The sequence below is a fragment of the Tinamus guttatus genome, unplaced genomic scaffold (genome assembly GCF_059628265.1).
Source record: "Tinamus guttatus ecotype Peru unplaced genomic scaffold, ASM5962826v1 Tinamus_guttatus_pri_ptg000599l, whole genome shotgun sequence".
Lineage (NCBI taxonomy): Eukaryota > Metazoa > Chordata > Aves > Tinamiformes > Tinamidae > Tinamus > Tinamus guttatus.
This window is the reverse complement of record NW_028289133.1, coordinates 3,634,687-3,705,089: the sequence shown is the minus strand read 5'-3', so window position 1 is coordinate 3,705,089 and position 70,403 is coordinate 3,634,687. Positions and strand designations below refer to the sequence as shown.

Genomic DNA, 70,403 nt, shown 5'->3' with positions numbered 1-70,403 from the left:
GTTCTTGCACTGAACCAGTTGCCTGGACTTGGTGATTATCCAAGCGCTCCAAACTATGGGTGAGGAACATCTGCTACATTTAGATGTAATGAATGCTTCACCCCATTCTTTTGCCACATTCCTGTTCAGAGACTTCTCTTTCTGTCTCTTAGGAGCTTTATTCTGTGGGAGATTAATCCTGCAGACTTTCTTTCACTATCTCGGATGGAAAGGGCTCTACAGCTTTTTCTTTCTTCTGCCCCATAGAGAGAATGACTGATTCAGGGCTAGAGAATCCAGACCTTTTGACCTGAGAAGTCAAGTGTGGAGTGAAAATATTACTTGGCAGTCTCTCAGGTCTGAAGAGGCTTTATTTTTTATTATTTTTAATCATATATTGAACTTGTATTGCTTGTAAACAGCTCTTCCTCCAAACTGAATATTTTTGTGCTTTATATTGTAAAATATTATCCTACTTTCATCATTCTCTAATTTATGAAGTCATAGCTTTCTTTGTAAAATAACAGCCCCCTTCCAGCATTGGCACTGTCTTCCAGCTTTGCTGCAAGCTAGTAAACTAATAAAAAACAAACAAACTAGTACAAACAAAACATACAAACTAGTAAAATACATATAGTATTACTTAAGAAAGCTTGAAGCAGGTTGATCTAAGCACTGATCTCCTTGGGTGCACTGCTAGGGGATCTTCTCTGTCACTATTTCCTGTGCATTTCTCTACCAGCACCTTGTATTAATGTTCTAGCTATGATATCTTCAACACACATTAAATGTATTCATTCTGATAGCAAAGCAGATGCATGGCTGAAACTTAAAAATTGAAGATTTCTTTTTAAATAAATTCTCTGTTTGAAAACAACGGGATAGAGGAGAAAGCACATCATAAGGATAGTCAGACAAGACCTAGTGCTTGTGCTATCATTTTTAATATTTAGACAACTTCAGTGCCTCTGGACCTCATATTGCCTCCTTTTTATGTACTACATGTGCACATTCTTATGAAGCATTTGATGTCCATCAATCCTTTTGAGGGAGTTTTGTGGATGGTTGGTGTCTTTTCTGGGTCTGTTTCACCTCTACCCAAATTAAAGTCCCTTGAGATGTTGATAGAATTCTTCAGAAACCTTATTTCTAGCTGAATTCAGGTTTCAATAGTTTGACATGGTAAGGCCTCGCTTTTTGCCTTCCTTTGTGTAAACTAATAGCAATTGATGAGAAAAGAAAAATTGGTTCAATGTGATGTTTTGAAGGATCCTGCCTTTGGATCCGTGTTTGACCGCAGTGTCCTGCCTCCCTCTACTGGTCAGAAATCCCAATACACCTCAGGCTTGTTTCTATCTTGGAAATTATTTGTGAGGTATTATAGAAAGTCTTCTAAAACTATTGCTTAATAAAAGAAGGCTGATAAGTTTTTTATGTAGTGGGATCTGAGTCATAGCACTAAAGCAATATCATAAAATTGTTAAAATGCTTTTAAAAGCAAATATTTTGTCCCAATATCTTGAGGGAATTTAATGGGAAGATTTCTAAGGATTTTAGTTTCAAAGTTATTAACTATTATTTTAACTATTTTAAATGTTTTAACTATTAGCTATTGTTTTAAGTTTGAAGAAGAGAGCAGATGGCAAGGTGACATCACACTGCAAACAGAAAGGAGGTCTGAACTAGTAGCAGTGGTACAGAATAAGGGCTAGGAAGAAGGGGCACTTCCTATAGTGTGGACTTGTGTTTTGAGCTAATTACTCTGCAAGTGTTAATGCATTTAATTTGGCAATATTCTGGGTGAAAAAGGTGACATCCGGATCTGCCTTTACTCTGCTATAAGTGTCACTGATATGAGTCAAAACTAAGAATTTCTTGTCTTTTCAAACTGATTAATGCTTCAGGCATTTGAAGGAAGAAAAATAGGAATTTGAATATTTCCCATGTTAGTTAGATTTATATACCAACAGACTATTGCACTTTGCTCCTTCTTCATTAGTCAAATTATTTATCTTTAGTAATACCTACCTTTTTCTCTGATGTGACTTCAGTTTTCCTTGTTACTGCATGAGCTTCTGGCTCATAAGGCTTTCTCTATAACAGGCACATGCATTTATCCCCCACTCCGAAGTTGGATTTTTAAAGGAAACAGCTGATTTACAGCAGCTTGCAGCAGGTCCTGAAGTTTTACTCATTTAAGACTATATTTTTTTTCCCTCTAGCCTTCAAACATACTTGTTGTTTAACTCGTTCTGTTCTTTGCCCAGCCCATGTGAAGGTGAGAAGGATTCAATAGTCTGTTCTATAGTCCAGAGCAGTCAGCCCTCCAAAAGGAGGGTAAAAGGTAAGACAGGGACTTCCCTGCTGTGTATCGAGCAGCAACCTGCAGGCACAAGGATGGGATAGAGCAGTTGCTGGATATTGTGAAGTTCTTGGAAGCCCCTGTGGTGTGGAAAGCTCCACCTCACCTTCTGTTCTCACCAAACATTCTCACCTGTGTGAGAAATCTGTGCTTTAGCACTAACACGTGCATGGCTTTTGCTCAAGATGATTTGGAAGCTATTTTTCAAGTATTTGTTCAGCACTTCTTTATAAACTAATGAAAATCATGTTTATATAGAAACAGTCATCAAAACAAGCTTTCAGAATCCTAAAGATTCTCCCCCTGTGTGTGCTGGAGATCTCTTGGCAGTTAAATGATGTGAAGGTTAGGTAATTTAATCTGTTTAATTAAATGATCCAGCTGGTAATGGACCAGACGTTACCATTACTGAAGTTGGCTTTTGTTGGTAGCTATCACACACTAGTAAGAGCTAAAATATTTATTTTTCTACTATAAAACTAGAAAAATATTTGATGTAGCGTTCTAGATTTTTTTTAATGGGGGCTTAGCCTAGAAGTAAATGTAGTTTCTGCAGAGCATGCAATGGATTCCACATTAGAAAAGTGGAAGAGGATATTCCTCCTCCCTGTGATGAATCTATTCAGTAATTGGATTTATTATTCTTGTTCCCTCCAGGTCATTCTTGACTGGGGTGTTGCCTCTCTCCAAGGTAATGAGATAGACCAGGGTTCCAGGAAGAACACGCCAGAATCTTTCTCCGTTTTGTCTGTTCCTTAATTGGCTTTGAGATTTTCTTTCTCTTCAAAGGGCTAAAATTAAAGTAATACATTGTCCCCATTTCCGAGGAGTGGGAACACCCCTTCTTGACTACCTGTCCCACACACAGCTTCCTAAGAGAATAATATCACCTGGTTTCTGCTGGCATGTGAGCTGAGACAGTTTGAGCAGGCAACATAAAAGATGCCTTTGTTATATCAGGCCAGAATCAGTAGTATATAATACTGGAAGATTTCCCCCTGTGTATAAAAGAGAATATATATATACATGCAGAAACAAGCTCATCCTCAGCTTTTCTGGGGATGCTTCCCTCATTCACAGACATTTTCCACAAAGACCATCCTAGGCCAGGGAAATCACTGTTCAGGGTTTTGTGATGACTAGTGTTTCTCCCAGTGTTTCCATTCAAGGCAGAGCTATTGTGTAGCCTGATGATAAACCTTCATCCCCATCTTTGTCACAGTTTCCTAATTAAGCTATTCTGGAGTTTGCCAACTGTAAAAAACCAGATTTTTGGGACACCTAAAAGGTAGGACTCCCTATGTACAGCTCGAGCACAATCTTTCTTGGTAGTGACTGTTGTGCTAGAGGAGGCCAAGTTCTCCTTAGAGATGAGAGTGGAAACACCTGGCAGGGTCTCTAGAAGCAGATGGCCTCTGAAGGTCCTGTCCAAGCTGAAGCTATTCAGCATATTTACAAATAGTACAGTAAAAAGGTGAAGATATTTGAGAAGGGGAAAAAAAAAAAAAGTAAAGATGCAGAAGCAGTCGCTTCCGTACATGTCATAAATGTTTTCTTTGGATCATCTGAACAGTTCCTAAAAAGTCCTTCAGATATGTCAGCCTGCACCAGCCTAAAACCAGCTTTTTGGCAGCTTAACTATTCTCACGTGACTCTTCAAAGCCAGGCAGTCTTTGAGTTGAATTTGTGGAATGAGTTTCTTGTGGCAGAAAAAGCTTGTTCATGTTCTGCTTGCTGAAGTGCAATAGCAGCTATGGTTGAGGTGACATTTAGTACATGGCTTTATTTTTTGTTTTCTTTGCTCTAATATGATCCTTTACCCCAAGAGGCCAAATATTGGAGGAAACAAGTAGTCACACCAGGTGACTCCTGAACTGACTGTGGATACCTAGAGTGGGCACATCTTGTAGTCAATGGGAAGAGACTGACATTTCTCTTGTCTAAGTGGGACAAAACTTATCTCACTCAAAGGCTAGTGAGTCATGCTGCAGAAATGACTAATTCCCCTTGTTGGCTATAAAGAGATGATGAGGTGAACTTCCAAGCTGGCGTATACATAAGAGCAAGCTCTAAATTTGGGCAAATGTTAGCTTATGTTTGGTAGGCCCACTACATATTAAGAATGAAAGTGCTTTGTATAAAGAGTGCTTGTACATGGAGTTAGCAGCAACAGTTTGTGGGATCTGGCTCAGGAACAAGGGTTTTGTGGAGGTCAGGCCAGTCCAACCCTCAACTTGAGATCAGAGAAGGTTGCAGCAGATGATTGGCCTCACGCAGGAGCAACGCTGTTGGTGGGAGAATGAGCAGTGCACACTGGAGGTCGAAACATGGGACCCAGTAGGAATTTTCAAAAACTACAAATGTCTATAAAATCTGAAGGAAGAGTCCTTGTGGGGATATTCTACGTGACTCTTGATACAACATCTCTGTCGTTTGTAAAACTGTCCCTCGATTTTTCCACCCTGGCCAGCTGTACGTTGTGCTGGACGATGCTCCTTGCTGCTCCTGTGTGTGAGCACGAGAAGTAGCACTGGGAATGTGGAGACTTGCACTTGCTGTCCCGAATCCTTCTGTTATGAGCACGATTCTTTTCCAAGTTACTGGTACCAAGTTCAAAAACTCCCTTGAGGAACTGTGTTGCATGACTGTTCCAAAAATTGTCCCCATTCCAGCCTCTGGTTTCAATAGATTATTTGTTACCTGCTTGGGCAGCTTGCTCTTGTGAAAAGCTTGGTACTTAACTTGACAGCCACTGTTACCCTGTGCTTATAAAGTGTGACAGCTCTTCCAGTTGAAAAGATATCGAGGCTGAAAGCTCCTTATTTCAGGTGGTTTGAGTGAACTTTCTTCCTTCTTTTAAACGAAGAACACTTAGATCCTATTTACCTTGGCCCAAGGGGGAGTTCGTCTGTGTGAACTTGCCTCTCTCCCTTATCAACTCCCTGGGTAACTCGCTGCTGCTGTTGCTTTGTGCTACATTAATGGCAGGGGTGATGCTGCTTTGTGGAAATGCTTTATTTTGGTGTTTGCCTCCAGGGTTTCTTTGCGGTTTCAGTTTTCTTTTTGAGTTCGCAAGCTCCTCTGCTGGGTTTGGTAATGTTTGCATCTTGCCTAACTTCATCCTGTATAGCGGTTAATGAAGTGGCTTAATATCTCTAGACCTTTCTCATTTAGTCGTTTTCTGGAGAAATGCTGTTGCTTGCGTATTGCCTTCTTAGTGGTGGGTTCTGGATGGTTTTTTCCAGCATGATTTCTTTAGCTTCATGGCAGCTTAGGAAAGGTGGTTGTTATGCAGATTTGCTACTCCTATTCGGTGAAGATCTGGTAGAAACATCAGTAAATCCAGAAGACAACTTGGAGAGCTGCTCCTTGCTGAGATCAGAAAAGCAGATTTCCTTCTAGTGGTTAGAGGGAGAAAGGAAGCTGGCCGAGACATGGATTACTTATGGAATCCATGTCTTAAAGATTCAGGTTCAGGCACAGTGTGGTAACGCCAACTGTGAAGTGGTCGGGTGAATTATTGCACGCCAAGGGTAGGCAGAGGTGATGGGATCTGATACAGGCTAGAAGCCTTGCCAGCTTCTAGACAGTGACATCGATTCCCTGTAAAATGAAGTAAAATGTAAATGGGGATTCTGTCAGATATCTCCTGGTGCTGGATTTCACACGGGTGGCTTGGCAAACCTTTTCAAGGTGATTGTAGCTAATAGATGCAGACTTCTTATGTTTGACCTGCTGGTGATGGTACCTACTGCTTTTTTGTATCCCAATCCTATTGACGGTCATGCTCTTTATTCCAGAAGCCTTTTGGAGAGTAGCCCTTTGACAGAGATTTTTTTATAAATCCCAGAAGGGCTGAGGTGGGAAGGGACCTCTAGAGATCACCTAGTCCAACTCCCTGCTCCAGCAGGGACACCCAGAGCACGGGGCACAGGGTGGTGTCCAGGTGGGTTTGGAAGATCTCCAGAGCAGGAGACTCCACAGCCTCTCTGGGCAGCCTGTGCCAGGGCTCTGGCACCCTCACAGGAAAGAAGTTCTTCCTCACGTGGAGATGGAACTGCCTGTGTTTCAACTTCCACCCGTTACCCCTTGTCCTGTCACTGGCCACCACCCCAAAGAGTTTGGCTCCATCTTTACATTCTCCCAATATTCTCCCCCAAAATATTCTCCCAATATCTCCCAGTATCTCTCCAATAAAGCGGATGTTTGAAAAATATTCTGTATTTGTCATCTCTTCAGATTACTGAACTGAGTCAAGTGGTCAGAACTGGCACTTCTTCCCTGGACCTGGAGCAGGTCCATCAGCTGTGTCCTGGTCCTGTGCCAGGACAAGACCTGGAAAACAACCCTCACTTCTTATTGTGCCTTCCATGCAAAGGGCACTAGGCTTGTGGGCAGGAGAGAAGCCATGACCTGCTCAAACTTATGCTGTGGAAGGCAGGGCTTTGAGGACCACGACCACCTGGACCCGCTTCGAGCTTCACAGAACTGATGCTCCCCGGGGGCTCCCTTGAGCTGGGCCCTGTACCTGGCAGCTTTGGCTCACGTGGGGAGGGAGGAAGGTGCTTTGAAGGCCAGGAGATTTGGTTATGGGTCTTCTGTGCCAAAGCTGGCCAGCCATTTTAACTGTTTCAGTCATGTTAAAATGAATTAAGAGTATAAAAGCTGCTGGGACAGGAAAACAAATGTGGCTTGTGGTGGTGGTGGGTTTCTTTTTTTTTTTTTTCTTTTCTTTTCTTTTCTTTTCTTTTTCTTTTGCAACACAGGAAAATATTTAAGTAAAGGAGAATGTCTTTGCTGCTGTGTCAACTTATTTGTTCATCAGAGATTTTTCACTTGGAATACACAGATTAAAACAGAACCAATTTAAGAGTTGAGGGTTTTTTCTATACTTTTCAGCCATTTAATGCAAGTTTAAAAGAGAAACACTTTTTTAAAATACTAACTACCTGATAATGCTGTATTTTTCCTAGTAACTGTGGAAACTCTTCTGTACCGTAGGTTAAGAGCAGGGCTTTATTTAGTTGTCCATTCATCTTGCAGGTAAAGAAAGCCTTTTTTGCCTTGGTGGCAAATGGTGTTAGAGCAGCTCCACTATGGGAGAGTAAAAAACAGAGTTTTGTAGGTAAGTACATCTAACATTTTTTCAAGAACGTTTGAATTTTCAGGGTGCTTCATTCTTACAAAAGGTGACAGGGCTGGCTATGGTCTAATATCACACAATATCCTAGAGATGTAGCAGTGAAAAGTTTTTTACTCATTATCACAAAATACTGGAGCTAATACTGAATTTTGCAGATGATAGAGTGTGTGGGGGGGAAACTGGCTGTGTATGGCTTATTTTAAGTCATGCAGCTCTCTAACATTACCATAATAATATCATTCTAAAATCAGAGCTCTCTAGCAGTTAAGCAGGGCCACAGTGACAGTTATAAATACTAATATGAATTCTTTGTGAGACCTGGAATGTGGATTGAGGGATCTTGGAAACAAATGGCAGATACTTTATATAGTATTTTTTTAATAGTTTGAATCCACGGGGGAGGGAGCAGTAATTTTGTGCATTACATCTCAGGCATGCTGTGTACCTTAATTTATAATTTCAGTTGCTATCTGTAATTGAGTTCTAGTCAATTAAAGCTGACCTCTGAATTAATTCTTCCCCATTTCTTAGCTTCTTCAGTTTAGATGTAAGAGTAGTAATCAGTGGAGCAATTACATCTTCTCAAATTTAGAACTTGAAAGCTCAAAAAAAGATTAATATTTTCAGGTAACTAAACTAATTATCAATACTATGTTCAAATAGCTTGGCGTTAGTGGTTAAAATGTATATTCTGTGGATGTGCTATTTCTCTAAAGGAAAGCTGTATTTCAGTAGACATGTTGGGGGTTACAGTGATTGAGAAACAACTGAGGGAAGCTCTTTAGCAGGTGGTAATCAGGAAAATGGATCCTGTTATTTATTTCCTTCTTGCGTCAGATTCTGAGAGTCTGCCTGACTTGGCACGAACTTAATGAGAACATGTTTTGTTCAAAAAGAAAATTAAAGGCAAGGCTAAACCTTAAATGGGTTTCGAAATCTCTTTTCTTTCCATTCCTTTGGGGGTGGATGGAGTCTGAATTCAAGTCAGTTTGAGAAAGAGGAAGAGAAGCACCTGGATTGTAACTTTGCATTTTAATTCAGACTTGTGTGGGTTTTATTGTGCAATATTGTATCAATGTGAAAATGAATATACATGATTTTGAAATGATTGTCTATTTGTATTAGGCTAACAACAATGTACGTTACAAAGATGGAATGTTTATTAATTATGTTTTGTGATTGTAAAGAGATAAAATATCTGGAAGCTATATGTACTTAAGGTATATGTCTGCAGAATGTTTTATTTACATATCACTTGTTACAGGGATGTTAACAATTACAGATTTCATTAACATACTGCATAGATACTATAAGTCTCCAATGGTAAGTACCATGCTAAGCTTTACTTTCATTGGTTGCCACATTGTACGGAACCTTAATTTTCGAACTCTTTGAAGGTTTAATTAATACTGAAGTCTTTTGAAGCTTAAGTATGTCACAGGTATACTAACTGTGGGGGTTTTGGTGGGGAGGAGGGGTTAATTTTTTTTGTTAAAAAAATAAAAGTTTTTTGTGTGTGTGTGGTCAAGTTAATAGAATGGTATCTGTACATCTGGGTTTAGTTCTCAGCTTTGCTGTGGGCATCCTATGATTTTTGGACAGGTAACTTCATCTGTCTGCCTCAGTAAAACGTTTGTAAATAGGAGATTTCTTTTGTAGGTGGGTGGCATTTAATAGGCATAATGACAGCCTTGGCTTTGCATGCTAGGCTCTATTTAGTGTTACAATAACACCTAAATGTATTTGGGATGAAGGACCTAGCTCAAATATTTGCTAGAAATTAAATGTAATTCTAACAGTACGCAGGAAAATACTTGGTTGTTGTTTGATTGATTCTGTCCAGGCTGTTTCAAAATACCTGGTTGCTTCATGTTTCATAGTAATCAGAACTCTTCATAAATGGGGAACTTCAATCCAAAAGCAGTTTTTGCTTGAAAATTACATGAAAAAATTCATCTTAGTTAAAAGATGTAGTTACTATGTTGTGGTTCACGTGTTTATATATAAGTAATCTTTGACTCCTAACTATAGCGAAGGATGGGGGTTATTGTGAAAAGTCTGTGCAGGGCTGAGCAGAAGGTGAATTTACAGAGGCTCAGGTGGATTGAAAGGTTGCTCTGCTGGAAGGATGCTATAATGTTTGCAAGTTAAGCCAGTTAAATTCATGCAAATAGTTTAGTTGCGTGGCTGAGTTGCACAATCAGGTTGAGATCTCTTGACTTCAATTAACTGTAATTCCAAACTCCCAGGGGCAGCCTGTTGATGAAATTTGCTCGCTTACATGTTCGTGCAAACATTTACATCACTCTCTTGTTCTTCTCACATCCCCCTTTCCTCACTAACTGAAAAATCAAGAGCAGTTGGGTAAAAATAACTGAGGTAGGAGGCTTTTCAGGGCTAGTTAATTAAGCTTGTTTTATAATTTATAATGAAATATCAGATACATAGAGTTTTGTGCATTACCATTTCTTGCTATTTCTTACTGGAGATACATAGAAGGAAAAGTAAATTGGAAGTGACTGCACCCTGGTTAACTTCTCCCTTATAGTGTTTCCATGTTGTAACAATACTCAGCCTTCAATACTGCTAGTTTTTTTCCATATAATCTTGCTTAAGATCTCCAGTTTTTCACTCTTATTTGCAGTGCTCAGCATCTTATCCCTAGTTTGTGCCTTCCTTTGTGTGCAGAGGAAAGGGGGATAGTTGAGTAAAGAGGCAACTTTTGACTCGAGTGATGCAGTCTTCAATAAAAGAAGTAAAAAACCCATTCTATATCCAGAAGTGCTTCAAGCTTAATAAGAATTACATATTCAGCTGAACTTTGTCCAAGTATTTTAACTCTCAAATTCACCCTGTTTGGGTGAATTGCTGCGAGTCAGTTATGGGGACTAAACCATCAAAGAAACCTTGTACCTTTTTGTAGCTTTGTTTTTTCTGCCCATTTCCTTCCTGTAACCACCTGAGCCACCTTTTTTTGTTTTGGTAGCATTTGGGGTAAGCTTTCCCCCTGACTTGATTGTGGTAGGAGTCACCAGAGGGTTTACTCTGCCATCCTTATTTTAAGAGGGATCAAGTACCTGAGGGGCTGCTTTTGAGTCTAGAAAAGATTTAGCCTGGAAATGGAACTTGTAGGGACATCAAGATGGGTGAAAATCCCTCCTGTCCCTTGAGGTGGCGGGTGATGCTCCCTGCAGGGAGCAGGGCTGCCCCTTGTCTCTTAGTGCCACCAGGAAATGCTCTTTTTGACTGGGCAATTAGTCACCTGGAGTTCTTGCTTGGTATCTTGCCTGCAATAAAGTGTAAGGAAACTATTCAAATCTAAATGATACTGTTAATATTTTGGGGTTTGAAATTAATACTTGGAGTTACAAATTTTCCATCTGTCCATCCTAGGTTCAGATCTATGAACTGGAGGAGCACAAAATAGAAACCTGGAGGGGTAAGAATGTTTATTACTTGATTGCTGTTTGCAAATATCTTAATTTGGTTTTTGGTATAGTGGATTTTCATTTAATCACAGACTTAGCTCATCTCTCTCTACTCGAAGGCTTTTTAATGGAAACAGGAGTAGTGAGAGTTTGTCTGTGCGTTGCTGCTATTTTTCCACTAGAAACAGTGTGTGAGCAAGGGGGGTATGTGCTGTTTTCTGCAGGATAAGCACCCTCAGCCCTTTACTTTCCTTTGAGAGAACTGATTCTGAACAACAGCTGAAATGTAATTAACTCCCTGTGGTTGAGGAGGACAGAAGTGGGTCAGCGCAATGGTCCCTCGGCCCATATCCCCCGGGACATCAGAGGTGGTGGGGAGGGAGCACTCGCAAACCCTGACCCTTGTCCTTCCCTCTCCAGTCTGTACAACTACTGCACTAGGGCGTTCCAGCCCCTGCCCTCTCCTTTCAACAACCGTTTGTGGCCCCGTTACCCTTAGATTTCTCTAATCCCTTTCTGGACTCAGTAACTCTCTGTCTTCACAAACCCCTGCCTGCTGCCTTGCGTCTGCAGAAGCACTTCAGGAGAGTTTATGGAGCCAACTCTTCAGGAAAGAGGAAAATAGTGGAAAATTTTCTGTATTTGTAGTGACCCCTGGTGGTAGTGTTTCTCTTGGCTTGGTTTAATGCTTGTTTTATAAAATATGTCTTTCATCCCACTAATTTTGTACTAAGGAATTTATGGCAATGGTAATGCTTTCATGTAAAATGGTAATGGAGTATTAATTTTCTGTACGCAGAGCTTTATTTACAAGAGACATTTAAACCTTTAGTGAACATCTCCCCAGATGCAAGGTAGGATTTTGCTTTTCGTTCTCCTTAAGTTTTAAATAACCTAACTGCATGTCAGCACTGAATTTTTGACTTTGCAAAAAAGGAAGACCAATTTTTATTGTGAGCACAAGTATGACAACAAATGAGTGTTTATTAAAATCTATTGATGAATTATGTCATATGTGTGAAGACTTTTAATTGCCCCCCAAAAAGATAGCTTTTACTTTGCTTTCTTTTTGTCTCCCTTTGATTAGTCTGTTCATTCAGGTAAGCCAATTAGACATACACCAGCGGAATCCAGATTAATGGCTTTAGCAGGTCGCTTTGCCACCCTCCTGTTTTGTGATTTAATAGCACTGAAGTTAATTCCTGGGGCTTCCAGTTTCTGCAGTGGGACTGCCTAGATCCTGCAGAAGGAAAATGATAGAGGGAACCCAAGTGATTGCCCAGATTAATGGTTAACTGTATCCTGGGTCAGAGCGTGTTTAATTGTAGCTGGTCGCACCGTAGGGGGATGAAGCCAGCAGAAACATTGGGAAAAAAAACAGATGCAGCAGGACATATATAAAAATATACTGCAGGCGAGACCCGCTGCAGAAAGGCTCTGTGGCAGGAGGTCTGTAACACTTAGAGTTAAGTCTTGCTCCAGGAGTGGAATCTGCAGGGCAGCGTTGGGAATTTTGGCTCCCTCTACATCAGTTGGGGATGGCTGATTCCTGCATTGCACTCGTAACGCAGAGCTATTTGTGTGGGTAGGAGCCCGGGCCAGCAAGTGGGCATTTATCAAAGTTTATAACATAGCTATTTATTACAAGTGGTGGGCAGCTGATTTTATCAGTCTTAGTAAGACAAGGAAAAATAATCAATGGTATTTGAGGGAAGAATAGCGTTATATAGGTTGCCATGTTGCTGCAGCGTAGTCTGCAGTGTTTGCAGGAACATTTCAGGTGGTCTGAGAATAAATTCTCTCAGTTTTCCCCATGATAAGATAGGGGAAAGATGAGATAGTTGTTGTGGCCTAGTTGCCTCTGTGCACGTGTTTGTAAAAACACCTCTCTAGGAAGGTGTTGCAGAAGGAGCTGCTGTTGGTGTCGTGCGAGTCTTTTATTATAGATTTGCTCACAAAATGCAAAAAGCTGCAAAATAACACATATAATTGCTCGTGTAATGTCTCTCATATGATTTTATAAATGTGTGCATTTATTACTTGACAGTGCTCATTGCCAGCCAGATTAATTACTGATTAAATGAATTTAATGTTTTCTCCTCAGCCTTTTTGATGCTGTATATTCACTGATCAAAAACAAAATCCACAGATTGCCGGTTATAGATCCTGTCAGTGGGAATGCACTTTATATACTTACCCATAAAAGAATTCTCAAGTTCCTCCAGCTTTTTGTAAGTATTTAAAGATGTGCCTTTGCTTAACAGATTTTTTTCAGTCCAAATCTATAGCATTATGTTATTTAAGGCTTAGTGTGGAAACTTACTGATGACCTTCCATAGTTGACGACTTCAGTCTGCGTCTGTGTAATAGAGATAATAGAGAGATAATACAGTAAGCTTGATATAGGAACTGTATTACTTTTATTTTGCTGTTGTTATGTAGAGAAAGCTAGGCCAACCCAAATGTATCATTGTACTGGGTTTAACATTATATGCAGACCTGCTAGCTGTAAAATATCTTGTAGAAGACTGCCCTGTAAATACATTAATTCTGACCTTTCTAGATGTCAGAGATGCCAAAGCCTGCCTTTATGAAGAAGAATTTGGATGAACTTGGGATAGGAACTTACCACAACATTGCCTTCATACATCCAGACACTCCTATCATTAAAGCCTTGAATATATTTGTAGAAAGAAGGATATCGGCATTACCTGTTGTGGATGAGTCAGGTGTGTGTTAAATCTTCTATATACAAGAGTGTGGTAACATAGCAGTGGTGAAACACTGGATTAAGAGGTTGGATATACTTATCTTTTACTATTATTATTGTTGTTGTTAGACCCATCAGGAAAAAAAAAGGAAATATAAAGAAATATTTATGTAAGATCCAGGTTTATGGGCCTGGAAGAACCCCTAATGTTTGTCCAATTCTGTTAATAAGATAATGAATGATTCTAGCACACAAGAAGAGTAACTTTGTATTTTAAACACTCTACTAATGTATGTTTTCCTTTTTTTAGGAAAAGTTGTAGATATTTATTCCAAATTTGATGTAATAGTAAGTATATGCTTTAAATTCCTTAAAATATTTTTATACAGAATTTTAAAAATGAATTTATGTCTGTTTACTTCATTCTTTAGCCTTTAATTAATGAGCTGAATAAACTGGATTCAGCTCACTCTCTGCAGTATTTAAAAATTAATAAATAAAAAGGAGCTTCTGGGCTCTCCTTAGGAATCCTACTTATACACAGACATCTACTGCTCTGGACATCACCCGAAGGGAGATTTGGATTGATGTGGTTGGTGTAGCTGGATTGATGCGTCTGACACAGCAGCCTGGAGGGCTGGGGCTCTGCTATTCTTATTTCTTAGAAAGCTGAAAATCTTCATTTCTCCTTCCACCCTTTCTCCTCCCCCCTCATCCCCTGTCCTGTGCAACTGCCTCCTAGTTGGCACTTTTGTTATTTTCAGAGATCTAAGGACTCCACTTGCTTACTCCATCAGCCCGCTAGTGGTAATGGACAATCCAGATGTCTGAATTTGCACAGAATGCTCCCAGAAATAAGAAGGATGGTCACAAATGGAAAAATAGACAAGCATTTATATATTTCTGATTGCAAACAGTGCTCCTCACGCTGAACACTGCAAAATCTTGGTGTTTCTGCCTGTCTTCAGGTCTAGACTTCTGCCCTTTCTCTAGATTAATCCTGTGGGAGATTCTGTTCTGCCATAAAGGTTGGCCAAGGAATAGCTGGAAGCTGTGGATGCAGGAGCTTCGTAACGTATCCAAAGCCATGGAAGTTCACACTTGATGGCTTTGCTGTTTCAGTTACGTTTTGCAACTTCATTAGTCTTCGAGACAGGACGTATGTCCTGACATTTTCCATTCTTAGAGAAGACCCCAAAAGGAGGAGGTTCCTTTAAAAAAGCCACTACTGAAAAGAAATGAAAAATGCAAATCTAAGTAATGAGATCACCAAAGTTCTGCAGATTTTAGAGATGCGGGATCTGTTCATTGGAAAAGTTATGTATTGGAAACCAGGAAAACAAAAACAAAAAACCTACAAAGGCTTAAGGATGTAGTTGTTCACTGACAGCTGGTTAGATGGGACATTTACTGATCATTTGTGCAGAATGAGATTTTTGCCTCATATACAGCAGCTTGCTGATTAACCAATAGCAGGGGGGAAAAAATGATATCTGGTTCTGTGTGTTATAGAATCCTTGACCATCTTTTGGTATGGATGTGCTCTTAATTATATTGAGAAGAGTAAATAGCAATTGCAGCCAATAAATTGTTGCATATCCATATTTTTTTTTTTTTAAATTAAGATAATCACCTATGACTATGACACAACTATGTGAGGTTTCTGGTCTTTCATCAGGCTGCTTCAGCCTATTTTTGGACTTGTTTTTTGTTTTAAAGCTTGAAAAGTGTAATGTGAACTTTCAAGGAACATAATGTTGGGAAGATTCAACTGGTGATTTTTTTAACCTTTAACTAAATATGTCAGCCACAAAGTTTAATTGGTGATTTAAACTATGCCCATAAACACAGTTAGCTAAGTTTAATAGACTTTAGAGTTCTGAGAATCCCAGAATGGTTGAGGTTGGAAGGGGCCTCTGGGGATCATCTAGTCCATCCCCCTGCTCCAGCAGGGACATCTAGAGCACGTGGCACAGAAATCAATTTTTCAGTTCTTAGGAGAGGAATAGGAGTGGTGAGATGCTATGGAAATAGCTATGATATAGCTATAATATAAATTGCAATAGATCTGTGTTAGGTGACTTAAGTCTTGGATGGGCTTTTTGTGTTCTTGTCGTGCCCATCATTAGGAATTTGGCCTAAACTAAGCGACTTGCAGCTTTCATCATCTTAAAGCTATCTTCATGCTTGAGTGTAATTGTTTAACAACTCAAGAACCTGAGGGCTCACAAAAAATTCTAGCCAAAAGTTAATTCCACTTAAATGGAAACACTGGCCCAAGCGAGGGACAGGTCTGCTCTTCTTCCTTGAGTGCTTCACTGAGCAAAACTAATAGGCAGAGATGTGCCAACCCTATCAGAATATCACTGTAGTCTGTAAGAAAACTTCTCTGCAATCCTAGGTTTAAAAGAATATGTATTTGTAACTTGTCCCTTGGACTTAAATCTTGAAGGCACTGGGAGTCCAGTGTGCATAAATCTGTTGAGTTGCTCTGAATCTGAGCAAAGTCAAAATTTCAAATTATGTAAAATCAGTGAAATGTCCATTTATGTAGTGTTCATGAGTAGCAATGTGCCCCCAGAACGCAAGACTTGGTGTCTCTGAAAGTCCCTGTCAGGCAGAACATAACTCTGGGTGAGAGTATGTTAATTCTCTACAGAATTTGGTCCTTGATTGAGAAATAGCTATTTCCAAACCAATCCAAAATAAAGGAAGTCTGGCCTTTCATTAGATGGAGTTTTGACCCAGCCTTTGAATCCTTTAAGACTTCTTACCTTGAGTGGTGGTGACGGGTTGGTTCGTTTATTGGTTTATTGTAAATGTTATTGGCATATAATTTTCAACTTAAATTGCTTACTGGTGTCAAATGGCAGTGCTGGCAAAGTCCAGGAGAGGGAGTGTGAGCTCAGAGAAAATGAGGAAAGGGGAAGGAAACCTCTGCTTAACTTCCTTCAACACCTTCCTTCTGGGTCATGCTCAGAGCAGTGGGTGTCCTCTCCTGTCCTGGGAAAAACAGAAAGTTAAATCTGTATTTTCTTAAAGTCTCCAAAATTTTAGAACTAGATCGTTGTATTCTCTACTCCTTGCATAAAAGAAGGATGAATGACATCAAGCCACGTAACATATAGCCAAGTAAGACGAGTTTTATTGGCCTAATGCGTATAGGATAAAAATTATTAATTAATCATGTTGTTAAATATAATTGCATGCTTGACTGTTCCTAAAAACTGAAACTGAAAAAAAATATTTGATGTGAAACTGGGAGTAGGCTCAGCTTATACCAGAGCTGGTGTGTCTACGTGATGTCAAAATGTTACTTCATTGATTGCGGGCAAGTTTTGAGATGTGTCGTGTGCCTTATTTTCCAGAATCTTGCTGCTGAAAAAACATATAATAACCTAGATATCACAGTGACACAAGCCCTACAACACCGGTCCCAGTATTTTGAAGGTGTTGTAAAGTGTAGTATGCTGGAAACACTGGAGACCATTGTGGATAGAATAGTGAAGGCTGAGGTGAGATTGCTTTTTATTTGTTCGCTTCATTTTAGAAGGTGTGTGACTGAAAATGTGTACATATATATATAAATGCATCTTTTCAGTCATTTTGGTTACTTGAGGCAAATGTTCCTCTTATCGATGTGTTGATATCAGTTTGATATATAGTCTTAGATCATGGATATTTATAGGGATGTTCAAAATATTATATTGTGCATCCAAAACTATTTATGCATCTTGTGACTTGAACTGACCACAGAGGGTTTTTTTGAAGTAGTAGTAAAGTGTTTTTTTTTTTTTTTTTTCTGGTCTCGTCATAAGTTTTGCAGGCAACCAAACAATTCTTTAAAATCCTTATAGTGAGGTTGACGTGGCCTGTTAATCAGGAAATCTGAGGGGTGCAAGTGCTTAGTGCACGTGGAATATTGCACTGTTCGCATGGAAATACTGTGAAACCAGCACAAAAAAAAATCCTGTGAAGAGGCATAGGGGCATATACAGACTGTTCTTATAAATCATTTATATGTGACTTTGAGTTTTTTTTTCCCCTCATTGTTTTGGTGCAATTTATCTTCTGTCTGGTCTAGTACTGGGATCTATCTTATCCAAGGGGAGGATGATTGAGCAGATCTTGTTCCCTTTAGACCCCTTTGCAGGGGCTGCAAATCAGCGTGACCGGTTCCACTGCTCTCTGAGTTGTGATCAACTCCATTTAAATTCTTCAGCCTTTACAATTGCAAGATTTTTTTTTTCATCTTCGGGGCCCTAATGGTAGATATACTTAATTTGAGTAAAATCTGTATTTTATTGTATCTTCCCTTAGACAATTTTTATTTTTAACTACTTGCATCGACTTGAGCTTTTACCAGAAACTTCAAATTTGTGTATCTGCAATGCTAAAATTGTTAAGTGTACCTGGTTTTTATTAATGTCCCTAGAGGCTTTAAATATTGGGGGTTTTAAAAACAGCTCCTGCCCTTTAGTGCAGTCTAAGCATAGTGATATTATATATAAAAATGGGTCAGTCGAACTTACAAGGCAATAATCATTGCTGTCTTCAGCTGCCAGACAAGTGTTTGATCTTACTGGAAATGAAACAAACTGTCATTTTTTCTTAAATCCATTACCTGAGAGAAGAAAAAATGATTAAATATGGATAAGGTACTGGAGCTAATAACCCCATCTAAAGCATTCCTGGCAAAGTTTTATCAAAAAAACCAAAATATTATAGAAACATTTTCTTCCCTTTCCCACATTTTGTCAGGTGAATATGACTGTTCAAATACCTCAGAGCTTTGGTTTTGTATCTGACTGGTAATGAAGTGGTTGATTTAAGCCATAAATGAACGTGGCTGCTAGAATCAGGACAGCTTCAGCTCTGTCATATTTCCTGGGGGCAGGAGCATAAACAGCAAGTAGTTTTGAGTAGAAATTGGGAAGAAGATGTTAAAACACAGCATTTAAGAAAGCTGTGTGATTTATTTTAACTGAATGTGAAATATGGCTTCCTTAGGTGTAGTCTGGTTATCTATTCAAGCTTTCAGCTGGATAGAATACGTATGATAGTATTAAATTTGAATTATTTGAGCCTTGAACTGCTCTGGGGCAACAGCTAAGCTAGGTCACCTTCCAGTTTTGCCATCATCCATCCTATATTGTCCACTCTGGCCGATGAATCTCAGGATATAACATTATCACCTATTTAAATGTAACCAATGATACAGGCAAAATTTGTTTAACAACAACAAAAAAAGCCTCTAATACAAAGACTGTGAAGTACTGCAGTGCAAAATTTCTAATGAAACAGATTTGTAAGGGTAAGCTCATTGTTTACAAGTACAGTCATCTTGTCCATAAGTCGTTTGTTCCACATTGTATCCTTTTCTTCTTCATTAACTGCACACTGAGTTTACACAGTAAAACAAAATCTCAATGTCTGTCCTCACACAAAATTGTGATTTTATTTGTTTTAATGGCCCAGCATTCAGCCTTATTTACATAGCTTTATGAGAAAGGTTTCGTTAAACAAAGTTTGAATGTGTCACCGTTCAGCCAGTTAGTGCTGTGCGTCTCCTCAGAGTGTTTCTCTCAAAATGAAGTTTCTTTAAAAAAAAAAAAAAAAAATAGAGCGGAGCAGAGCCTGTAAGTTGGGGGAAAAAAAAAAAAGTGTGTTGTATTTCTGTGAAATCCTTTGGGCTTTTGTTATGATTTTGGAAAGTCTTTGGATCAGAGCTTCTTGAAACATGAATGTAATGTGATATCTGAGAAATTTTTTGTGAGCAGAATGTAAGTATTTTAAAGGCCTGGATTTTGGTTTGCTTGTCACTTCCTATCTGATTTTTGTTGCTGTGTCAGACCACTATGTGCTTTTTAAAGATGTGCTTGTTTTTATCTAGGTCAGGTAAGCAGGTTTGTATTGCTGTGTGAGAGTAATAACGACAACAACTGCAGCAGTTCTTTCTTCTCCTTGCTGTTGTATGTCATTGCTTTATTTTTTATTCTGTTTGCTATTATTATATGTATCAGAAGAAAGAATCCCTCTCAAAACGTTTTGCCTGCCTGCAGGTGCATCGCTTGGTGGTAGTGAATGAGGCGGACAGCATCGTGGGTATCATCTCCCTCTCCGATATTCTACAAGCTTTGGTACTCACGCCAGCAGGTAGGGCTGCTGACCCTGCAATAAGTCTTTTAGTGTGGGCAAAGGTACAGCCTGCTGCTTTTAATTTGTTTATTGATGGCAGTAACAAGTTTTACCAGGACCAAAACTTGTGATTTTAAAGTTTCCTAACTACGTGGTTTGATTTTCATACATACATTGGTTTCTCTTCAGGAAAAAGCCAGGCAAATACTTAACTGTCAGGCTTGCTCCATGCGGGATGCGTGCAGACATTTCGTGAGTGTCACTGCTGTTAATGCATCCCAGTTTTAGAAAAATGGGCTTGGTTAATGTTTTAACAGGAAAGAGAGGTTGAGGTCTGAACATCATGTGTACAGAAAACACCTGCCTCAGGCCACTTGTCCCATCTTCCTGAATTCCTGCACTCCTGGCAGAGTGTGGATACAGCTGTGCTTTCCACTCGCTCCTCAAAACCACCTCCGTGGAGCACAGCAGGTTCCCGGCTCTGCTGTGGGTTTCTCTTGGCACAACGGTGTCAGTAAGAGACCTCATCCCAGACTGTGAGAACTGCTCCAGCAGAAGTCTCTAGAGTGGTACTCAACACCTTCAGGTTCCCTTTAAACAAGAGTTTCCAACAGTAGGTTTAATTATTCCTGCCACTTCATTGTTGTTTGTTTTTTTGTCTAAGTTACTAATAGGCTTCACTTTCTTAATTGTAACTTCTCTTTGGTCACAACAACTTTGGACTTCGTGAGGAAGTCAAAATGTCCTAAGGATTCAGATACGACCTTCAAAAATATAGAGTTAAGCAAATGACTGGAAATGTCCCACAAAAACAAAAGTCTAAATGTGAGATTAATTGGGGTTTTCACTTGCAATGACAACATGATTATGGAGAAAGAAAGCCTTTACATTAATTTAGAGTTAATGCAGTTTTTAAAATAGTGCAGCTTCTTCTCTAAGAAGCAATAATCAGTGATGTCAGTGCCTCTGGTTGCTCCCATGGGGGCTGGAAGCAAATGCTACCTGATCCAAGGAGAGTGGAACTTGTAGTTATTGTTAGTGCAGCAAGTCCAGGCAAAAACAGCCGCACAGTTTGCCTGGTTAGGAGGCTAAATTTGCTGGCAGAAGGGTCCAGTGAGCCCAGCGATTAGAGCAACAGGATGGGCATGATGATGCCACCAAAAGAACTGGGCAAGCCAGGTGCCTTTTAGGAGAAGTTGGGTGTTAGATTGCAGTTCCAGAGGCAGCTCGGCCAACCAAAAGCTGGGTTTTTTCTGAATAAAGGCACATGTTCTGCAGTGTAGATCTAGTTTAGTGTGTGATTTGCCCCTGCCTCTTAGAGCAGATGTGTAAGAATGGTCAGATAAATGATGCCCTACAAGTGTCCGTTTCTCCTCAGTGACAAGTGTTGGCTGGCAGGAACAAAGATCAGTTTGCCTTAGAACAAAGTATCAGTTCTGCTGTGGAAACTTCATGTGTTTTTAATGGCATTGGAGTTTGTGACTCCAACTCCAGACGCCAGGAATCTCTTGCCAGCAATGTGGATGTGACAAGTAGTAACTCCCAGTCACTGGCAAGAGATTCCTGGTCTCTGGAGTGGGGTGCTGAAGCCAGACTCACGATGGGGTTCAGTTGCTGCCCAGCACGGAGCTAGACCGAGTAGCTGGAGAAGAGGCGAGATGCTGTGCAGGTCTGTGGAGCTCTTTGGAGCGGGCCTTTCAGATGCTTTCTGTCGTTAAAATCTGCCTCTGAGCCAGGAAAAATGGATTACATCCGAATTACAAGTGAAGCAGAGCAGTAGCAAACAAAATGCCTTCCTCACACCATTTCCTACCGTTTCCTCATCCAAAAGCATTATCTTTATGAAGGGCATCCAGTACTAAGGTTGTGATACTGCACGAGGCCAAGTCAGAGTGTTCCGTGAGCGAAGCTTTTCCATGGCTTGAGCTGGGGACGCAGGGGACGCTCATGCGCTTTCCTCTTCTGTTAACAGGTGCCAAACAAAAGGAGAACGAAAGTGAATGACTGCTGTGAATGTGTAAACGTTGTAGGAGAACTTGAAGAAAACCTTCTGGGTCAAGTTTGTCTCAAGAACAGTGACTGCAATAGACGGAGCAGAGTGGCTGAGAATGTGTATTGGGACTTAGTGACGGATGATGAGTCTATTCCCCCCAGTGATGTCGCAAAAAAAAAGCAGCATGACAAAAGCTTATGTTAAAATGTAGGCTTGTATTTCCAAACGTCTTCAAAACATTTGCTGGAAGACTTCACACGATGTCCTTCATTAAAATGCACTGTATTCCGAAACTTTTTTCATTTTGTATTTGACAGAAGTCACTGGTCAGCAATGGATATATGTGACATAAGGCAAGTGTATGGCATATTCATATCATAGTGCCTTATGTCAAAATACAGCAATATGTCATCACTGTTGCCCATCACTGTCAAAGGAAGTGTTGTGCTAAACGAGACACTGTATTTGAATGTGAAAGTCTTTAAACCTAAAACCAAATCAGTTTCAGTTCTCATTAGATTTGTCATGAAAGCTGTAATTTGAATATTGGTAGACTTTAAAACTTTGACAGTTTTGTGTTAAATGTTGCATTCTGAATGGAGATGTAAAACGAGACTGATTTTAAAGAACAGCTTTATTTATTTTTACTTTCTTGACAATTTTTTACACATCTTTGGTGGATAGCTAAAATTTCACCATATCCATTAATAAACTGTTGATTGTTATACAACCAAGTGCTAGATTTTTCTCATTATTTAAACCATTGGAGCTGCAGGAGCTGTGGCCTCTTGCTCAGTCCATATTACTTAAGCTGAAGATTCCAGACGCGTGCATCAAAAGTGCTCTGTGCTCTAACACACAGGCACCATGGAGGAAATCAAGTGCCAGAGAACAAAGCTTTCCTCTGTAGCAAAGCACAGAACGATGTTTGTAAGCCTAAAATGAACCTTTTTATTGTATATGATTTGTACAGAAGTGGAGGAGTGAGGGAAAGCTGTGGGTTTTTCCGCTAATGTAAATGCGTTGTAAAGTTTGAAGCCAAGAATTTTTTTATATAATTGTAGATTCTTGTAGATGGATGAATTAAACCCTACAACATCAGTTTGTTTTTAACAGTTCTTGACGGTTTCTTTTGCATATATGAGGTTTACGTGCATTTTGGTTAGTGTAAACTAGAAGCAAAAGCAGTCTTTTTTCCTTCTATTTTAAAGGCAACTTACGCTAATGGAATGTGTTAAATTTCTTTTGAAAATCCTATCCTTCTAGCATAATCTGTTCCGGAATAACGACAGTAAACTGATGAGGGCTTTTTTTTTTTTCCCCCCAGTTATAGACATTGAGGTAGAATACTAACAGTAAAAATATAAACTATAATATAAAAAGTGAGTTTTTAAGAAAAACCCTTTCCTCAAAATGTTGCATTTTCTTTAAGAACTTAAATAATGATCTAAATGTTTGGAAATGTTGGGCTTTGTCACATTTTTTCCTGTATAAAATTTGAATATCCATATGGTACATAAGGGACAACTGCTCTCATACTTTATCTGTCTCCTTTCATATTATTTTCTCCGGAAAACATTAGCAAACTTTCTCCAGCACCGTTTGTGACCAGCTAACCATTGACTGTTCCCTTGCTATTATTGTGCATGACACTGAGCTGCACCAGCTGCTTTGGCTGCAGTCGGTATTACCTGCAGATGCCACCTAAATAGATGCAGCTTCTTGAAAGTCCAGAGTTGTGAGATACTTCTCCAGAACTTGTGTTAGAAACTTCTAGAAAACAAGATGTCAGGGGTTGTCCCCGAGTGTCACAGCATCTCTCTCTACCTCACACTGCTCTACATGAGCATTTTCTTCTGCCCAGCTCTGGCCTGGTCTGCATGACCGCAGGGTGCAGAGCCATGTGCAGGCTGCCCATGTGGAGCCTGTTCAGGTGCTGTTTACCTGTCGTGGAGATGTGGCCAGCAAAGTTAGAGTGAGCAGGCTCAACACGGCAAAAATGTATCTGGAAATTTTTAGGAATTCATAGTTCTGAATTTTTGAGAAGCAGAATAGGAATATAATTCCACAAGCAAGAAAAACAGCAGTGCCACCAATGGGGCCTCGTGCCATTAATGTGAGATCATGACAGTGACTCCAGGTGCCCCCTTTCTTCAGTGCATTGGGCTTCCGTGACTGATTATTCAGTATTGTAGGTCATTCTCAGTCCTGCAGGTGAGATTCTGTAGAAAATGTATAATATTTTAATCTAGATGATCCTGAAACATACGGATTTCCATGCTTCCCTGTGCACTTTCTGCCCCAGCAAGAGATTTCTGCAAAGCAGAATTATTCTGAGTACTTCTTGATCCTGGAAGGAAACGGATTAACATATTTATTTATTGAAATGTACTTGGTTTAAATATTTGTAGGCATTCCGATTTCAAGAGGAAATATTTTCTTAGACCTTGTTTTTTATTAGACTTTAACCCTCAATATTTTTTAGCATTAGTGAAGATGGTGTCAGCTTTTGATTCCCTAGGAAAATCATCATTTGCCAATACTGATCACTGGGCTGATGATCAAAACTTTCCTTCTGTTTTACTCCTGGACTCCTTTTAGTTAAAGGGTCTGAGCTCCGTGACCCCCCACAGGTAGTATCTGCTGTTCACTATGAAACTGAACTGCGATTGTTGGGTCTCCGAGGCCTATTCATGCTGTGGCACTAAGGAATATTATTCTGGGGGAATGGCTGCATAACATGGCAAAAGGCAGCGTCGTTTCCAGAGGCTTGAGGGCATCCCAGCAGACCAGAAGCTCCCGGAGGGAACTCCAAGAGTGAGTTGCATTCAGAGCATCTTTGCCATCTTTCGAAGAACGTAGGGGTAAGTCGGAGGCTTCGCTTTGGTTTCACATCCATTTGCAATGAAGTCCTACATACATCTTTAATCCCTTCTTATGGCAGCCTATTTAACTGCTCATACTGAACTCTCCAGTTAGTTTTAAAAGCAACCAGCTTGATTCAAAAGTTTCTGGGGACTTTCCTTTGTGCTCCCACATGCAACACTTCCTAGGAGGAGGGCTTTCTAAGGGAGATGTCGTGGCAAATGATTTAATGCTGCCCTTGCTGCCCCACAATGCACACTGTGCAAAGACAGTGTGCTCAAGACACTCATTTATACTCACTTCTAAAGATCTGGATAAAGTCATTTTTTTTCGTTTATTTTGAATTTGTCTCCTTCCTTCCCCCTCTTTTTATTATTATTTTTTTCTGTGCTACAAATGTTTGTTCAGGGGAGGGGGTTACCATAGACTTACTATCTTGCTCATGGTTCTCACTGAACTTTGGAAAATACTTTCATTGTCAAAATGCAGGAGGAGTAGGAACAAGTATTAAGACTTGAACTGAATGTACTCCCCAACCTCTGTGGGCAGCACAGTAGATGCTGTACAAGTGCCAGGCAAATAGCTCACACTGGATGCTCTTCAAAAGGTCCTGATGTGCTAACGTATACGGCAAATAATTATATCTCCAATTTCTATAGCAGCAGTTGCTTGTACAGTTTTGTTTCACGTGCAGTAAGAATAGTAATATGGTTATAACTTCGTATGTACTGTGTTACCACAGAAATATTTGACTGTTACACAAAATTCACTGCAAATTTTCTTCCATCCAGACAGATGCAACACAAGAATGAACGTTCCCTTTTCTTCCTAATCTCACTCCATATGCCTCCTCGCTTTGGGCTTGCACATCCCATTTTTTTGCCAGTTTCTGAGCCTGGGCAGGTATATTCATGGTTTGCATTTACAGAGTGCCTCTTGTTAATAATAATAAAATGGATGCAACTTATCATCTCAGCTGACAGGAAAACACATCTGATTTGAGAGCATACCTGTATTTCGTGAATAAAGCAGGGCTGAGCGGGCAGGGGAGCTGGAGACGGGCAGTCCTCACAGTGATGATGAATCGATGCAGCCGAAGGGGGAGCAGGAACCGCGCAGTAATAAACTCTCCTAAACGAGGGCAGAGTTAACAAGTGCAAGTTCCAGGAACTAGATAAATAGACAAGGGTCCAAAAGGTGAGTGAGATAAGAAAAAAGGACAAGGGGAAAGACCTAATCAACATGAGCAGGGCGTCTAGGAGGGTGCAAAACCAGAAACTCCAAGAAATTAAAATACTGGTGTTAACACCCTGTGCTCTGAGCATGGAGAAGTACCTGAGTATATGTTCCAAAAAGTGCAGGTTAGGTTTAAGGAGACGGAGAATAGAACACACACACACACTGCATATCCTACACACTGCAGGATATGCAGTAAAAAATGTGAGAATACAGAAGCTGAAATGCAACTGCCACTGATTTCCCTCGTGTTCTCAAAACCCACTTATGTTGCTGGACAGTAACTCCCATCTCACTCCTCTGGGCCTTGTGGCTCAGCAAATGGCCCAAATTCAAGAGGGTGCCGTAGTTTCAGGCAAAGGGAGTAAGTGCAAAGATGACAGCAGAGCTACAGGGCTAGTCAAAAGATGGTCTTTCAGGATTGGGGCCACCACAGATGCTTGTCTCTTAATACACTCCCTAAGACCTCTGATACCCTAAGAAGCAGCACTGTTCCTCTATACGTCTTGGCTTGAGAGCGCTGAACAATTTCCCAAAGCCTGTAAAGAAGTTCTACGTGCTGCTCTTTTTTACTTGGCCCCACTCAATGTATCTGCATAGCAGGACTGCACAAATGCCAATGATACAGGAGAATAGGAATGTGTCTTACGGGTGAAGTGGAAAAGAAAGCGGCTGGACACAGACAAAAGAGCGTGCAGAATGATGCCCAGCAGTTCCACACATCGCTGTCTCGACGGAGTAGGCTCCCTCTCATCGCAGGGAAGAACTCTTTTCATTGCATCCCTGTTCACGAGAGACCAGCAGAGCTGGCGTTTCACACCTTACCGATACTCGGCCTTTGCCGATTCCGTAATGCAGAAGATGAAGCTATGACCAAGACTACCCCAAATGACAGGTATCCTCCCTACAGCTATTCTACTTCTTCGGAATTTAATCATTTTGTGTATGACTAATATCATTTTGCTGTATTTCCCTGCCCCAAAGCTCATCAGGCGAGGTGAGTTCTAGTATGTGGGAATGAAGGATGCAAGTCAGAAAGGAAAACACCACAATTCTCCTTTGTGTCCTTCCTCACCAAGCTTCTGGGCCCATTTAGTTGTACCAGCCTGTTGTGTCATGTAAGACCTATGAGCGAACAAAAAGATAGATGAAATACTGGCTGTACTTTTACTGACTTTGTAAATATGCCAATAAATAAATAAAAAGTAAATAAGTCATTTGCAAAAGTATGTGGAAAATGTGTAGTGGGGGCAGCGGGCCACACACACTTGCTGCCGCCTGGATCCGCAGCTCCCTCTCCTTTCCGACCTCCGCCCCCAGCACTGCATAGTCATCGGGACCGGCATTTCCCCGGGGCAAACAGAAGCCAGCGCACAAGGGCAGCGCACGGAGGAAACGGCGAGGCGTTTTTAAAACGGCAGCGGGAGGGCGAAAGCTGCGGGCGGGCGCAGCGGCCCCTCAGGGCGGGCGCCGCCTCCCGCCGCCGGGCGCAGCCGTTGGAGCCCGCGCGGCCGTTGCGGGGACCAACGGCTGCTCCGAGCGCACGCGCGGCAGCGCCGCAACGCGTCAGCCAATCCGAGGCGCCGCTGGGCAGAGCCGCGACGCTCCTCAGCCAATCCGCAGCGCCGCTTGGCAGAACGGCGGCACTCCCCCCAGCCAATCCGCGGCGCCGCTTGGCCCTTTCAACCCCCGCCTGTGGCCGCGGCCGCTCCCTCGCAGCCAATGGGCGCGCGCGTTCCGCGGCGCGCGCGCGCGGCGGCCCAATGGGCGCGCGGCGGGGGGGAGGGCGCACCGTGACGCAGCGCGTTTCCCCCCTGGCGCCGGGCGCCGCTGCGGGCTGTGACGCGCGAGGCGCCGGGGCGCGAGGGGCCGGCGGTCACGTGAGGCGGGCGCCGCCGCCGCCGCGCAGCGCGCGCGCCCGGACACTCGCTCCCGCCCCCGCCGCATGTGGCTGGCGGCGCTGCCCGCTCCCCGCCGCTGCCGCCGCCGCGACCACGACCGCCGCGCCAGCCGCCGCCCTTGATGTGGTTCGGGGCCGGGCGGGGAGAAGATGCCGCCGTCCAAGTCCCGCAAGATCGCGATCCTGGGCTACCGTAGCGTGGGTGAGCGCCGGGGGCGGCGCGGGGGCGGTGGCAGGTGCGGCAGCGCCGAGGGCCCGGGCGCTGCCCTGGCGGGGCCGGAGCGCGCAGCCGCGGCGGGCGGGCGGCGGCCATGGCGGCGCTGCGGGCCCGGGGCTGCGGGCCGGGGCAGCCGCCGCTCCCGTGCCCTTAATAGGAAGTTTGACTCGGGTCCCCCCTCCCGCCGCCCGCGCCGGGGCTTTTCTCCCTTTTCCTTATTTATTTATTTTTTTCTCTCCGCCACCGTTCTCCGGTTCTCAGCGTCCCCCCCCCCAGTTAATTTATTTATTAATTATGTTCAGGACCTTCCTGCCCCCGCCGCGAGGAGCCGCAGGCCCCGCTCGTCCCCGCTCCACGCCTCGGCGAGGCCCCGCTCCCGCCAGGCCCCGTGCGCACCTTGCGCGGGTGCGGGATGCGCCGCGGGATCAGCGGGATGCTCCAGGCCGAGCGACTCTCCCCAGCCGCTTCCCTGCGCCGCAGCATCCAGAGCTTTCCTTGGGAATGCGACAGTAAAGGCAGCTTGGGTTTTTATTCCTCCCGCTCGCTGCTTTCCAGCTTTTCTTTTTTTAAAGCAGTCCCATTGCCCGGAGCTGCTCCATCTCCCCACCGGTAGCAGGAAAAGCTCTGGAGCCGGCCGCGCCGATCAGCGCTGGCCTGCGCCACGCGTAGGAATCCAGTCGGGAATCCAATCCGCACCGATGGGAGTGGGAGAACTTCCTGGAACCATCCAGTGCCAGGCTGCACTAGCTGGCAGCCTCTCTGTAACTGCCCACACCTGTGATCTCTGTGTATTTATTATTTATTTTTTCCTCCTCCTACATTCGTGGTCTTGGTGGCCTTCAAGGGAAACAGTTTCAGACGTTTCAACGCTCAGGTGCTTGCAGCAGTGCTAGATAAACCTTGATACAGCTGCTCTAATCAGACTTGGAAACGTAGATGGATATTGCAGATTATGTGTGGTTGGGAAAAAAGTGCGCGGTTGAAAGAGGTAAGGAAACAGCTGTACTGCTGTAAGAGGAGTTTCTACACAAAATAACGGCCAGATTAATGGACTGTCTTTGTGTGCACTCAGCAGAAAAGAGCCATGAAAACAAAGCTTTTTGTTCAAAATTAGAAAAGATGTCTGAGTAAGTAGAGATGGGGGAATTTCTTTGATGTTTTGTGTGAAACTGCACAGTGATTTTGAGGTGCGGTGATGTAAAAAGGGCGTTGAGTTTGCTTTTAAAAATAACAGTTAGTCGTAGACTAGTCACTTTACACAGTGTATGTACTATGCAATATTGCAGTTTTATTGTCTACCTTGTGTGAGGTTTTCTGTTCCCCTTTTTTTTTTTTTTTTCTTTGAGCAACGATTTAAAAACAACTAATAGGCAGAAAAAGCGGGAAGGAAAAATCAAAGTTGGGGTAGTGGCCTGAGTGTAACAGAAGCCTTACTTTTCTAAAATACCAGTCCAGATTTCATCTTGGAAAGATGAAAGATCAGAGCTTTGGTCTTTTGTCTATTGAATGAAAAGCAGCAGTCAGATAGTATGTGATACTAGATAATATCTAATCAATGGAGAAAATTAGGTGTTGCTAGTCTTGTCAGTCCTGCAAGCTAAAATGCTTTGAGTAAAGGTAATTATGCAAAAAAAAAAAAAATGCTTCTAGGAAGATATGGGCAGTAAGTTATTTAATGGCTTTTAAGACCTGCTACTGAACTGCCTCAACTACAGCTTCTCAGACTAGTGGAGTATTAGACTTGATAGGATTTTTTTTTTTTTTTTAGGTTGACCACAAGTTGTAGGTAACAAGGAATTACTGGGGTAATGAAATAAGAACTACAGTAAACGAGAGTTTTTTTTTTTTTCCAGCTAATTCTGTATTCCTCACTTGTTCATCTTGCCTTTTCAAGCAGTTCTTCTTAGATACGGGACCAGTAAATATTTAATCAAATACTTCTCTACTTCTACTGCTTGGATTTTTAAATCATTGGGGCTTAACTTTCATCCTGTAGAAACTACTTGAAAACAAAAAAAACTGTAAGATTTCATTGGGTTCTGTGTTTACCCTGTTTTTTTTTTTAAGTCTAGGAAAATGGCTGCTTAGTTGGGCTTCGAGGAAACGCCAAGCAAATCTTGCTTTCTGTGATGATGGAATGAGTGTTATTCGTGCTAGTTAAAAAATCTAATCTCTTCTTAAGAGAAGCTATTTGAGAAAACAAGGGGCTACTCCATCAGCGAAACTGTGCTCTGTGTGCAACTTGCCTATAGAGTATGGTGCTCTACTAATTTCTGATTAGGCTGGTCAGAAAATGAAGAGCTTTATTGCCCGTGTTTCTTTCAGATATATATGGAAATAGCCAGGTTTTGATGACATCTCTCATGGGATGAGCTTCTCCTTACAGGAGATGATTCAACAACTTGGAGAGACTCTCAGGTTATGCATCTACATAATAGTGGGCAGGCACGTCCTCCAGGGCTCTGTGAAGGAGAGTCCAACTCCTTCACTGACTTTGTTCTAAGTTTTCTACTTACATTAGACTTTATCCCAGTGCTATCAGTTAGAGAAGTGTTTGGGAGTGGTATCTCACACGCTAATTTCATGTCTGAAACTAGTGCACGTTGCTGTGAGCTGTGATCGAAGACATCCCAGGGGATACTGCCATGCGGATGCACTTTCCGGGGGGAACAGGGGACAGAGTATTTGCCACGAGCTTGAGGACTTGTCTGTGGTGGAGAAGGCTGTACAGAACACAGGTTGCAGCGTTGCTGCTGGTATTCCAGATCAACCTGCCAAAATCAGAATGCTATTTCTGAATTTACAACTTTGAACTGACCTGAAAATGCTTTCTAGGTCAACTCCTAGCTCTGAAAGAGAGCCCAATAAAGTTACTGGTAGCTTACCCACTTTCCAGCTAAATAGCACCTGGTGGCTTGGAGATCTGTATGTCTGCATTCCTGTGCAGGTGGAAAGCAGTCCCTGCTGCAGCTTGCAGGCAGAAGCTATCGTGGCCCATGGATGCAGCATGCAGATAGCAAACAAACTGCAGCAGAACAAAATTACCTGCTATGTTACAGGTTTGAATTTATTTTGCTCAATGCAACCACCTTAGATATCAAAATATCTAAGGTCAAAATTTTGCCAAGTGCCAAGATTTTCTTACTGCTTTCCCGGTTAGGACTGTGCTCATTCTGCCGGGCTGCAGCAGTGTTGCTAAACGAGATGGTTGCAACTACCAAGGGACTGAAAGGAAACTTGAAATGCCAGTTTTAATTGCATTTCATTTTGCCTGGCTTTACGGTTAGCAGTAAACGTTGCTGCAGTGCATTTGATAGCAGTAGCTGGGAGCACTAGAGGCAGCGTGTTCAGCTGTAATATCAAGCCACACTGAGGTTATTTGAGGACACTGTTCTAGAATTAACTCTTAAATTGCCTACTCCAATTTCTTTTTATTGTAATGCTTGCGGTTTTTGCTTGTGTATTTCAGTCTTTTGATACTTGATTTTTTCAGATTAAACATTGAAGAAAGAAACGGGGTAACGTATAGATTCTGTAATTTATATGAAGCTGAAGCTGTTTGTTTCTATCTTTTGCGCTGTCGTAAGCGTGGGTTCTGGGTAAACTAACTGCCTCTGTGGTATGCACTGCTATGGAAACTTAGTCTAACCACACGTTTGGAATTAGAAGAGCAAGCTAAAACATGATAAACTAAAGATGATTAATTGCCTATAGCTCTCCTGAAGGTGACAGAAACCACTACTTGACTTAATTGTGCATTCAGTCTAAAATTCAAACAGTTTCTCTGTGAGATCTTCCTACTAAACTCAAGCTCTGCAAATACCGTTTGACTCAAAACGGACCTGTCCAAGTATTGACTCAAAAGTGTCCTGTATCAGAGGCTGCAGAAATGAGTTGCAGTTGTGGAACATCTAGTGTCACTCGCTGATGTAAAAGTGTCTCCTGAAGCACTCGAGAGACTGGCTTGTGTTTTCAGAGGCCTGCATGGGAAATGAATGCATTCTTTGCTTTGAATTTGTTAGCATGAGAAACCAAAATGTTGTTCCTCAGTTCAGAGGTGGTTGTTGCTTAAAATTTTCCTCTTGCATTCCTGGTCAGGAAACTTACTTTCACCTACTATGTTTGCATGCTGATAAGAGCAGTCTTGAAAATTGGGGGGTTACAGGGAAGGGGAAGAATGTGGAGAAAACCCAAGTTAGATGTTGTCTGGTCGAGCCCTTAATGAAATATGTGTATTAGTTTCAGCAAAAATACCTAGGAAAGTGGGTCACTGAAGATGACAGTCACTGTTGGAGAATTATGCAGTCCAGTGGGATGCTGAACTGTTTTGTGGGGGGAAGATGCTCACACTGAGGCTGTAGCAAGGACGTAAATGGATGCCGTTGTTTAACGGAGGGGCCTGCAGTGCAGCTCTCCCCGTGAGCTGTAGCTGCCTCTTGCTTTTGGCTGGCCATGCAGCGAAGGCCCTTGCAGTGAACTGTGCAGCGCGGGGCCTGCCCTTGTGCTAGCTCACCTGCAGCCCTCTTAGCACCTTAGGTAAGACCTGGTAAGTCTTTCCGTGAAAACTACTGCCGTGAGAAGAGGATGTTTTTGTTCAGCTCGGCCGCTTCGGCGCGTTGGCCGTGCAAACAGCAGCACTGGCAGCAGGGAACGGGGGCGAGAACGGGCGCTGTTTGCGGGAGGGTGGAGCAGCCTCTTTGTGGCAGTGCAGACCTTGATTCAATCTGACCGATTATGAAACCACATCTGCAAGTATTTTTCTCTGCTACTCCAGAAAAGCATGAACTTTTTTTTTTTTTGTCAATTTTCAGCAGCAAGTTGGGCTTATATAGCTCTCTTGCTAGGAAAAGGTAGTCTTGGAAAGTGAATTGTGTGCCAAGGAGCCATGAATAAATCCAGTTTTTCAGGATTCTTGTTTTAATAACCTTTTCAGTCAAATTTAATCCTTTCATGCAGAATCAAGGAAAGGTAAGGGATTTGTCCTGTGGTAAGGGACAAATCTGAAGGGCTCCGTGGCTTTTCACAATTATCTTCAGTGATTGGTAGGTTGCTTTACAAAATACCCGGTGTCTGCAAATTCCAAGTGACCCCTCTCTTATTTGTAGGGATTTATCAACAGTCTTGCAGCAGGGAACTCTGGTTCTTCCTCAGTTTATGCTACTCTTTGATCACTGTGCCAGCAAATTTTAGGTGCTGTAGTATGAGGGATGCAGGATGAGACAGTGGTGAAAAAATCTGACTTGTCCAGGAAAATCTGTCAATGAAGACGAAGACAAAGCAAGCAGCAAATACTGAGTGAGCGCTGGGAGCTCCAGCAGGAGGGAAGAGCATTTGGAATTTCTTTGTGACTTCCTAAACCAATTAGAGAACTTCTGACTAGAACACGAAGAGTTTATAGTTGTTTAATTTGGACGAAATCCTTAAGAGTTTGTGGCCAATGGCCAAAGGTTAATCTTTTGAAGCCTAAGAGTGAGTAAATTATTTCTGATGGCCTTTTAAGGAATAGAAAACTCTAATGTGTGACACTCAAGACTTTTTCAGAGAAGTTGTGGTGTTTATAATATTGAACAGATTTGAGCTGAAGAAATTACTACTCTTCTCTGTTGTGGTTTAACTTACATTTTAAGCAGTGAAGTGTTCTTTTAGCTGGCTTTTAGATACAGTGCTGAAGTCTTAATCCATGGGAGGCTGATACTTCTGAAATGATTATCTTTATTCTAAGTATATTAAATTGTGACAACCCGAACAGCAGACATGCCAAACCTTAGATGGTTATTTGAATTCTATAGAGTTTTGAGTTGGGCAAATTTTCATTTGGAAAGAGCATATGTAGGTGCTGTGCAGTTAGTGGGAGTGCACGCTCATGTGTAAGTGTGGAAGGAAGCCACGATATTAAGAAGTGACTTGACACCACTGTCTCCTTAGTGGGATGCATCTGTCCAGCTTCAAGAGCTTGTCAGGTTGCATTGCCAAAACATCAGTCAGTGTTAGGGCCTCCTCTGCATGTGCTCCTGCTGCGTGCAGAAGGGCTGGGATGGATGATGTGCAGGAAAACTCCATGAAGTCCCCACTACAAACTGGCAAAATCACGTGCCTGAGAATAACGTGGTAAATCGTATTTGGCCTTGAGGTTTGGTCATCTATTAATCATAAGCTTTTAGTTCAAAAACATATTTCAAAATAATCACTTTGAATTAGAACTGGATGTTTCTGCTTGGAAGTTTGCACGTTAACAAGAATTGTTTTTCTTAGCTTGCTGCAATACTTTTTATTTTGCTTTCTTGGAAAAAGAGACTGTTGTACAAATGGATGTTACACCGATGGTGTGCAAATTCTGAATAAAGGTATTAGTCGTGCTACTTCAGCTTAATTCTAGTCAAGAACACTGTGTTTGGAGAAAAGAGTTGTCAGATTTTTTGGTAAACTGTTTGTGGCTTGCTGAATTGCAGTCTAAAAATTGTTTAAATAAAAGATAAATCAAGTTTCTCTGAGCAGTAAAAGTAGAGGGAATGAGGAGTTGTCAGAGTACTTCAAAATAATCATCTTTATACAGCGTGTATCAAAGAATCTTATGCCACTTCATTTTTTTCTGCTTGCTCTTCCCAAGCTGCAGGAGATCTTTATCTTTAGGTGTAATGGTAGGGCAGAGGGGAAAAGTTAACATGAGGCTGCTGGAACTGCTTCAGTGTCCAGCTTAAATTTCTACTTGGATGTTTTCCCTAAGCCTAGCATTGAGTGGCTGTGCTTTTGTCGCAACAAACTACTATAAGTGAGTGTAAGTTAATGATGGTACAGAAAAATCAGATGATACCTTGTCTCTTAGGGCTTCCAGACAAAGAGATCTTAATCTGCAAAAGCCATTATCCCATATGTAATTATAGATAATGACAGAACTGCTGAATATATGTTCTTCCTCCTCTCCCCCCCAAAGATAATCGGAAGAATATCCCATTACTCTGACGGCCAGACAGTTATGTGGACATGGGCATCCTGAGGTTGAAGGGATTTAAATGTAGAGGTTGATGAAGAGGCAAAGGGCAGTAAGAGAAGAGAGGTAAAGCTTGGGGTAAATCTTGTCCTTTGACCTATTTGCCTTTAATTCATATTGTATTCTTTTCTGTCAAGTAGAAGCTGCAAGGAATAGACTTGAACACTCACCATTTAACTGAACAATAGCTAAGTTTTAATCACTGCTGCCATGTGAGAGTTTAATTTGTGTTGCTGTGTGAGACTTGTAGAGCAGACAAATGCATGGAGCTGCTCTGTCTCTTGAGAAGGTCAGCTTGAAGTTAAGATGTCTAAAATTGTAGCCTGATACTCAATTCCTTGTCCAAGCTGCATGATTGTGCTGAGTACTGGAAACTGAAGAATCCAGCTTGTTTTGGCAAATACTTCCTCATGTACTGAACCTGGGCTGCCTGGAAGAAGTTTTAGTAGGCAAAAGTGGTTTAAACATTTAAAACAGTTTAGTGTAGGGTTGCAGTTGTCGTCTTCCGTTTTTTCCTGGGCTTTTCCAAGCATGTGCCTGTGGTGTGAGGTTTTTTGTTGGTTTGTTCTGCTTTTTGTGCATTGCAAATGTCATCTGTATTGTGACCTTTAGTATTGCTATAAAAACTCAGAGTAAAAGAGTATGATTCCAGTCCCAGAACTTACAAACTGAAATATGTTTTGAACCAGCAGATGGATGCACGCTGGTTTGGAGGGTGAGAAAAGCCAATTGGCTGCTGTGACAAGCTGGGATTTTCTAGCATGCTGTAGGAAATGAGCATTACCTGTTCTATCTGCTCTACCCTATGCAAGATCAGCTGTGTCATGTCATAGATGCCTGATGCTTGGCTTACATTCCTTTAGAATTCCTCGTGGTTGAGGGCTATAAGGATTCCTCTAGTAATCTGTATGGAATTGTCTTCACTTCAGAGTCCTTTTTTTTTTTTTTTTTTTTTTTTTTTTTCTTGTTGTCTGCCATGATGTGTCTTTTAGGATACTATTATTTGAAATACTCTTTACTGTTAATAGGTTGTCTTCTGTCATCAGTGACTACTATGTCATGTTGACCTTCTAGACAAAATCCTTTCTTGGTTGATTTTGTAGGCTTTACAGTGGAAACCCAGGGGAAAGAAAAAGTGTATAAATGAAGGAGCCTTGCAGTAAGAGAGTGCAGGGCTGGATGTTAGTGACAAACTCTAGCTATTTTCAATGTAGTGCTGTGAAGATGGTGTTTAACCAGTTGTGCTTTCTTCAACACAGAATGGTCAGCAAGGGGAGGAACTTCAGGCAGCGTGCACACTGAGTTGAGAAGATCGAGAATTGAATTGGAGGAAAGAAACTGTGGTAACTTGTCCAAAGGTGGTCTAAAACCATGGGGGAGAGAGTGTTTGTAGAGGAAAGTACAGCATGGGGCTCACTGTGGTTGATGTTGAAACGGTTGTGCATGGATTTACAGCAGAGACTCTCACATGTTGTTATTACAGACCTTTTGCCCTTACAGCAGCCACGGCAACGTGCTTGTGCTGTGCCCAGGTGTTCCTTGCACTAGCGCAGCACAACCTAAGTGATGGAGATCCAACTCTGTTATATTCAGTCAAGACAGTCTCACTGTCTACCTTGTGCATCTGTTGACAGAGGTGGAGTGGAGTTGGCTGTGTCCTGTTCCACCGGTGGGAGGGAGAGGCAAGGCTGAGTTTTTGTCAGTGGCCCTGGGCATCACCCGCTGTCTTCTCTGCTGAGGGATCTTAATGTGTCAGGGCTGGTCCCATATTTTCTGGCGCTTCATGTGCGTTGGGCTGGTCAACAGGTCTGTGCACTCATCCTGAGAGCTGCTGGCAGATGCTTCCCACTGAAGCCAGGTTTGCACTGCCATGTGTCTCCTTTGGGTGTTCTTACAGGTTGGTCAGGAGTTCCACTTCAGGTGAAGCTGAAATCCCTTAGCTCCAGTTGCTGGATATCCCTGTGGCACAGGTACCATGCTCTCCGCTTGGCTGGTGTTACCAAGAGGGGATACTGCTGTTATTACCTCTTAGGATTTTGTCAGGTGTTACCTTCTGTTGCCCTAAACAGAGGAGAAAGAAACCTCTCTGTTAGGGTCGTTCTGGTGATGCCAACAAGGTCCTCGAGGCTGGTGATCACGGGCAGGTCCTGGCAGGAGGGTCTGTCCCTCACTATTTCACTTGTATCCATATGCGTTGTGGGGTGCTGTGATATGGTCAGGAACAAGCTCCTAGACAAGCTGGCTTTCACTTATCCTTTCTAAAGTGATGCCAGGAAAGATTCTCTGACCTTTTCAGAGACTTCAGCCCTCTGCTCGGGTGTCGTTTCAGGCAGCAGCGAGACCCGGTGAACGCAGCTTTGTGAGCAGGGAGTGCTCCCTTGCTGATCCTATAGCTCCAGTCCCCACATGTTAAGCACAGAAAGCCCCTAGGGAGCACCTGCATTTCAGTGAGACACACTGATCCCCTAAAGATTGAGGGCCTCCATCTCACAAAGGGTTGGTGCTGTTAGGGCTTTCTCTGAACTGAAAAGACAATTTTTATTTGCAGTGGCGTAGAATTTTAAGTCTGCTTTAATGGTGAAAGAATGAGTGTTACTAAAAGTATCTTTGGAAGACATTTGACGTTGTGCGTATCTGGGTATCTAAGGTAAAGGTCAGGTTTATTCAGATACCTAAAAGCTGCCTCACATGTGTGGATAATGAGAGACTACTTGGCTTCCACCCAGCAGTAAGAATTGTGCTTTGCCTCTTAGAAATAATAATAAAAAATCAATATAAAGCTCAAAGTATTGTCCTCGTGAGAGTCAGAACTTGAAACATGAGAATCTGATTTTTTATTTTATTTTTAAGTTCAGTAAGTCTTGCTTGAACAAGAGCAGAGCGTATCAAGTTGTCCTGCCCAACATTTAGTTTGGGAATAGGTTTGTACACCCCTAATTATGGTAGCAGGCCATGCCTGCTATGTTACATCTGAGTTTCTATTACCAGCCTAAGGTTTTAGCCAGGGTTTTAACAGGAGAGGGAGATGGAAAAGTGCTGCACTGCAGGAAATGTGTTGGTTGACTATGTCAGATGTGAATATCGTAATTTCTTTTATGTTTAGCAGAGTCCCTGGTGAAGTTGGCCTGACCCACTTGATGTACTTGGATGCAGCCATCCATACATGTGAAATGAGTGCCACAAATGGCTCCTGCATGTGTTTCCTTTCTTTTTAAGTGTTGGAACAGCCTTAATGTTTCTGACAACTGATGGCAAACACATGGAATTAAAATTGTTTGCTTCATTAAAAGAGAAATACCAGAAAAACTATGGTACTGTGTGTCTTTCTGCCAACAAGGTAACAAGCAGAGATAACTGCAATCTGCGCTAAAATGACTAAAGCATTTGTACTGCCAATTCTTTGCAGAGGTTACTGACCTAAAATGGAGACAAAATAGGCATCTGGAAGTGGTAACTAAGCTGTTACAGCAAAACAGCATTTTTTTTTTCTTGATACTTGCATTAGTATCTATTTCTTGGCAACCAAAATGCAAGTGAACGTTGAGGGAAGAGCGGCGCTGCTGGCTAGACCTGGTTTGCTGTGGAGTATCGGATGGGGGTGAAGCACCTGCTCTCCTCTCGCGCCTCTCGCAGCAAATCTCACGTAGGGAGCATTGCTATGACTCCTTGATTCGTGTTTTGAGAGCTCAGTCCTGCCAGGTTTGCAGGGGCCTGCAACTGTGATGGGAAGCTTGCCCAACTGCATCGAAATGTGGAGAAAATAAAGGAAAGCAAGGAAGTCATCTGGCTCACAGGGGAATCCCTCAAGCTGGTCCTATAGTGCAGAAAGCAAGGAAATAAGCATGTCCTCTTCTCCATGAAGCTTGTGTTTGTGCATTGTCACATGGACCTGCTTGTCCTACTATAGGAGGGTTTTTTGCAACAGTATCTTGCCTTAGACTGTCAAATATATTTCTTCTGTTCTATTTCTTTCTCGGTATATAGGCAGGCAAGAGTTGTAGCAATGGGCTAGAGTGCCATAAAAGTTGAGACAGAGCTTTGTGTTCTGATCTGCTGTTTGGTGTCATGAAGGACCTCAAGAATAACAGAAGAAAAAACTCTTTGTTACTTTACCAAAAGTTGTCTCACTGGGATCCTAAGACTTTGGCTCTTGCAGGATTGTAAGGTCAGATTCCTTCATCTGTGCTGTAAAGCTCAACTAAAACTTTGAGAGGACTCCCACAGTCTGTGTGTTGAGACCTGAGTGCCAATATAATCCAGTTCACCCCTGCTGAGTGTGAATGTCCTCAAGGTTTTCTCTGTGGACATCAGAACATCAATTCCACCCTCGTGTTATGGTGTCCTAGGGAAACGACTGCAAAATTGGTCAAACTGCAGCCCAAAGTAGGTGTGAGTGCCTTGTTTGTGAGGACTAATTCCTTATGTTGAAAAAAACAATAATAATGGAATTAAGTTGCAAGTAAAGTGTAAAGTACTCCTAAGTGTACTGTTTTCTCCAAAAGTTAGAAGCAGAATTCTTTATCGGCTGTGGAGTATCCTTTCTATGGTAATTAAAATGATTGTTTGAACTGCATAAGTGGTCAGCAAAATAGCAAATACTTGGCCATTAGTAGGATTTGGGGAGGGAGGAATTCTTAACTAACAACATAAAATTGCTAGTAATACAGCCTTTTATTTCTAAGATTCTCTGCCATCTTGTCGTCTAAGAATAATTCTGCAAGTTTCTCTGTTGTGCAGTTAACCTGCAATGATGTTTCACCTGCATCTGCTGAAAGGTTTGATTTATCTCTTTCTGTACTCTGAGGACCATTTAACAGTCTGTATTATGGGAATGTTGATGCGTCTGTTTTGTAAATCTTACTATTCCGAATTACAGAAGCTAAAGAACCCAATGTTCAAGTTAAACTGAGCGTAGCTTTCAGTACAAAAACTTGACTGTGTACCAAAATTTCCAGTATCTTATGCACAATTATGCTCAACTTATTGTGCTTCACAGTAAGTTCATCTCATTCTGTCACTGATTTTTTTTTTTTTTTAACTATGAGATTTTCTTGAACTTTTTATGACAACTTAAACTCAGTTTCCTCCATAGGTAAAATGGAGTAGATTGGCTCCCAGGCTGTAAGAGATTAGGCTGATGGTGTGAATGAATTAGATGTTGCCAGCTGTTAAATGTTTAATAATTAAGAAAGTTGCTTAATTACTGCTCTGTCTCAATGCATTTCCTGTCTCTTCCTGTTTGTGTTAAGCTTTCTGATCCTAGATAGAGAATTAGGAGGTTAAACCATGATCTTTTCCAGGAAGTTTTTTTTTTTTTTTTTTTTTTTTTTTAAGTGATTTCTCACCTTAAATTCCTAAGTCTGCATCAGTTGAGTGAGCAGCTTTCAGCTGCCATTCTGCTGTGTTTCTGCTCATGTTGAGACCTCTTAGTCTCCACAGCTGTTTATTTTCCATAAAACTAGAGGGCATTTGCTGCAAATCAGCCTTTTTAGAGATACAAACCCTTGGGGAATCGACTGCTGCTGGTGTGAGCATCCTGCCTCCAGCCGCGGCCTCCTTTGAGGCTGCAACCTGGGAGCAACCTGTGTCCCACCAGCTGCGGTGGCAGCTCCAGATGGAGGTAGCACGTCCCTCAGAACACACTGCGTGCGGTTCCTGGCCTCTCCAATTCTCTCAAAATATGTCCTGATCCTCCTGAGGGAAGAGATGGGAGTGAAAGCCTCATTGCTTTCCTCTCCGTGAGCATCCAAAGGCCTGGACTCAAACCTGTGGGGCAAAGTTCAAGCAAAGCCCTTGTTTACATGTCCCCTGTGCTGCCACAGGGCAGCTGGGTGCTAATGCTGGAGGGTTTGCATTTCGGGTGCTCCTTTGCAAGTCCAGGCTCGGTGAGCTCGTGTTGCAGGCCCTGAGCCCAGGGGGATGTGGCTGAATCCAGGGCTGTGCAGTCCATCCCCACAGCACGCCTAGAAAAAGCAGCACCCAGAAAAGGTCCTCCTGGGACCAGAGAAAGCAGCCTTGCTAGAAGGCTCCTTGTAAAGCTTGTGAGGGGTAGCAGAGTGTTGGAATGCTGGCTTTTGTCTGTCTTTTTTTTACTTTTTGGAGGAAAGCAGTAATTAGTACAGCTAAATGCAGCATTTTGTGTTGGCTCTGGTTTTTTGCTAATACTCAGTTTCCAAATTAGTAAAGACAGAGCAGTCACGTCCTTCGGCAAGTCTAGAATGCCTGTTAGGAGGAAGAGGGGTGTTCAGATGTGATCATCTGCATGAGTGTTCTTCCTGATATGTGAAGATAAAGCAGCCTAAAACAGAAAAAAAAAATCCTGTTTTAAAATAGAGGTCTGTGGTTTTTCTTGTTTATTTGTTTTTTATTTTAAATCTGCCTGTGTTTTGTTGACTAAGAATCTGGAAGCATGAACTTTGAGTAACCTCTTCATAAGCTTATACACTGAAAAAGAAATAGCTTGCAAACTCCTTTAACTCATTTCTAAAATATATATATAGTGTTTCAGAAAGTTTCTTAAATGTAAAGTTTTGGGTCTGGTACAGCAGTGCTTCTTCATTTCTGGGATGACTTCAGATGCTGATTGTTATTTTTTCTGTTTGATCGATGTCTCCTGCAGCACCATGCTCTCTGTAAACCAGCCCAGGATATGTAGGATATCTGTAGTTTCACTGTTAGTTTTATTAGGAAATTGTATCTGATAACTTTGTTTGAAAAGACATTTGGAAAAAAAAATTGGTGCAGGTAGTTGATGGATTTTAACCTGAGGTTTATGTTTTGTTTGCAGTTCTTGCTGGTGAGAGTATAAAAGTGTGGAAAATATGTTCGTGTCCAAAAGTGGCTAACACACTTGGCAATCTTTGTAAGATTATATTTGTCCAGTAAACACAATGTAATAGGATCTAGTAGATTCCTGATGTAGGAGCTGTGCTGCAGTGGAAGGAGTGTTAAGACTTTAGTAATGCTTTGAAATGTATTTGCAAAGCTTTTAAAATTGCTTTTTACAGTCAGTTTATCTGGCTCATGTTTTACTGTCTTGTAAAACTCTTCACAACTTTTTTTTTTAAACGTAGCATTCACTATTTTTTTGCAGCGTGGCATGAAGATGATGAATAGAGGATAATAAATTGATCTCAAGAATTTTTAGATCGATCTTCTGTGAAAGAAAATATATTTAATATCCCAGTCAAACTAGTCAGTCAAAACTGACTAAATTTGACTGTTTTTTTCCAGTTTCTAATTTTTTCCTGTAATGACTGAAAATTATTCCTGCTTTTCCGTATTTTGGGATGAAAAATCTTTCAAGTATGATCATTTGCCTTATCAGAGTAAAATTGGCCTTAAGAGATTTGGATGGTGCTACTTTTAGATTGGTTTGTAAAGAGGAGAGTGAAGCTTGAGCGATGCCGAAAGACTTATGCTAAAGCAAAAGCAGAGCATGTTGTGAGCTTTAACTTTTGCACTATTTTCAGTATATATTCTGATGATCCAGTTGCCAGAAATAGGCACTTAATTAAAATACAGGTCAGTTGTCTTGTACAGATAGTTTAGATGAACTATATAGGGTTTGTACTAGCTCTTATAAGCAGTATTAGTGTATCTATGTGTAAATGTAATGTGGTAACAACCCAAAGACTTGTTTTGATACCAATTCTTTTCCTTTGCTTTACAGGAAAATCTTCACTGACGATTCAGTTTGTGGAAGGACAGTTTGTTGATTCATATGATCCGACCATAGAAAATAGTAAGTGAATAACTGACAAGTTGTTTTTCAAGCGACTTCTCTAAATGGCACCAGCTCTTAGCAGAAGTCATTTTGATTATATGTATTATATTTGTGTGGACACTTATGTCTTGATGCTCTAGCTCATAAATTCAGCTTAACAGCTTATCTCTTAAACCAATGGGTGCCACACTTACAGCATTGCAGCTTGGAGATTGTGCGCATCTTTCTCCAAGCAACTAAATTATTTTAACACCAAAGGAAAAAGCAAACCCATCTGGCTAAAACGTATTTGCTTCTTGTATTATAGGTACCTTGTTGAACATCTGCTTCACCTAGGATCATTCAGGACAATTCAAATTGTCATACATCTGTGTAAATGTGTTGCTAGATGGAAGTATTATAAAACCTCAGATTTCTCATTTGATCAATGTATCTAGATGAACACAAAACTAGCTATTCCAGGAGCAAGTGGCTACCTTAGAAAGTAAACAGACTGTAGTCGTGATAACATGGACTGTCCTTAAATGACTCATTTCCCCTTGCATGATAAGAAGGGGAACAAGCCTTGCCCACGCACAACTCGCAGCAAATACTGGTAACTCTCCTCTCAAGCAATTGCTAAGTTGTTTTTATATTAGTGTCTTTGTGAATAGCTAGCATAGTGGGTAAGTAAGGGTACTAATACCAAAAATACTGTCAAGAGCAGCAAGTCTCTGGAGAGGCAAGTTACTCAGTATTTGTTACCATCCAGCCACCTCCTTAAGATCTAGCAGTGGCTCTAAAATACGTGGGCAGCTTGGTGTTACGCAGAGGTAACCGGCACAGCGAAACCTTGGATTCATGATGGTAACCCCAGAGCTTGTGCCTTTTTTTTTTTTTTTTTTTTTTTTTTTTTTTTTTTTTTTAAACCAATTCGGGCTTTTGCAATAGGATGTTGAACTTGCATAGTTCCCTGGAAATCTGAATGATGTATCAGGAGATACTTTTTAATGTATATCCTCATAATTAAAACTCAACAGCGCTATCAAGATATTTTACTTAGATTTTGCTTCATTTTGTGGTCTAGAATTAGAATTTTAGTTATTATTTGAAGAAACTTAACTTTGCTACAACAAGTGGATAACTTGTCCTTTGATCCACGTGACCTTTTAGTCTTTATGTGGATGTCATTATTAAATACCTCTCTTAAATCCTGTTATTAAATTTCACAATCCTGCTGTACTTTGTTACAATTAAGGTTTGTTTTGAATTAGAATTACTCAAAATGTTATCAGGTCTGAATGACTATCTGTAAAGTTAATAATTTTAAGCATCACCTTTACCCTCCACCTAAATTTGGTTAGAGTCTCTTAAGATGTCTACTGTGCTTGATAATATACAGGTTTATATGGATATAAAGCATTCAGCTTTGAGGAATTCTGGATTTATTTGATCTTATAATTTCTACTGGTATTGCTATGTCATAACATTAGGTATGTCATGACTTTAAAATTTATCTGGAGGCAGAGTGTCTTGATTAAACTTGTCTTTTTCACTTGGTGTTTTAATTGTTCAGAAAACAAACAGCATTATTCATTTGATGAGAGTCTTGTGGTCTGTGGCATGGCTGAAGGGATCTGCTTTCTGAGAGGTAGAGAACTGGGCATTTCTTGCATCAGAACTTGTTGCTGGGGATGCAAATGGGAAAAAAGATTTGCCCTGAGGTTCAAACCTGTAGGAAGTCTGTCTTTTCTCTAGGCAATGGAAGGCCTCAAAGGGAGAAGGTTTTAAAAATATTTATATGAATAACAAAGGAAATAATACTTAAGAGGCTTGCCATTGAAATATAAACTATATTGTAGTGCGTGTGGTTGTGTGTGTGTTTTTTTTTTTTTTTTTTTCTTTTTAAGATGGGCAGGTGAAACTGCAGTTATGAAAATATCAATATAAAAACAGTCTTTTTGACGGAACTCTTTAATCTTTTTTTTTTTTTAATATGAACCTTTGATAGGTCAATTTTTCTGCCTCTTTCAGCTCTATGGTTCTGATTCTGTACAGGATCGTAGGACACTGGAAGTGTCTTGATAATTCCTTTTTATTTTCCTAGCTTGTATTTTTTTGATCTGTAATTAGCAGTACTAGTAAAAGGGCTTGAGAATTCTAGCTCCTGTGCTAGGAGTGGAGCTGGAAGATGTTGCGTTTTTCCAGTGTTTTATGGCAGCCTACAAAATCTTGCCAACTTTCATCTTGTGGTAGTGTCACAAAACCTGAGACAATTCTCTATTTTTTTCATTTCAGCTGGTTTGCCTCTGTAGAATAGGAATATTTAGTATTTACTAACACCAAACGGTGCACTGGAGTTAATATTTTCATTGCGAGTTGCTTAGTCTTTAGAATTTGTGCTCAAATGATGAGTCTGCCACCAAACATTGGAGTTATTGGACAAAGAGGCACAGCGCTTAAGCCTTCAACTGTAAGGACATGACCTAATATTCCAGTATTTTTACTTTGCAGTATAAAAATAACCTTCTTTGGTTAGAAAATGCAAATGTGTATACAACTCACTGCACCCACAGCCTTGCAGTTTTGTCCTTGTTTGTTGCTAATTTGGTGACTTTACATTGAATCAAACTCGATGTGATCCCCCTAGTCCCCAAGAAGCTCTTGCCCAGCTCCTCTCAGTCCTCCCTGGCTGCTTTTTGCTTTCCAGAGCTGCCAAGGGGTTCCTAGAAGTGTCCCACGCTGCCTTCCCAAGGGTGGGAAGGCGGCTTCTGCGAGAGCTCGAGATTAGCTGCATTGAATTACACATCTTAAAGGTTATAAAAGATGTCCTGACAGATTAGCAGCAGGTATTGACTTTGGAATGAAGATAAGATAGGCCCTAATGGAGAGCTGCAGAAAGGGATAGCCGAGGAGCTCTGACAAGGTGGCTTGATGTAGTAATCGGCAAGCAGCTCTGCGAGAACAATTTTCTGCTGCTCTTACCTTACTCGGCAGTGCCAGTGATTGCTGGGGATCTCGGAAGGGAAGATCTCCCCGGGGCAGAGGAGAGCAGCATGTGTGTAGAGTGGTTGGTGTAAACCCATCGCTTTACTAATCACACTTAATACAGCTTTCCCGGGATTGATTTCTTAGCAGGAGCTTTAACAAGCATCAGCAAGGAAAAAGGAATTATTGATTATGACTTAGACCAGATTTGGGATCGGGAAGCGTGCTCTGCTTTGTGCTGGAAGTCTACTGGTGAGCTCTTCTTGCCCAGCCTCTGGTAACTCCTCCACTCGTTTTCTTTGTCACAGTTGGATTTTTTTGGTGCCTCTGCTTGGTTTATTCTAGGTTTCTAGAATGGTCTGCAAAGCTGCCGTCTGTCTCTGTCCCTTTTTAAATATTAGCTCATAAGCTTCTTGAAAACACTTTGCAGTTTGCAAAGTGTGGTATGTAGGTATGTAAAGTGTCAGAAGACTAGAAAGTTAAATGTACCTGGAAATATATTGTATCTCTCCAGATGAGTGTGTTTTGTCTTATTTGAAGCAGTCATTTTGTAGCAACCCTGTGTGTTGTTGTCCTCAAAGAATCAGTTTCTACTCCCACTGTAGTACTCCCACCGTAGCAGAAGGGTAACTCCTCTTGTAGATTCTCACCTCATAACCCTAAAACTTTGTGCAGGGATGACAGCAGTGTCCCAGGGTGGGTGACTTGATGGCGACTTGTCCACTCTGCACGTGAGCTCTGCCTCATGCCCCTCTTTGGAGATGGACAGGGTATGGCAGGAATCCTCTTGAGGCTTCATTCAAACCACACTTACCAGGAATCTAATGGAAACGATGTGTTTGCTTTAGGCTAAACCAAAACCTAAAACTAAGGCAGGCTATCTATTGAATGAGCCCTTTTTAGAGAGATAAGTCTTAAAAATCCCCTTGGTTTACTAGGCAGCCGTGGATCCTCCAGCGAGGAGTCAGACCACTTACTTGAGATAATACCCACGTTGTGAAGGCCTGATGGGGCAGCAGGCGTTGCTGGTGAGCAGGAGGAGGGTTGGCTAGCTTCAGTTTATAAGAACCAACACACACACACACACACACATATATAAAATGTAAAAGGAGTAGGTAGGCATGAGGCAGACCAGTTGAACAGAGATCCTTCAACCTCACAGCTCCTGGGAAGCTGTGAGACTGTTCAGGTTCTTGTGCCTGTTGGTACTCAAGTAGGGGAGGATGTTGATCCTTGCCGCGTGCGTCGGTGATGTTGGTAACCGCTTTAGGGGAGCGCGTGCGAAGCGTGAGGTGGGAGCCGGGGCTCGTGTGTCCGCTCGCCTCACGCGGCGTCGCCCCACACAGTCGCTTCGGTGGCTCCACGACGCAAACGCTGAGGGACGGCACGTGCTGGCGCTTCGTCACCCCCACACGAGGAGCACCTCTCAGCTCAGAACTTAATGTAGTCCCTGACCGAGGAGCAGGTAGGCTGCCAGCCACAGCAAATGTAAAAGAAACACGTGAGCTTAGAGCTACGTCTTGATTATTTGGGTTTAGCATATTCAAAGTTAGTCTGTGTATGTCTTGCCCCAGAGATTTTTTTTTTTCTTCCCCCCCCCCCCCAGTCTGGGTCATTTGCCTCGTGGTATTTCCATTTAGGGAACTGATCTCGTTGAACTGCTTTGAAAATAGGGAAAATACCCTGTGCTCAGTTTAAAGTAAGCTTTGATGCTAATGGTATTTAAGTGTTTCAAGTTAACCACAGAATAGAGTTGCCTTGAAGTCTCTTTGAAATACATGTAAAAAGTCGTCTTTGTTCCTTCCTTTAGAGTTGCTTAAAATTAAAACCTGCTGCATCCAATGTGGGAATCTTCTGGAATTTGAAATTGTAAAGTAAATTTCATAGTTTCAGCGTTTGCGATATGATAGTTGAAAGCCCAGTCACCTGATTTAGCCTCCTGCTGCTTAAAATGTATTTAATGTTTAAACTCATTGCTGCAGAGCAGTGATTGCTGATCTCTTCCTTGCTTGTAACTCTCAAATGTGTATGTGTTTCTTGTGTTCTAGCTTTTACAAAACTGATCACAGTAAATGGCCAAGAATATCATCTTCAGCTGGTTGACACTGCTGGCCAAGTAAGTATTTTTTTGAATATTTCTTCGTGATTAAGGCCACAGGTGTTCATACTACAGTAGAACTACATTGGTAGAGACCCGTGCATTTGAAACTGGAGTTTAATTTAAATGACACTGCATCACTGTTACACGCTCACCAAAGAGCATTGTTTTTATGGTGTTTATTTAAAGGCTCCTTCAAGCCCCCTATCTTGCTGTCCAAACAGTAGCTATTGTTTAAAGTAGATAATGTCTAAAAAAAAGTACAGAAGGAACCATTTTTATTCAAACATACCAAATGTCTGTGGTTTTTAAGTAGCCCCTTAATGTTGATGGACCAAACTGACAGTTCCTGCTTCAGCTGGAGAACATCAGTTTGATAAACTGGCCAGAAGTTGTTCATAACTCCTTTTTTTCTTTGCACACACCAGCTCCACCATGGTAATTTTGCATTTATAAAGTGTTCCAAAGAGGTAGACAGAAGTGCATCTAAGCAGCGCTACCTGTGAGCTAGCACAGTTTGCTTAAAATTTTAATTAAGTGATGGTTCATGCTGGCTTCCGAGCTGTACCGAACAGGAATGTAGGATGAGGCCTCGTGTCCTGTGACACGGTCAATAGGCTTCACGAAATACAAGTTTCATTAAGTGGTGCTGCTTGTCAGGGCTTGTAGGCGAGTGTACGTTCCAGGCACAAAAATGCTCTGAAAGGCTTTATTAAAAGGGCAGGAGCAGGGGGGCAGTGTTAAACTCTTGTCTTCTTGTTTGAATTTACTACTGTTTACATGATCTGTCCTGCTGTGAGTTTGATATTGTTCCTGTTATGAGGTTTTCTGAACTGAGTGGCATTAAATAATCATAGCATGGACAAATACATTGCTAGTACTCAAGACCTGAAGGCTGCAGGAGGACACTTGTTCCTCGCTGGGGAGTATTCAGAAAGGCTGTGCCACTTCTGTGTCCCTTTTTTAGAGAGAACTGTAGGACTGAATAACCTGGCTTTATTTATGTATTGCAAGCTTGTGCTGGCCACCATTGCACTCTTTCCATAGGAGCCTTAGGCGTGTATATAGCATAGGAAAGTTGCAGTGTAGATTGGTACTTAAAAACGTGCTTAGAAAAACATATGCTTAAAAACAAAGTTAGATCCACATTGCGTTGTCACTTACCAAAGTCCTTGATTTGACTCAGGAATTCCAGGAAGCGGAATGGTAGGGGCGTGGTTGGCTTTTTTATTTATTTATTTACTTTAACTTCAAACAAGCCAAACACTTTTAAGCCATGAACAAGAAACACTTGAGGCTGCGGCACTTATTTTGCTGCTCCTTTTCTGTCCCTCATCTCTTTACCTTTTGTGACCATCCACTCAGATTTTACACATTTCAGATCTCAGATTTCATGTTCTGGAAACAGGTGTCCCAGGATGGTGGGATCACCAAAGAGAAGTGTCAGAGCACATCTTATCTAACCCTGTTCTCCAAATGACGCTGTCCCGAGGAATTCCAGATAAAGCCAAATATCTGGGCTTGCACTTTCACCCGTCACACACGCAGAGCAGCTCTGATTCCTTCTGTGTTGACTTTTGGATTGCAGGGCAAACTGGAGCAGTAGTTTGGCATTTGCACAAAGATGGGGGTGGCTTATCCTCAGTGTTGAGCTGTAAAAGCACACAAGGGCATCCTTTATAATGTGTTATTTTCTAATAGCTTTTGGTGGAATCTGTGAAGAGTTGCTTTAATTTTTTTTTCCCCCATTTGCTTGTTAATGGAAACTTGGTTTCTTTTAGCTATCTAGCCTCAAGCTGACTGATTGCACAGCTCCATCTGCTCAGTCATGACAATATACATGGAAGTTATGTAATCTTTAAGCTAAAATTAATGTCTTAGGAAGCACAGGTTGAAAAAAGTGAGAACTTACATTAAGATGTATCTACATGAAGATCTACATTATGTAGATGTATCTGCATTATATACCTACATTAAGATGTATAGTTTTTGTCAAAATGTAAATGTTCCCTGAGAATATTTATTAAAATATTTATTAACATGTAATTTATAGGGTTTTTTTCCCCTGCAGTCTATCTTCTTTCAAATCTGTTTCATTAATCTTTTAGGGCAACCTATTTTCTATATGGGAAAATAAATTCAGTGATTGATTAACTTTTTTTTTTAATGAAACATTTGCAACTGCCATTTGCCACTTGCTAGTTATCATAAAGCTACTAATAAGTAATAATTCTTCCATTTATAGTTGATAAGCTTTAGTTAGCTCTTAAGCTGCAGTTGCTCAGTTCCCTGCAGATCTCTTAAATAACTCTGGTGTGTTTAAGTGCCACTTAAAATATCAAACTGCTAGATCCTGTCTTCAACTGTTGAAATTTGGAATTTTGCTGGAAATGTATCGCTAGCAAGATAAGAGGTGTAACTGCTAATTAGGGATAGTGCTGAGTGGATGTTTTGTACTAACATAAACTGATAATTAAGCATGGTAAGAGGATTTGGAATAGCTTTAGCTGATCCTTGGTCTTAAAGGGAATTAACCAGAAAGGCTGTTGATTTTTTTTTTTTTTTTTTTTAAGAGTATACAGAATAACTCAGGCTGTGTTCCGGACTTGCTTCACTTTCTTTTAATTTCAGAAGGATAGTATATTATGATGGAGGAGGGGGAAAAAAACCACCCTCAATTCTTGAATTTCTACATATGAAAGTCATACACTTCAGATTTTATAAATGCTATTAACTGCTCATGATTTGGTAGTATCAAGTTTTGAACTGTGGCAATAAGTAACTTTAAATGCAATATTCCTTCCACAGGATGAATACTCCATATTTCCTCAGACTTACTCCATAGACATCAATGGATACATTCTTGTTTATTCAGTCACGTCAATAAAAAGGTAGTAGAATTTGCTATATTTTCATGATCCAGGTAGCAACCAGATGCATTCTGGGCTCAGCTCCTGGCTCTGCTGTATTTTGTTTACACGTGTATAATTCATGAATTCCCTTATAAGTAAAATGGAAATAAAAATCAGTGGCTTTTCAGAAACCTCACTTCAGATCCAAATGTCACAGGCATTTTGCTAACTAATGAAGATACTGAGTAAGAAACAAGAAGAATTGAACTCTGTGGTGAGGTGTAAGTAAATGTATATAGATTGATTTCAGAAATAAGTAGAGTTCATTACTCCAGCATCAGATGGAAAAACAGAGTTAAACGTGAGCTGAAAGGGCATCGCACGCTTCTGTGAATCACCTGGCTCTTGGCTCAGCCCCTCAGCCTTGTAGCTTGTTACAGTCCTTGAATTTCTTTGACTTCCTTCTGTCTTACCTCGTTCTTGTTAATCATCAAAAACTGCTCTACAGATACCAATAGAGGACTCCTGGCCTGTGGAGAGACTCTTGCAGTGCTGCACTAATATCCTTTTGAGAGATTTTCCAGGGAATATTACCCTCATCCTAGTTCACGATGGTCCCTCCTGACGTTAGGATTGATTCCATCATAACTGGAATCCATCATATGCTTGTAAAAGCATTTCAGGTTTCTTGCCAGGCTTTGCCATCTTCCATTATTTTGTCTCCTTCTGATTTTCTTGCTTTGATTAAATACTAGTCTGAATAGGTCTTAGGGTGTTTTTGGTATTTCACATCTTCAATATGACAGCTAAAATAAGCAATAACTTCTCAGTTCTTATTTGAGAAAAATGTTTAAGACCTGAGGCCTTTCACTTCATCCCTACAGGAGGGTAAGGGGTTGTTGCCTCTTCATACATAAGAGCTGGTTCTCCAAAAGGCAAAATAGAAAGTCACAGCTTTTATAAATCATGTGCCTTTTCCTCTGAACTAGACAAAATTAGGCATCTCAAGTGCACTTATGGTAGCTTATGTTAAAGCTTAACAGCCTAGATAAAAGATTTTTTTTTTTCCTGTGGTATTACTTAAATAGAAACCAGTTATGGTAAAAATACTTATAGGAGAGGATATGCTAAGACCTGTGCGGGTAGATATGATATGCATCAATACTAGTCTTAATCAACTTATTGCAAATTTTTCTTTCTTCCTGTAAACTTCCAAGCATCAATATATGCCCTGTTCTATACATAAGCTTCTGTTCTAGATAGTAGAGCAGAGATCTTCACAGTACTGCAGCTCAGATGACTCCCTAGGCAGTCAGACTACACTCACTGCTTTGGTTCCTGTCACTTGAGTCAAAGTACATATTGATCTGAGTATTGACCTAGCAGAGGAACAGCTTTGACAGCAAGCAATGCAAATAGCTTTTTTTTTTTTTTTAAAAAAAAAAAAAGAGAGAATCATCCCTGCTAAACTCCAGTGGGAAGTTTAAATGGAACTTGAGCAAAAGCTGATGCCCTACTTTTTTAATATTCCCAGACTCAGCAGCAAGGCTACTGAAAGGCTTTTGCTCTAGTTTAGCTTAATTAAATTCCAATTTTGTATCCTGCTAAGTTTTGTGATTTTTGTATAACACATTTATCTGTCAGTTTGTAAATTTTGGGTTCCCTTCACACGTTGATAGCTTTACTGTAACACTGTTTGTTGGACTGAATTGGAAAGGTCTTTGTGGTATTTAGATCTCTTGCTGTTTTAGGACTCTGTTACTCTTTTATCTATTTCAAACTCTGCCCCTGGTTTTTACTTTGGAAAGTTTTCTAAATCCTTTAGTTCATTTAGTCGAGCCAATTTCATTCCTAGCAGATCTTAGCAACTTGTTTCTCTGTTGGTATTTTATTTGAATTTAAATAGTACTTATCTTTTGATGTCCACCTTGATCTGCTAATAGAGATGGGCTGTTTCTGCTTAGTCTTTTTTAGCTAAAAACTGAACTCTTGAGCTCTGCTAGATAAGCAGTTATACCAAATGTGGAAATGAAGAGAATTAGGTGCATAAAGAGTCATATTTCTGTAGAACATTTAGCAGAACTGGACACTGGAACCTCAGGAGAGGAGTCACTGGAGTCCTGTGCAAGGGCAATGGCATCTTCCTAGCTCTGCTGGAAACGGTGTCCCTAATAGGTGTACTAATAGTGAAAAGGAATTTCACTAATAGGAAAAAGGAAGCTGTGAATTATTTTATATTAGCAGTTCAGATATCCTGTAGCTAGTGCCCCGTTGCTTCACGCTACAGACCATGTGTCTGCTCTGTAGCCCATCTCATTTCTTTCCCCCTTTCAGTTTGCAGGGTCACCTCGCTGCTCGTGTAGTGGTGCCTCTGAGTTTTGTCACAGGCAAGCTCCAGTTAACTCATTTTTTGAAATAATTAGAAGAAAGTGAAAATCAGTTGTAAGACCCATTTCTTGAGACCAGATTTTTCACTAATAACTTTTCAGCATAAGCTGCTTGTAACTTCAAGTGTTTCCTTTGATTCCTACATTTTTCTATTTAATATGTAGCATCATACTTGAGCTATTAATACGAAGTTGTGCCAGACTAAGCCACTACTTTTATTTGCGAAGAACTGGCTTCCGTAAGAGGAGGACTGAGCTGAACATTGAAGTGTTGGGTTCTAGCCCACCCCTTTCACTTGCATTTGTTGTCTCTAAAATTACTGCCGAAGTCTGACAACCAGACCTCGTTGACACAAAATCCTTTCTAACTCTATAGTAACCTTTCTTGTTTCGGAAGTGAGAATTTTTAATGATTTAGATGGCTTGAATAGCACTTGTAGGCACCAGTTCTTTTAGAAGTGTGGGTTGGAAGTGCATTTGAATGCTGCTCTATTTTTAAGTGTCTGAATTCTAATTAAAATGCAGTGCAAGTCAAGATACTGCCTGTGGCTAACAACCTCGGAAACTGGAAAAGTTTTGGTCCCTTTTTTTGTTGCAATGTATTTGCATGTCTAATCTGTGCTTCTGTCTTTAAACAAAACTGAATTGTGCCCTTCGTGTATGGATGTTTTTCCATAGTGCAATTGGAGGAGCACAACATCTACTCTTTAATCCTGTCTATAACCCCTTCTGAAAAGTGCTAAATGTCACATGCAGTGGACTTTGTTAGCGAGGCCTTAGGCTTCTGGGCATTTCATGGTACTGCTTCTTATCTCCAGCCATTCAAAATTCATGTACATTATAGGTGAGCAGACAAATATTTCAATAACCACTGTTCCAGCACCACCTTGCAGATCAGTTCGCTTGCGTCCCATAGAGTTATAACTTGGGTGTCTCTTGTCTTTCATGTGCATGAAACCATAAAATTCTGTCTGAACCAAGTTTTTTTTTTAAAAAACAATGTATTATGTTAAGGCAGAGTGCACTTAACTGGATCCTACTTTGGAGCTATGCTTTAATTTGAAAGGCTCATCCAGGTTTGTTGGACTGTAGTAATTAAACTTCTTACTGCAGTTACAAAGCAGGTGGGGGTGGGGGGAATATTTTCTTAGTATTAATGTATTAGATGCATTGATCCTAAGTAATGTTACTTATTTCTGCAAATACCATAACTGGGGAGGCTATAATGCTAGGCAGAAGAATAGCCTTTTGTCATTTCTGGGCTCATTTTGTGTGTTTTGTGCAAGTCGGTAGCACTTTCAGCATCTCTGCCGTTGGGCCACTGTCCATAGAATAAGCTTTAAACACGGCAGTCTACGTGTTCAGTTAATTGCTTGTGTTTCGGGTATTAAGGATAAACATTGGAGTGCATGTGTGACTTCATCCCTTTATTTTGCAGTTTTGAAGTGATAAAAGTTATCCATGGCAAGTTATTGGATATGGTGGGAAAAGTCCAGTAAGTAGTGACACTTTCATCTCATTTCATTGCAGGCATGTTACTAGTACTTTGTTCAGTATACTATAACTATTCTGAAGTTCTGAACTTTCTTTCACAGAATACCCATTATGCTGGTTGGAAATAAAAAAGACCTGCATATGGAACGGTATGTGAACTCCAGTCTGTGTGAAATGCAAGACAGCAGCAGGCATTCCTGTGGCTGCAGCGCAGTAGTTTTGTTCTTGGCTTTTCATAACTGAAATTTTTTAAAAAAAGAAGGTTAAAATAAGGTGCTGGCAAAGGAATCGTGTCCAGAACGTGAACTAAGAGCCATGAACTTTTGTTCTAATGTTGATTTGTGCTACTAGATTCCAAGGACAGTGGTTTAACACTTTTTAACACTTCTTTTTCAAAACAACTAGCAGGAGTGTATTTTTCACAACCTTAGAACATTAGGTGATATTACAGACTATAAAAATGAAACTGCTTTGGGACAACTGCTTTTCTAGGTCACTCAAGTTTTACCTGGCTCAGTAGTGATTTGGCAATAGCCAATAGCAGATGCTCTCACAAAAAATCTTATAATAGGTATTTATATGTTTTGGTGCTCTGATGATTTTCCTGAAGTACAACAAATTCCATTTGTTCTGCAAGTTGTCAAGAAACACAATTTTTCTTTTTGGTCAGGGTGATCAGCTATGAAGAAGGGAAAGCTTTAGCAGAATCCTGGAATGCAGCTTTCTTGGAATCTTCTGCTAAAGAAAATCAGGTAACAGATTAAGTTTGACTTTATTTGAATAATAACATCATGGAATGTTTCTATAATCTCGCTCAAAGGAAGCTAAAATAATATGTTTGTGCTCAACAGGTATTTTTGTAGGTGGTTGGGAATAAAATGGCTGTCTGCATTGAGGTCCAAATAGGCAAGTTTTTTCTTGTCTCTGTGAACAAAAAGAGAAGTGAAGAACTGAAAGTTTAACTTCACTGCATGTAGCAGAAGTCGGTGACAAACAGAAACTTAAATCTGTGGTGTGGCTGGAGCAGGGTCTGTGGTTGCTACAGCTACCTTAAACAGTGGAGCTCGTGCGGTTGCAGAGGAGTAGACTGCTACAAGGGAAGAACCTTGTGTTTTAAGGACTAAGCAAGACTGTTGCTGTAATATGGAAAATAAAGGTTTCAGGAGCTCAGTTACAACCCAGCAGAGGCAGCTGGGCGTTGCACATGAAATGGCATCATTTCTGAAACTGCAGATATAGGAGAGAGTCAAGAGGACACTGCCAGGCTAGTTCAAAATAAATGAGTCCATATTAGTCCTTATGCAGAAGAAATGCTTATCTTGGCCTGTGTTTAACTTAGGGTATCACATCCTCAGCCTCCTGATCATCTCAGTGTAGTCAAAGGGTCCTAGAGCTAGAACAGAGCTTGTTTAAACAGCCTTTTCTTCCCTCCTTTCCATGCCCAAAAGCAAAACAAATAACCTGTTTGGTAGCTTCTGAAACTACTGGCAGTAAGCAGTTGTGTGAAGTTGGATTTTCCTCGGGAAGAAAAACTTGCTGGAAGAAACTTTCTCTCTCTCTCTAGATGTGCACAATCTGGATTTAGTTTATAAGTACTCGTGTTTCTGGCTACATGTCTCATTAACCTTGTCAAAATTGGGCTTAAAATATGAAATTTCTTGATATCTCTATACTGCTTGAGTGGTTCAAATGCTAACTTGCTAACTCACTAATCTAAAGAAAAAATCATTCAAAGCACGCGCGCTCTCTCTATATATATATTTTTAGCAATTTAATACTTCTGTTGCGTGGTCTGTTTAAGAGCGAACTAATCCTATCTTGCAATATATCTTTCTGATAACTTTTTTGAATTTTATTTTGCTGGTTCACTTCCCCCTCGCCTCCCCCAAAAGGGTGAATTTATGCAAAAAAAGCTGCAAGTTTTATATGATACTTTGCATGTCTTGCATCTTAAATTGCTGCACTAACAAAAGCCCATTGCCTGCCATGTATTTGTGTTTGTTCCTTAGTCCAGAGAATGGTTTGCAGATTGTCTGTATTGTTAAACTATGTTGCCAGTTGAAACATTTACATCAAAATGTGTAGGCTTTGTGGAAATAGGAAGGGTAGCTGTATGTCGGGTATTCAAACTTCTGTCATGTCCTGTACAAATTCAAAGGAAAATCAGGAATTCTGTCAGTTCTTGCTGTTCAAGTTGTTCTTGCCAGGTCTCCTGTAAAGCCTGGTCACTGGGTAATGCAGGTTGCTACAAGGGGAGATTTTCTGTCTCAGGAGACAGAAGCAGGGGCTTTAATACAGTTCCTGCTGTTAAGGTCATGCCTCTTGCATAAGATGCTTGGTAAATTTGGCCAGCTTCAGAGCGTAGAGGGATCGTGTGTCATTGCTGAGATGGTGCCCACAAAACTGAGCGTCTTCCGGGCCATCGGCTGTGGTTCCTGGGGAGATGTGGGATGCACAGAGGAAAGCTTGGAGGAGTTAAAAGCTGGAGCAGCTGCCTTAGCCTTTTAGCAAACAGGTGCTGAGGAGCCCTTAGCTTTGAGGAAGGTGGAAAAATAGTGGCTTGAAAGCTAAGTATGAAGTCTAGGAGAACTGAGGCACCAGGGGGAAGAGGAGGCTACAGGTAGGTAGGCCAGATAAGTGTCCTCTCTTACGAGTTATATCAGAAGCATCTCTGCATTCATGGCTTGTTTCCACCAGATCATAGTCTGGCAGAATCTAAAAGGCTCATATTTAGACTTCTGGTAAGACAGACCATCTTTCCTTGCTCTGAAATTGTGTCTGGTTTGGAGAGCCAAGTGTGTATTTTGAACCTGGTTACAGGGCTTGTCGATTCTCCTGGTATCGGCTGTTCACCTTACGTCAGTCCATATTCCCAAGAAGCCTGCAGACACTTGGAGGTCTTTGTTTTCTTGGAGGTTCATCAAGATCTTCCCCTGACTGGGCTTGGTACAGCAGATGTAACTGGTCTATCAAAGCTAACTCCAAACTCCCTCTAAAACTGTGGTTCAGGTTCATTTTGTTTTTTGGAAAGCTAATTTAATGCATAGAGAGATGACCTGAAATAGATTTGGAATTTAAGCCTAACTTCAGGAGCTTAGAGCTTTCTTGTGGAACTCCCAGCACTGTTACCTCTAAGACATAGTATGGTGCTTCCTTTTCCTCTTAATCCTAGTTTAAAAAGAAGGAATGATTTGAAAAACAACCAGAATCCAAACTGATCTTAAACTCAATAGAAGTTGGAAGCCAGCATATACTGGCAGAATTTAGGGAATAAAGAGCAACCAAGCTGTCGTCTTCTAGCTGGGCTAAACTCATTAGACGAACTTTTTTTTAGGAGGGAGTCACAAATTTATCTAGCTCTGACCAAAACAAAATCCATTCAAAATGCAGTTGCTTGAGCATTGCTGCTTTTCCAAGAGTTCTTTTTCATCTTCAGGCTCAGCAGATGCAGTATTCAGTGTGTGCTCTAAAGCAGTTCAGGATCTTAGCCCTGTCCCAGAATTCTGGAATGTTTTTATTTAGGAGACTGTGTTTGGACTGGCAAAGGATCAGAAAAATTCTCTTCCTTACCTTACCATTGTTCAAGTTCTTTTGCCCAGTCCTCAGCCAAGATCAACTCATGCGAGCAGTTTATTTCAGAAAGTAAATTCTCAAGTAGTCTGATATTTGTGTTATTTCTGGGGGCCTGAATTAGGGACCCCTGTGGGTAACCTGGAGCACAAGGATTAAACGTGCAGTGAAACGGGATTTTGTGTGCAGTAGATGAACAAGCCTCGTGGCCTGCGCCATCCCGGAGAGTTGTTGACACTGTGTTTCCAACAGAACCTGCAGGTTCTCGCTGGACAGAGCGAGTTGTGGCTTTAATTGGTGTTTTTAAAGAGGAATATGAGGAATTTATACATTAATATGTATAAACTGTACATAAAACATTGAAAATGCCAACTCTAAGTAATGAAACACTGGTATATACCTTAGTGTATTGGTATATTTGCAGTATATTTGTAAACCAGCAGGTTTGCACCAAGGGAAGCTTCACTAGTTGAGCCCGTTTGAGCTGCAGTCCTGTCCAGGTTTCTCCTAGAATCCCATTTTCCCAGGAAATGCATTGCCCAGTTCTAGGCGCATGGACCCCCTCTGTCAGACCCTGGATTGCAGGGAAGCTCCCTGATATGGAGAAATACTCTATTCCCACTGGTTAGGTATTCTAAATAATTCCTGACGTGATACTGTGCACATGTATGGGAAATAGTAAAATTCAATCTATTCTTGTTACGATTACTTTAAGAGTTTGCAGGACTAGTTTAGTCAATGAGAAGAATTTGGAAGTGATCCAGTTAAGAATTATGCCTTGTGGAGGAGCAAAAACATCTGCCTGGTCAAAACATGTGGTAATAAATCAGAGTGCTCTTGAGCATGCTGATTCAGAACAAAACAGTTGTTTTTTTAATTCCTTTCCTCATAATGTGATCACTTTTACATAAACAACATGCCTCCTTTTTTAAAATCGTGTGCACACTTGGTATTCATGAAATTAACTGGCTAGAATTAGGTGATCTGCAAGTGACATGTTAGAGGTGCTGGGGACCAGCACTGATCAATACATGAATCTTTAATTTTGAAATGTCATAATGCAGACCAGCACTTCAACATTGACTGATGTGTAGGGGTTTTTCATTACTTTTGAGGTAAATTCTGTTATGTTATTATGTTATGTTGCCTGTTGTATTTTTGAGTGTCTTAATGGATGCCAGTAGCCCTAAAAGCCCTTAAAACTGAGCGTGTCTTAAAAACAGGTTTGCTGTGTGCGGTATTTATTACAAGTAGAGTCAGTGCTTGAAGCTGAAAAAATGTCTTTTCTTCTGTAGTTTCATGGAGCTTAAAGCTTGCTTGGAGAAAACAAATTGGCTTATTTTGTGGAGAAGCGAAACATCCAAATCTTCAGTGCTGTCAGTCACCAAGCACAAACTTTCTATTTAAAACACTTGAAATATAAAACCGAATTACAGTAATTGGCTTTCTTTTGATACGCCTCAGTTGAAACTTATTCCTTCCTGCAGTGATAGAGAAAATAGTTTGGGATTGTTGTGAAGAAAGGGATTACCCTCTCCTTCCAAAAGGCCTTGTTCAAAACTGAAATGACCATGTTTTTCCTCTCTGCTCTTCCACTTCGAAATATGATTTGAACGTATGTTTGAGCATACACACTGGGGTAGCCAGCGGAATTGTGCTGATATAACTTTTTTTTTTTTTTTCCCAGTAATCAGTAGTTTCTTCCCACCCACTGATCTTGTCCCCTCTCTTTGCAGACTGCCGTGGATGTTTTTAAGAGGATAATTTTGGAGGCAGAAAAAATTGATGGGGCAGCTTCACAAGGGAAGTCTTCATGCTCAGTAATGTAATTCCACTGCAAAACACGAAAACACTGGGAATACATTCTACCTGAAGAAGCAAAACTGCCCATTATCTTTAAGGATAAACTATGCTTTTTTTCTTTTTTTGTTTTTGTTTTTTTTTTTCTTTTTTGTTTTCCTTCTGTTAACTTGAAAGATACAGTTGGTTTGGAGCCTTTCCCTTCAGATTATGTTAAACTCTGACTCCTGTGCAAATGGCTTCACTTCCATTTTCAAATTTTAAGCAATCATATTTTCAATTTATATATTGTATTTCTTAATATTATGACCAAGAATTTTACTGGCATTAATTTTTTTCAGTGTAGTTTGTTGGTTAGAATAATCATCAAAATGATGCATATTGTTACACTACTATTAACTAGGCTTGGATATCAGTGTTTCTTTGTGTTAAATGTATACTTGTAAATAAAATAGCTGCAAACCTTAAAAGTTCTGTTCATAAATTTTTTTGTTAATTGTCCATGTTTAACTTGTTTTTGTGAAGAAGAAAAAAAAAAAGTTCACCTACTCACCTTAAGAGGAGGAGTAAGATCCTTGAAGCCAATGAATTCCTTGACTACTGCTAGAGAGTTGTTTGCTAGTGAACCAAACTATTTTTGCTACTAGAACTCCAGGCTGGCTGAGCAGCTCGGCTGTTCTTTGTGACAGTTGATGGAAATGAGCCGCAATTAACACATTTGTCTAATTTGGAGAGAGATGCTCGGGTTGCAAGTGGAACAGCCTGCGCTGGCTTTGCCTTCGTGTGACCAGAAGAGTCATGAACTAAGGGACACACCACCCTGTCGCAAGTAAGTGGCTCATAGACCCCTGCGCTGCAGATGGTTCGTGTGGACTTGTAACTAGGAACGCTTTGAGATTGAGGGGATTTATCCAGCTCGCGAGCTTAGACCTGCTTAAAAAAACAAAGATGTCATTTAAAATAAATTGAGTGTCTTGAACAAATTGATGTGGGCTATTTATCATGTATTTCTATATTTCTTTTACATCCAGCTGTCCCTGATAGAAGTGAGTGGGGGTCTCCTGGCAGCTTTGGCTACCTTTGCTTGACCCGTTGCAGGCCTTTGCTTGTTTTTTTTACAACAATCTTGAATCATTCTGGAACCAAACACTTTTTAAATACAGTGCCGTTGACCTACTTTGTATAGAATATGACACTGCAGTAGGAAAATGCTGTATATAAATGAAGTGTGTTTCAAAGGAACAGAAATGTGTGAGAAGACTTTTTATTTTTGGCAGGAGTAAAATGGAATAGAAACTTGTAATGGCTTTGCAACCAGAACTAGCTTTTGTATTTCAAGCAATGCTAAAAGATAAAAGTTGAGCATGTCTCATCTCATATTGCACAGGGGTTCCCTCATTAGTAAATAAATAGCTTAAAAACATTGGTTAATGATTATCTTGTAGGATATTTTTTTCCCAAAAAGATTACGTTATTCTGATGGTTCATCTGCCTTCCTGGCAAAAAGTTGCTCTTTGCAGTTTAACTTTAAAAATAATAAAAATGTCTTTTACCAAATACAGCAGCCACATTTATTGGTGTGGCAGGCGTTGGTTAGTTGGTTTAGGGTAGGTTTTTTGCTTTGGGATGAGTTTCTTGATGCAGGCTTTCTGAATTATTCGCAAAGAAAACCCCTGACTCTTCTGAAGTGTGAACTGGTTTTGCATTTCCTGCAGTGGTCGAAGAATCGTGTTGATCAGCTCTGTTTTCTTTGTCCTAACATGTGCTCATTCAGTAAAATAGTAAATTATTCCACTTGGCCAAACCTTCTGCTGGTAAGATCTAAAGAACAGCTGTTTGCACCAGTCTTGTAATGTTAATGGCATGTGTGGACAAATAAGACCCTTGAACTACCTCTGTGTGCAGAGATTTCAGTTGCTTTCTGAGGACGGCACCTTCCAGCAGACACCCAGGCTGGAAGATGCTTGAGGAGGCGGGTGGCCTCTTCTCTAACTTACAAGGTGGCTCCTTGGTGTGGGTGCTGTAACAACCCTAGAGAGCCCTGAAAGGGGATGGGTGCCCTTTGAAGCACTATCCTGGGGATTGATTCATTGCTTCTGTACGTAAACTGCTTCTTGCATGGACTCTGTATAATACTGTCCAGCAACCACTCCAGCTCTTCTAAAGATCTTGAGGGTTGTGACAAATGCTGTGTGGATTAAGAGGTTATAAAGGAAGCAAGAAGTTCCCAGCACAGGCTGGGAAAAGTTTGATATGCGCTTAATGGGAGTTAGCCTTACTTCTAGTGATAATTTCTGCTGAAGGTACAGAGCTCCTGTTTGAGCTGAAGTGGGCAAGCTTCACCTACTGTAAGGCAAGTTAAATGAGCATTAACTTGTCTGGATTTAAACTTTTGCAATTAAATAGCACTTTCCACCAAAGGAGAAAATAGGCAAAGGAGAGGCACAGCTTCTGCATTAGCTGCTGTCAGTCCAGCTCCTGGCTTTGTTGCACGAAGACGGAAGCTTTGAGCAGGCCGTGCGCTGAGCGCCAGGAAACCTGTGGGGCAGGCGCAGCTCCTGGCGGGAGGCGCGTTGCGGGCAGGCGGCCGCTGTGTGGTCACTGCTTCCCTGTCTCTGGGGCTTCTGTGCATAGGGAAGTTTATCCCTGCTGCTAAACCTTGTGACGGAGAAGGTTTGAAGGCAGCCGGGTTTGGCTCTGGGGCACCTTCTCTCCTCAGTGAAGGTGTTTTGCAAGGCTGGCGGTTGATGAACGCGCTTCGTTAGCGAAGCGTGGAAATGGGTTGACTCTGTGTGTCTGTGGTGACGGTATTGTGGGGTTTGGACCAAGCAGACATCCGTGTTCCTTGACCAAAGGCACAGCAGCATAGACTAAAATTGCACTTTGGTTAGGCAGTTCTTGTGTCGTTGGAGGAAACAAAGCAAACCTGAGGCTTTCCATTTCTCAGCCGCTCTGAACAGAAATTCCTACGAACAAATTTGCGTCCAGGAAGTGAATGAGGATCTTGTGCATTGCTATGGCACTGAAACAAAAAGGGGAACCTACATCCTTATCCATATTCCATTTCCAAAGAAGCATGTGCCATCACACACCTTTGCAGCTAGAGAGCTCGTGGCACTACGTGGTGCGGGTGTTGCAGGCCCCTGTGCCACCAGGGCTTGGCACCTCTGTGCCACCAGGCAGGAACGCGCTGGAGACGGAGGCAGCGTCCGCACCCCTGCTTGATGGGCTCACGCTGCTAATTACCAGTGCTTGGCTGTAACCCCTTGAGGAGGAGAGATCAACAGGTTCTATTTAGGCCTTATATAATCAGCACTGCTCATCTTCAAAGCATTCTGCTAATGCTGCCTAATCTTCACAACCTCCTCTAATAAGGTCAAAATGACTCCCCTTTTGCAGCTGGGGAGAGGGAGAGCCTTCCTGTGGTTGGCTTCAACTCCTCAAGGGCACAGAGGAAATGTGGTTAAACCAGGTCTAGGTGATGGGTGTTCTTGGCCTCTGGCTCTGCCTGGCCCTTTTTTTAGATACGTTTCCCTAATGAATAAATGTGTTTCCCTTCCTTTTGAAACAAAAATGGAAGGGGTTTCAACCGGAAGCCCTGGGCTTTCTGGCGCTCTTCAGAAAGGCCTGTCTCAATCTACTTGTCCATCTGGTCCCACTTGTTGAGGTGTGCAATGAGCTGCCCTAGTGCTGCTCCCTAGGCAGAATGTTACTACAGGGAAGTGGATGGAGCAGGAGAAGGGATCATTTCCCTTCCTTCCCGGGTTCTTGTTGTCTCTGTGTCTTGTGGGAACTGACCCTTAGGGCCCTCTCCAGAGCTGGTGCTCATCTAGCACAAGCATTTCCCTACTTGTAGAAAGCCAAGTGCTGAAGGAAGAGATTAAGCCAGTAGGTACTGTTAGAGGCTTATTAACCATCCCACTCTAATCAGGCAGCTCTTTACCCAGAAGTCGTGTAAGCCAGGAATCCTCCTCAAATCCCTGTCCTGTAAGAGGGAATTAAGAGGGAAACAGGCTGCAGCAGACTGGTGTCCAGCCCATGTTTTCAGGATCCGGGTGTGCTGACTTCCAACATGGGTTTGAGACTTAGGATCGTGCCTGATGACTTTTGTGCTGGTTTCCCAATTCTGGAAATCCAACTCTGAAGATTCTGCTACAAAAAAAAAACTTCCCCCCTGGCCCTGCTGAGAGCAGAGTGAACTGAAGGAGGGATAGGAGCAGGATTTCTGCCAGCTGGTACCAATTCCATGGTGAGGAGCTAGTTTTCCTAGCAGGAACCTGGGCAGATCTGCACTGTGGTTCTCTTAGTGGGTGTCAGCAGGCATCAGGAGGCCTTTCTGAGCTCATTTTCCATGTGTGGCACTGCAAAGTGTTGTGTAGCAGCATGTGTGCAATGGATGTGATACAGTAGAGCCGCCTTTCGTGGAGATGTGCTCCAAGTGACCACCAGCAGCTGCCTTGGCTTCATACTGCAAAAACAGTGCCTAGTTGGGCGACTTCAGAATCACAGAATGGTTGAGGGTGGAAGGGACTTCTAGAGATCATCTAGTCTAAAAATATTCCCTGGAAGCACCTCCTTGGTTCCCAGATATGGAGGGTTCACGTGTCGGAGTAACGTGGTTTGAAAGAGAAACTCAGCGTTGAGTCGTGAGGGCCGTTCCTGCCCCAGCGGTGCCTCGTGCTCCACAGGAGCCCACAAGGTGCCCAAGTTCTCCTCAGCGCGGAGGCTGTGGCGCCGCCTGCGAGGGGCAGCCAGGCCGCGGCTCACGGGATGCCCCCAGCGCGCCTCTCAATCCGTGTTTTCTCTTTCTAGTAATGCCCGAAATGTCACTGCTGCGGCAGCAGGGGCTAAGCAGAGCCCTTGTCTGCAGCAGTATTTGGCTTCCTTGGTGTTTTAGGGTGACTTTGTGTTGTTATGTCCGCAGATGGGAGCAGCCGTGGTTGATCCCGATCCTGCCCGCGTGAGTACGACCCCAAGGGCACCAGTTCCCAGCGCTTTGCTCCTCCAAAGGCCAATTTCAGCATGTCAGTTCTTGCCCCGTCCTAAATCACCTCATAGAAAATAACACTAGCATTTGATTTTTTTTTCTTTTTAATTGGATATTTCTTCAGGATTTCCTGCTTCCTATCGGAGCACTAATGTGTAACCGGCATTTCTAGCCTCTTTCCTGCGATGGCGAGGCAGGTTTTCCTGGGCTGAACGTGTCCACGTTTCCTTTTCGGATACACATGCCACGTCCCTCCTCCTCCTGCTGCAAATCTGGGTAAAAGCGCCGTCCCCCGCCTCGGCCTACGTGTGCGCACACACGCGCTCAGTAACTTCTGCATCTTGACTGAGAGGGCGGCGTGTGGTTCATCTTCACTAATTGCACCCGTGCTCCGTGTGCGCTCTCTGGGCTGGGCCTTTCCCTTGCTCTTAGTGCTGAGGATAGGGCAGCAAAAGGCTCCGGATGCCCTTACAGTGCAGGAAAGAGTGACACGAAGCAGCATTTCCTTGAGCTGGGGCTTAACGTGTCGAAACTCAAGAGCAGATAAAACCCCGTGGCCAAGGGCACCAGTCAAAATCCCTCTAACCTCAAGTTATGGCACTGCAAGATGGGCACATTGGTAAAAATGGCCATAAGGCCGGACCCGCTGACTTCTAGCAAAGGGAATCAAACCAAATACAGAAAAATCAGATTTTTTAAAAATCATTCTCGGCTCTCTTATTTTCTTATAAATAAATAAATGAAAGAAAGGTCCTTCCAAAGGAGTGGTGAACGTGCACCGCTTGTCGACCAAAGCGCTGCCAAGCAAATCTTTTGTTAAATCGCCTGCCCTAAATCAAAACCCCGGACTCAGCAGGCCCCGCGACCCGAAATTCTGCCTGCTAAGCAGAGCCGCGCAAAGCCCCCGCTGCGGCCGCCGCGTTGCCGGAAAGTCCTCGCGCTCCCAGCCCGTCTGCCTGCTCCTATATAGCCGGGTGCCCATCCTCCCTGCAGGTCGCGGTTGGGCTTCGCCGCTGGGTTTTGGAGAGCAGCCAGCAGCAAATGTCTCAAAGTACGGGAAAAGTAAGTAAAAACACAAGCGTTCGGCTTCCCGCGCGGGGCCGGACAGCTGGAGTTTCCTCTGGGCTGGACGTGGGATGCGGGAGCCATGATCCTGGCAGCAGATGGAGGCATGGGGAGGGCAGCATGCACCAAAACGGGATGCCCCGTGGTTCTTGGAGAAACAAACACCAGAGAGAAAACTAGAGGAAATCCTAGCAGGGAAGGTCTCTCCCCCTTGCTCGCTGCAGATCGCTTTCTACGAGGGCAAGTGCTTCACCGGGCGCGCGCTGGAGGTGTGCGGGGCCTGCGAGAGCTTCCAGGAGAGGGGCTTCCCGCCGCGCGTCAACTCCATCCGCGTCCGCAGCGGCGCCTGGGTCTGCTTCGACCACGGCGGCTTCCGCGGGCGCCAGTACGTGCTGGAGCGCGGCGACTACCCCGACTTCCGCCGCTGGAACGGCCACGGCGACCACCTGGGCTCCTGCCGGCCCGTCGGGATGGTGAGTGGGGCGCGCGGCGCCGCGCGGCTTCCTGCTGGCCCCAAACAGAGTCCGTGAGCACTAAGAGGAATTCTGTCCCAAATTCGAGACCCTCCCCTTCAGAGCCTGGTGAAGCTGTTGACAAATGCTGCCCAGAGGAAGGTTTAACTGGGAAGATGGAAAAGCAGTAAAGAAAAACCCATCTGGTTTAGTTCTTCCCACATCACCCCTGATCCCTGGGGCAATGAGTGATTTCTTTTGGGGACACGGTTCATCCGAGCAGCCGATCTGAAGAGCTGCCCCCTCTCACATGGCCGCGGCTCTGGCGATGCCCCTTTTTCTTGTCTCTCTTTTTTTCCCTTAAATCACAACAGTGCATGTAAGTAACCACAGACACGAGTGGAACTGCAGGCAGTGTCATTGCTTTAGGGAAATGCTTTAATATTTTTTGCATATTTTGGATCTATTTTTTTTTCCACTGCACTCATATTTTCTTGACTTGCCCTCGTGCAAGCAGCCAGCGCTTCATGGGTGGCGTTTTGATTTTGGCAGAGGCTCTGGAGGTGACACTTGTGAAGGACGGTGTGTCTGGCGGGGGGAACTTCAGGGATAAGAGAGGGGGCTGTGTGGCCGAGCACGGTGATGTCCCGTGAGCAGGTTGTTTGTGTGTGAAAGCAGATGCAGAGAGGTACCAATGTTTGCACCCAGCAGCGTTTTCTGGATGTCGTTTTGTCCAGTGCTGCTGTCTGGGACATAGCAAGACTTCGTCACACTCGGTGTGTGCGTTGGCACTGCTGTTGTCATTCCTGTTGCAAAACACCCTTGCTTTTTTTTTTTTTTTCCATTGTCTTACAAAATATTTTTTAAATCATTTGTTGCATTTTTTTTGGTTTCCTCAAATCCCTCTGTCCCCAGCACGGAGAGCACTACCGAATCGAAATATTTGAGGGGAACCATTTCAGCGGCCGCAGCCTGGAGTTCACCGAGGACTGCTCCTTCCTGCAGGGCCAAGACTGGGACAAGAGCTACGTCAACGCCATCAAGGTGTACGGCGACGGCGCGTAAGTAGTGCTGCACCTGCAGGGATGCAACTGCGGGGCGGCTCCGTCTGCAGCGCGGCCGCCCTTCCCCACGCGCCTCCTGATCACACACGAAGGGGACGCGGAGAAACGGTGTCAGGAAAACCCTGGCAATGTCGGTGGGGGCTTGGAGTAAGCCTAAAATTGCTCATTAAGGATGTGGGTTTGAAAGGCATCTCTTGATGCCTCAGATAGGGAGTGTCAAAGAAGAGCTGCTTCAAAGGGGTGTGAGTTTTAGAGGGTGACAGCTCAGCATGAGCCACAAGACACCTCGTCAAGGTGGGTGAAACAGGACACCTAAAAACACTCATGTCTCCTTCTCCCTCTCCTTCTCCTTTTCAAGTTTCCATGCATATTTCCAAACACCTCCCTAAAACCTGCCCAGAGGCTCCTATGGGCCTGGCCTGGGGAAACATCCCAGCGCTTGGGGAAGGCAGCTTGGAGCTGTGCAGACCAGGACTTTTGCTTTCTAAACGGCACCTCCAAGGCTTGTTGTGGCACTAGAAACATCGTCCCCTTTCCTGACAGATAAAATTAGGCAGCAACATTTTCCCCTCAAAATTAAATTATGTCTCAGAGAGACAGCAGCAACTTCCAGTTCGACAGTAGTGGATTTGGGAGAGCAAGGGCTGTTTGCATTCCCAATTCTTGAACGTGGTGAGGGACTGTAACTGTTTCACCACTGCGGGTCAAAATTATCACATACGTGACTCTGGCACAGAAGATCCCAAGCCAGAAGATCCCAAGAACAGGGTTCAAAAGTCCAGGCTCTCCACAGAGGTTCTAGAAGCTGTTTTGAGGCTGTAACGTCCTGACAGTCAGTGCCAGGCAGGACCCCAGCTCAACCAAAAACATCTCCCTTTCCAAAAAAATAATAGTCTCAGGGTCAGGCAGTGCTAATTCCCAAAGGAAGGAAGCAGCAACCGGCTCGTGGGTGTCTGCCAGGGACATGGTTAGTGCCATGAACTGACACAGGAGGTGTTGGGGCATCGCGGGGATGACCAGCAATATAAAGCCAAGAGAGGCTCTGTACATTGACAAGAGTTTGTGAGCAGTTATTTCCCATACACATCCCTGCTGGAGAGAACCTGAGAAATTGAGATGTTATCCAGAAGCCTTCGAGCACTTAACCTTTTCAGATTGATTTTTCTCCCCCTTCCAAGTACAGAAGAGCCAGAAAGTTTGCTGTCCCTCACACCTGAGTCTAGCCTGTTTGCCTGCCTGTGTTGCCATTAAAGGACTTCTTAAAGGCTTGAAGCAGCTTCAAGGAAGCAAGAAAGTCCTGAAGGGATGGCAGCAGTGTTACATTTGGGCCCTGAAAAGACTGTCATTGGAAGTGGGTAGGGTCTGTAAGTGTCATTAAACCACAGCTTGGTCCCGCTGGGGGAGCTGACGCTGTGGAGAGGTGACGAGAGGGATGGGAAGAGCCGAAGCAGCAGAGGCACGAGGGCTTTGAGAGAGCCTGAGAGCTGGAAGAGGTGACATTAACCCCGAGCCTGGTCTTGCTTCACCTGGCTGAATGCAGGAGTCAACATCTCGGTGCAAGATGCCCCTTGTGAGGAGCAGAGCTCAGCGCAGCTGAGAGCAGCGTCAACCACGGGCTGCTTCCAGCATCTCGGGGGCTGGGAGCTGGTGCTGAAACTGGGTCAGGTTTAGTTGGTGCGCGCTAAAAGCAGATGTGCAGCAGACTGGCCTGCTTTGCTCCCATCCTGCCCGCTTCTAGTGCGAGATTGCTGCTAGCTGTTACAAAACCGTGCACTTTCTGCAGATCCACACGTCTCCAGCCATTCTCTGGAGCTGGGAATATCTCCTCGTTCCCATATTCAAAAGACAAAGTGTCTGATAAACCCAAGTGGGCCCTAATCAGCTGGCTCCTTCTCCAACTCCCTGTCCTTTAGGCCAAGCTGCTCCCGTAGAGACTGAGGGCTTCTGTCATTCCCATCTGTGATTTTTTCCCAATTACTCCCCTAGTTCCCCCTACACCACATATGCTGGATACAGAAATATTCCCTTCTTCTCCAAAATCCGTGTCCGATGGCATGTGCAGCTGCCCGCGCTACCAGCTGGGTCTGTGGGAAGTGATACCAGCTCCGTTGGAAACACATTCCCAGAGGGAAGCGTCCGTCACCGTCGTTGCTCGCTGGGGCTGAGGGTGTCCCGCGCCTCCCCGCTCTGTGCTTGGGACTCAGGCGTTGCTGGAAATCAGAGCCATTTCCTCACAGTTTCTAAGATGTTGCTGCCTCCCTTGAAGCCCTTGCAGTTGGTAGGGAAAGGAGTTTTCCCATCCGGATTCCTATTCCCACCAGTAGTTTTGCTCCCGTATCACAAATACATTGCATTACGGGAGAACACGTGCAGCTCCTCCTCTTTGGAGGCTCAGTCGCTCACAAAAGGCAGGGTCGCAATAATAACTCTATAAAGTCAATTATTCTCTTTACAGTCTGGGAGAAAATACCCAATAAAAGGGCTTTCTAAACTACAGCACCATGACTTGAAGGAACCAACCCCAACATTTATTCTGCTGAAGTATTAGAGTGTACAAGCGCCTGGCTTGTGTAGAGTTCTTGCTGCCAGGCTAAGAAATTTCCGAGTGGGAAGTCAGACATTGCCTCTTTGTCACCATTGGCGCCTGCTGGGCCTGGCACCCTCAGAGCGCTCTTTTGTGGCAGTATCTGAGCAGTGCTGGGAGCGATTTGCCTCAAACTGAACCCACGGGATTGCCCTGTCACAACCTGCTTTGAGATTCTCTCATGGATCCGACCCACCAGCTGGATCTGAGGAAGAGAGAGGGTGTTTTTCTGCTGGAAATGGTTAGCCTTGCGCAGACCATTGGTTCCTTCATGACAGATTTCTCCTCCGCGCTTCTTTCTGTCTCTTCCCCTAGCGACAAAAACATCTTTTATGGAGCAGCTACAGGGAGGGTTTTACTTCTGTAGGAGTCTCAGTGGGAGCAGCTAGTTTTGGCTT

General features: G+C 42.4%; 3 protein-coding genes across 4 annotated transcripts in view; all 3 read left to right on the top strand.

Annotated features, from left to right (window-relative positions):
* The window catches only part of PRKAG2 (protein kinase AMP-activated non-catalytic subunit gamma 2), a 191,127-nt gene extending 168,644 nt beyond the window's left edge, over positions 1–22,483 (top strand). Inside the window, exons 7-16 of the mRNA XM_088534770.1 lie at positions 7,385–7,466; positions 8,749–8,807; positions 10,878–10,923; positions 11,712–11,766; positions 13,017–13,143; positions 13,476–13,641; positions 13,933–13,970; positions 16,991–17,137; positions 19,685–19,778; positions 21,733–22,483. Coding sequence (XP_088390896.1) covers positions 7,385–7,466; positions 8,749–8,807; positions 10,878–10,923; positions 11,712–11,766; positions 13,017–13,143; positions 13,476–13,641; positions 13,933–13,970; positions 16,991–17,137; positions 19,685–19,778; positions 21,733–21,764 — 846 coding nt within the window. The 3' untranslated portion in view covers positions 21,765–22,483. The remainder of the gene's footprint in view (positions 1–7,384; positions 7,467–8,748; positions 8,808–10,877; positions 10,924–11,711; positions 11,767–13,016; positions 13,144–13,475; positions 13,642–13,932; positions 13,971–16,990; positions 17,138–19,684; positions 19,779–21,732) is intronic.
* Positions 22,484–27,693: 5,210 nt separating this feature from the next.
* RHEB (Ras homolog, mTORC1 binding) lies at positions 27,694–60,559 on the top strand. 2 transcript variants are annotated; one of them, XM_088534767.1, is made up of 8 exons: positions 27,699–27,956; positions 42,632–42,703; positions 47,701–47,768; positions 50,559–50,641; positions 54,428–54,484; positions 54,585–54,632; positions 55,154–55,235; positions 59,790–60,559. In XM_088534767.1, exons 1-8 carry the CDS (start codon positions 27,905–27,907, stop codon positions 59,880–59,882), a joined length of 555 nt encoding a protein of 184 aa, XP_088390893.1. In that variant the 5' UTR covers positions 27,699–27,904; the 3' UTR covers positions 59,883–60,559. The 2 variants fall into 2 exon arrangements, with proteins under 2 accessions (XP_088390894.1, XP_088390893.1); XM_088534768.1 differs by lacking the exon at positions 54,428–54,484 and having other exon boundaries at positions 27,694–27,956.
* A 5,304-nt stretch (positions 60,560–65,863) lies between these two features.
* Positions 65,864–70,403, top strand: part of CRYGN (crystallin gamma N) — a 6,994-nt gene continuing 2,454 nt past the window's right edge. The window contains exons 1-3 of the mRNA XM_010217283.2: positions 65,864–65,902; positions 66,130–66,378; positions 67,273–67,418. Coding sequence (XP_010215585.1) covers positions 65,882–65,902; positions 66,130–66,378; positions 67,273–67,418 — 416 coding nt within the window. The 5' untranslated portion in view covers positions 65,864–65,881. The remainder of the gene's footprint in view (positions 65,903–66,129; positions 66,379–67,272; positions 67,419–70,403) is intronic.

Excerpts from the sequence above, each read along its gene's own strand:
- RHEB (XM_088534767.1), top strand. The coding sequence starts at position 27,905 with ATGCCGCCGTCCAAGTCCCGCAAGATCGCGATCCTGGGCTACCGTAGC. Across the intron at positions 27,957-42,631 it reads CCTGGGCTACCGTAGCGTGG|GAAAATCTTCACTGACGATT; the intron begins GTGAGCGCCGGG and ends TTTGCTTTACAG. Across the intron at positions 55,236-59,789 it reads CTTCTGCTAAAGAAAATCAG|ACTGCCGTGGATGTTTTTAA; the intron begins GTAACAGATTAA and ends CTCTCTTTGCAG.